We start from the raw sequence: 72,089 nt of genomic DNA on the forward strand, positions 1-72,089 counted from the left end.
GTATTATTGTTCTTGTATTTGCACAAAATATTTATATTCTTTTATGTGTGGGAACCTTAGTATTGCATATAAGAAACAAATCAGTCATATTTTTATTAATGTTATACACATGGTATGCACCAGATAATAATATATTGTTTGAGTAGTATTGAAATTCAGCAACCTAGACACACATAATTTTATATTTTCTAGTCTAAATAATAATTTATCCTTCAGTTTTCTCATTTGCAATATGTATTTTCCTGAAATCAAAATACTAATAAAAATAAAATATTTCTTAATATTTCGCAACTGAAGAAAGTTAAAATAATTTAACTGAGAAAATAATTAACTGAGTACAGTTAAGGAAGTTAAACTCATTGAATTATCTTTACTCTAGGTTTGAGGTTGTAACCAAAATTTTACTATAACAATCTGACTCATTTTCATCTGAAATTCATATTGTTATATTAAATTAATAATTTTTGATAGCTTTCTTTGTGTTGCTCTAATGTCTTCTTTAAAATAAAATAACAGACATACACAGATGCATGCAGAAAACTCTCAGTATCATTTCACACATACATGAAAACACATAGCACCCAGACTCGCAATGTTGATAATGCTCTAGTTTACATATATGTCAATGATTATTAAAGTAACATAACTGTGAAATACATTAATTGTAGTTTTGTTCCATTTTCACATTAATTATATAACCTACTTTCCACACAAATACCTGTAATTGCTTTTAAAGATATCAAAAGTTTCCTTTAGCCTATAGATGAAGATAATATTAAAGTTTTATCTGTATACTTTCACAGAGAAGCAACTTGAATAGAATATAATTTAAACTGGCATGGTGGCACATGCCTGTGATCTCCCTATGTTGGACCTGAAGCAGAATAATTTCAAGTTTCTCACCAGTGTGGGTACTCAGCAAGACCCTATCTCAAAATAAAATTTAGAAATGGCTAGTGTTATTACCCAAATGTAGAGTGTTCACCTAGTGTGTGTAAGGCGTGGGCTCAAGCCACAGCATAAAATAATAATAATAATAAATATAGCCTTGTTAGTCCCATATTTAGAATTATAGAGCTTTTCTATTATTCAGACTCACCCTCAGGTGGGCATTGGGAGATTTTGTGATAGGTCCTGTTTAAGTTTCCAAGCAGCTTTTCTATTCATTCCACGCATAATAAACTCTGGAAATATATAAGATACATCAACCTCTTGAGAGCTCTCTGTCTTTGCAAATCAGTGTGGTCTTTCTATGCTATGCTCCACCTGCCCTAACTTCATTTTAATTATTCTCCTTTGCATGTTTTCCCAACTCTGTGACATTGGAACTTGTTTTGTTTTCATGCACTGAAGGGTGCTTAGCCATGTTGAGGTCTAACTCAGTGAAGTATTTCTAACCAAATCCCTGTGAAATCAGTAAAAGTGAATATCTGATTTTTAAAAAATACTCTTGCTTACCTCAAATTATAGAGGCCAATAAAATGGAAAATATCAAGTATTAGTGAAAATGAATTGCTCCTAAGTGCATGTTTAAAACCTGTAAGATTTTCCCTTGTTTACCCCACAATACAATTTAAAACAATTTACTCCAATTTCTTTCTTGAATTATCATGGTCAGATTATTGCCGCATTAATCTTATTCTGATACCATGTTCTCTATACTTGATTCTCTTTATGAATCCATAATTGAGTTACCAAATTACTATGAGGGTAGGTAGTTCACTCATTTTCATATTTCACAATTACAAATTCATTATTTTCACTGGTAGAACACAATGGATGAGGAAAATAGAGAAAAAAAAATCTTATATGTTCTTATTGCAACATAAGTACAATAATTCCTAAATATAAAACTTTAAAAATGTAGGCAGTATCTACTCTTTTTTCCTTTCAATAAAAATTATCTATATGTTTGGAAGTACTTCCAAAGGTATATTGTAATTTTCAAATATGCTTCCCCAAATTATTTCTAACCATATTCAAGGTTGAAAATAATGTGAGAATTATTGAACACATTGTGCATTTTCACAGCAGAGAAAGCAAGAAATGTGGAATGATTAATTTTACAACAGCATTATTAAAAAATACAGACTTTGTCTCATGTTATGTTTTAGCAACACTGTTTTAACAATATAACAATTATGCTGCTTAGAGTTAATTCAAGCATAAAAAAGGAGTTGAGTCTGTTACAATGCTTTAGATTTTTGGTTCCACTTGATTACAGCTATGAAATCATTTAACAATTTTTTAATTAATGTACATTAAATAAATGATGAAAAGCAAGTAATAATTTGAAAATAACAGTCCCCTCACGCTATAGAACTCTGTGTGTCCATTTGTATCTTGTATATTTATGTCTTACTCTGATTACTGATCAACTAAGTCTTAAAAATTTTGATTCAGAACATATCCAAATATCCTTTTTAAACAAATGTCTATGACAGTTGAAGAACAAGACCTTATTAAATAGTTGCAGGAATCTGGCAACTACACTTCTGCACAACAATTCTCCATTGCCCTATTATTATGAAAGTTGGATTTACTGATGTGAAGCTACTGGCTCCTGACAAATATACTGGTATTTAGTTTGATGCAAAAGTGCTAATCAAGTATCCCATTTGTCAGTATCATCCCATCTATATCTTTTTCCTGACCAAATATACATATGTTGCTAATATCAAGAGGAAATTACAGTAGAGGTGTTTGGGATTTCTGGTTCATCAATTAAACAGACCTCTCAAAAAAAAATTCACATAATCAAGAGTTTTGATGAATCATCACATTTGTTGAACACTACTAATTTGAGTTAAAAAATATTTTTAAAATGAGAAATGGAGTTGATAGATATTTCATTATTTTCATTTTACAAGTTATATACATACCTTAGTTTTCAGTGTTTTCACACATATAATCCAGGTTATAGTGGAGATTCAATAAATCCTTATGAGGGAATTGCAGACTGTTCTAGAAAAACTGTGTGGGTGGAACCAACGAAATAAGATAGGATAAAAGGCATAGCTAAAGATCCAGGTCTAAATCAACCCAAAGCAATGGAAGATACATGTAGCAGCCTGTTACACCATGATTATTCAGGAAAATCATTAAAATAGGAAACAAGAGCAACATACTTCTCATTTATTGTACTGAGCTTCAAAGTTCTGATGTTATACAAATTTATCATGTGCCTTAACTGCTCCATACCATCTTATAACACATTTACATGAGTATGAATGTATTGATAACTATCTTACTCAGATCAAAAGAGGGGCTTATGTTGAAGACTGTTGATTTTAATAGGTGAATCCTAAAGCTTATGCCAGGTTAATAGTTAAAAAATCTAAACCTACATTTTTAGAATACTGGGAAGCAATCTCCAAAACAGTTTCTCATGGAAGCATAAGCTCTTCATGAATTTACTTTCTGCCTCATTCTGTTAGGCATTACTTGTCTTTTCAAAGAATGGCTAATTTTTCACCAACATAAGAACACAGCACTATATTTCAATCAGACCAAGAAAACATGTTCACAAACAAAATTTAGTCCTTGATTCATTTGAAAAAGTAATGGAGTTATTTCATGCATAATAAGTATAAATCAACACGTGTTTTTAGCCTATTTGACTTACTAATATAATGATGTCAGTACTGTAGCAATAAAAGGAACAAAACTTTTAGGCATGTCACTGTGAATAATTATATATGTTCATTTTATAATGTCAAAAATTGATTTATATATCAGAGGAAATTTATATTTGCCTTTGACTTATCAACTTTTAAATATTTCTAAATTATTAAGTAGACTGACATGGTAGCAGAATAAAGTCATATTATCATAAGTTTATTTATTATACACACAATTTATTATATATTTATTGTATTTATTAAATATTTGTCTTATAGTAATGAAGAAGTTTTCCTTTAAGGTCATGACTAACTCCATTCTATTAATCCTGTTCCATAAAGCTTGAATAAATTTACCTTTATTTAAAATATATATTTAGGAAAGTTATTTTTTGCTTTTTAAAGATGTCCAGATTAGCTTTGAATTACATAGCTTGCAGCTAAATATTAATTTTACTTTAGACTTGTTCATATACAGAACATTGGATTCAAATTACTATACTTTAAAGTCAGTTCTATTTCAATGAATTTTACAATATCAGGTTGTGTATTGTAACCAAGGGACCACTCATAATGAGTACCAGGAAGAAATTATTCTATCTATTCTGAAGTACAAAGTCACACACCAATACATAAGAACATTAATATTCATGTCATCAATTATTAATCCTGTAAGTTTCTCTCTTTGATCATGAAACAGTTTCTCTGTAGTATAAAAGAAAGTTCATTATTAATATTTTTCTAAATTGTGTTGCTTTTTCTAAAAAGAAGAGCCTAGTTTCCAGTATCATGTTGAATAAAGTAATTGAGGACTAATACTTCTCAAGATCTAAGCAAGAGGCTATAGAGATTACAGAAAGTACATAATGCAAGATGAAAAAGTTTTTACATTAAACATAAATATATTCATGTGATCACCTTTATCTCAGCTATTTAACCTTATGTCATTTTTTCCCTAAATGATTTATTATTAGATTGTCAACTTAATATCACATATGAACCCTTCACCTTCTTTGTTCATCTAGCAGTTGGTTAGCAACAGACTAAAGACAGATTTTTTTTTATTTAGAAACATTTAGTTTTCTTTCTGTATTTGCTTTTTATCTGTTCTACAGTTATGCTCTTTTTAAATGTAAATCATTATCATTCTGCTACTATTTATTTAAGTTTTAATTTTTAATTCAAAAACAAGTATTTCTTCTGAAATAATTATCTGTCATCAGTTACTATGGAAATATATGCATTTCCATTACCGACATGTTTGGGGAGTTTTTGTTCTCTCAGTTTTCACATCCATCAAATTCCTAGAAATCACCAGAAGCAAAATTGTATACAGCCAAGTTAATTTTCAATTAAAAATCTAATAAATGTATCTTTGTATTTATGCATGTCCATGCGTATATATGTTTATTTATATCTATTTGTATTATATGCATATATATTTACTTATATATTGTTAGGGTCTGTAAACAAGTCAGGATGGCGCCTGGCATTTTGCCAGGGGGAGTGGTTTGTGAAGTAACTCTAGGGAGCCATTAAGTGTAGCGATTCCTTATTGGTTGACTGCTGTATCTAGTTTATGTTAATTAAGAGAAGCTGTGTGGAATGTATATATACTCCTCCTGGTCTACAATAAACGGCTCCCACTCCTGCTGTATCAATCTACACAAGTTGTTCTCTCCCCCCCCGCCCCCCCCCCGTTATTTTGCTGCAGCCGGACTGTGGCAATATCTATTTGTATGCATACATATATGCAAATGTGTGTGTGTGTGTGTGTGTATTTTTTTAATTGTAGATGGACCTGATACCTTTGTTGAATTTATTTATTTATTTTTCTGTGGTGCTGAGGATCATACCCAATGCCCCACACATGTGAGGGAGTAGCTTTACTACTGAGCTACAAACCTAGCCCCTCTAAAATATTTTTTTTATGAAGACTTACTTTATGAGTTTTATAAATTCATGGCACCTGTTTTCAGGACAAATGAGAATGCAATGAAAAATCTACTGTTTTTTACTTCACTGATAATAGCCACAATTATATTCACTGGAACAGTGAAAGAGTTAAAGAAGATTAAACCCAGAAGAGACATGCTGTTGAATATATACAGGAACATAATAGGAAGAGGTGTGGTTTCCATTTCAACTTAAGAATTCATGAATCAAATAATGCCTCACTTTACAGTGCAGAAGGGATGGCAAGGCAGGCTGACTCCCCACAGCATAATGGAACAATCAATGGAAACAATTAACAAGTGTTTCTGGCAGTTTGAAATGCTACTTCATTTTCTGGAAGTGAAGTGAAATGGATGTTTCTAATCATTTATCTTCCTTTAGCCTGCAGTTTTGTTTATTAAACAGCATATGGTAGTTTGTCAGAGATTGGGAAAGGTGATTTTAACACAACAAATACATAAAATTAAATATTTAAATCATGTGATTTTGGGGGTGATACTGGAAATTGAAATCCCAGAGACTTTCTATCATTGAGCTACATCCCAAATCCTTTTATACACTGTGAAAGGGTCTTGATAAGTTGTGGATTCTGGCATTGGATTTGCGATCTTCCTGCTCCAGGCTTCCATGTTGCTAAGATTACAGACATGCCCTTCTATGCCCAGCCACTTTATAGCATGAAAATCTAGTTTGGTCACTTGTGAATCACATGCTTCTACCTATAATATCTTACGTATTTTAAAATTTACCTGTATTTCAGTCAGATCTAACTAAAAGCAAGTATTAACATGGTAATGACAATGATGATAAAAATTCACTAAAGTTATCATTAGTGAATTCCACAATAGCTCTCTGCTGGATTCTGCTTTTATATATTTCACTAATTTCAGAATTTGCTACTATACATATTTGTGACTTTTAAGTACCTTAGAAAGTTTCCATTATTTTTCTTGCTTGCTTTCTACACTTGATACTTGTTTTGCATTATTTGGGAATGTGGTGTCAGCATATACCTGTATTTTGCTAGTTATTTTTTTCTAGTTTATAAGCATTTTAGGCTGTTTAATTTTTTTATTAGTTCTAATCAGTTATATATTAGGGTAGAAAGGTCTTAAATTCATTGTGCACAAATGAAGCAGAAATTTTCGTTTCTCTAGTACATGAAGTAGAGTCATACCACTCATGCAATCATATATATATATATATATATATATATATATATATATATATATATAGTAATGATGTCTATCTCATCCCACCATCTTTTCTACCCACTTGTCCCCTACCCCCGCCCTTTGCCCCATCCAAATTTCCTCCACTCATCCCATGCCCCCCAATATGGATTAGCATTCATTTATTGGAGCAAACATTCTGCCCTGTTTTATGGGAATTGGCTTATTTTACTTAGCATGGTGTTCTCCAACTTCCTCCATTTACCTGCAATGCTATAATTTTATTCTCTCTTAATGCTGAGTAAAATTCCATTGTGTATATATACCACAGCTGCTTTATCCATTATATCTATTGAAGGGTATCTATGTTGGTTCCACAGCATCCAGGAAGACTGTGAAAATTTGTACTGTGATACACCAAGATTTTCTTCAATAAAATATCCATAGCTTATTCCAGGCAGTCTCATTGACTTGTGAGTCTGTGTAATAATACTGGATATATAACCGACATTTGTCACACCTATGTTTGTGAGTTTGCAAGACTAGAGACATGAATAGAGAAAATGATGGTTTAATTATAAAGTAATTCTGCCACAGGGTGTGCCTGATGAATATGAATTTTGAAAATACCCATTCATTAAATTTTTCATTCATGAAGTATGCTGCTTTTTATGTATCAGGTTATTTTCTTAGTCCTGAGGATACAAACCCTAGAAACACAAAATAGAACAAGATTAGGTAATTGCTTGCTCTCTCAGAGAAGTTGAATTCATAAAAACCTGGCATGTCAACGGGTGATGACACATTGAGGCCATTTTAAGACATTTGATAAACAATGGTGACATTTTTGTTTGCACTGACCCTATTGTAATAAATTGGAGTTCATGTGGGAGCAGGGGTTCACAATTTCATGCCTGAATTGCCTTTGCACATTGATACAGTCTTATTTATCTGCAACATAATTCAATCTGGCTTGTTTAAGGCAAAAAAAAAAAAAAAAGAAGAAGAAAAGAAAAGAAAAAAAACACTTTCTTATAAAAACAACATTATTACAGTATCCTTAGGAGGACAGTGAAATGGAGTTCTTTAAAGCAGGACCAGTACAAACCCTTCACACTGGACTGCTCAATACAAGATCCAGTTGCTCCCTGACACATACCTGTGATTCTCAGAGAGCAAGGGGTACACAGATACTCTACAAAGACACTTACTATGAGTACCCTGAATGCTGAGGCCTCTCTGAAACGCTAACGTATTTCTCATTTTTTTATTGGTTGTTCAAAACATTACAAAGCTCATGACATATCATCTTTCATACATTTGATTCAGGTGAGTTATGAACTCCCATTTTACCCCAAATACAAATTGCAGAATCACATCAGTTACACATTCACAATTTTTACATAATGCCATATTAGTGACTGTTGTATTCTGCTGCCTTTCCTATCCCCTACTATCCCCCCTCCCCTCCCCTCCCATCTTCCCTCTCTACCTCATCTGCTGTTGTTCAATTCTCTCCCTTGTTTCCCCCCCTTTTCCCTCACAAACTCTTATATGTAATTTTGTGTAACAGTGAGGGTCTCCTACCATTTCCATATGCTTTCCCTTCTCTCTCCCTTTCTCTCCCCCCACTTGTCTCTGTCTAATGTTAATCTTTTCCTCATGCTCTTCCTCCCTACTCTGTTCTTAGTTGCTCTCTTTATATCAAAGAAGACATTTGGCATTTGTTTTTTAAGGATTGGCTAGCTTCGCTTAGTATAATCTGTTCTAACGCCATTCATTTCCCTGCAAATTCTATGATTTTGTCATTTTTTAGTGCTGCGTAATACTCCATTGTGTATAGATGCCACATTTTTTTATCCATTCATCTATTGAAGGGCATCTAGGTTGGTTCCACAGTCTAGCTATTGTGAATTGTGCCACTATGATCATTGATGTGGCAGTATCCCTATAGTACGCTCTTTTAAGATCCTCAGGGAATAGTCCGAGAAGGGCAATAGCTGGGTCAAATGGTGGATCCATTCCCAGCTTTCCCAGGAATCTCCATACTGCTTTCCAACTTGGCCTCACCAATTTGTAGTCCCACCAGCAGTGTACAAGTGTACCCTTTTCCCCACATCCTCACCAACACTTATTGTTGTTTGACTTCAGAATGGCTGCCAATCTTACTGGAGTGAGATGGTATTTTAGGGTGGTTTTGATTTGCTGCTAGAGATGGTGAGCATTTTTTCATGTACTTGTTGATTGATTGTATGTCCTCCTCTGTGAAGTGTCTGTTCAGGGCCTTGGCCCATTTGTTGATTGGGTTATTTGTTATCTTATTGTTTAATTTTTTGAGTTCTTTGTATATTCTGGATATTAGGGCTCTATCTGAAGTGTGAGGGGTAAAAATTTGTTCCCAGGATGTAGGCTCCCTATTTACCTCTCTTATTGTTTCTCTTGCTGAGAAAAAACTTTTTAGTTTGAGTAAGTCCCATTTGTTTATTCTTGTTATTAACTCTTGTGCTATGGGCGTCCTATTAAGGAATTTGGAGCCCGACCCCACAGTATGTAGATCTTAGCCAATTTTTTCTTCTATCAGATGCAGTGTCTCTGATTTGATATCTAGGTCCTTGATCCATTTTGAGTTAACTTTTGTGCATGGCGAGAGAAAGGGATTCAGTTTCATTTTGTTGCATATGGATTTCCAATTTTCCCAGTACCATTTGTTGAAGATGCTATCCTTCCTCCATTGCATGCTTTTAGCCCCTTTATCAAATATAAGAAAGTTGTAATATTGTGGATTGGTTTCTGTGTCCTCTATTCTGTACCATTGGTCCACCTGCCTGTTTTGGTACCAGTACCACGCTGTTTTTGTTACTATTGCTTTGTAGTACAGTTTGAACTCTGGTATCGATATACCTCCAGATTCACACTTCCTGGTTAGAATTGCTTTTGCTATTCTGGGTCTTTTGTTTTTCCATATGAATTTCATGATTGCTTTCTCTATTTCTACAGGAAATGTCATTGGGATTTTGATTGGCATCGCATTAAACCTGTAGAGAACTTTGGGTAATATCGCCATTTTGATGATGTTAGTTCTACCTATCCATGAACAGGGTACATTTTTCCATCTTCTAAGATCTTCTTCTATCTCTCTCTTTAGGGCTCTGTAGTTTTCATTGTATAAATATTTCACCTCTTTTGTTAGGTTGATTCCCAAGTATCTTATTTTCTTTGAGGATATTGTGAATGGAGTGGTTTTCCTCATTTCCATTTCAGAAGTTTTGTTGCTGATATACAGGAATGCCTGTGATTTATGCATGTTGATTTTATATCCTGCCACTTTGCTGAATTCATTTATTAACTCTAGCAGTTTCTCTGTAGACCCTTTTGGGTCTGTTAAATATTGTCTACCCACTTACTCTTTCATGAAACAAAGTCTGAATCTATTAGTTCTGATCAAAGAATCTTAGATCTATTACCTACTCACAATAGCCTAAAAATAGTTAAGTAGCAGGATATTAAATATATTTCTAGTTGTATTGGCAGTTCTTCTACATGGCATTAACTTACCCTTCCATCAACAATTAATTATTAAATCTCATTTTCCAAAAAGTGCTAGGTGATGGGGATAGTCATCAAGGAACCTACATCAACATTTTTTTTTAAATTTGCTATGAAAGTGCATTGTAATGATTGCATTCATTACTTGTTATATAGCAAATTATTTTTTTCTGATGTCCTCCATATCAAACCTTAACTTTTCACAGATAATCAGACTCACAGTTTAACAAGCACATACAAGAAGCTTGATCGAAATTTTTGCCCTAATCCTGTCATTGGATCTACTTCTCGTTATTCAGTGAGACTAGAATGCTTCTGAATGGTTTCCATCCACTGATTTAACCTTCCACTCCAAAACCATTTTGTACATGGCAGTCACTGTTCTAAATACTGAAAATAGGGCAGCTCAAAAACCATTCATTCTCTTAGAGAGCTTTAATTCTCACATCAATTGATAATTTGATATGATGGTTTTAATTCATCCTCCATGAACTTTTTATTTTTTCTCATATTAGAATTTTTTATTAAGATTTTTATTAAAACACTAGTTTGTTTTTAGCTCTTCTTCAACAGATTTTATTACTTAGTCTTTCTAAAACTGGAAATGTTTAAAAATCCCATTTGCAGACATATTCCTTTTCCCTCCACATTTTTCCCTTAAGTATTTCAGCTTCTCACACAGACCTGGCAATATTTTCCAAGACCAGTCAGAAATACATATTTAGTTTCAAATTTTCTGTTTTTGTATGAGTAAATTGTAGGCAGATATATGTAATTGCATTTGCTAGTTGAAACTTAATAGGCCAAAGCTTTAGCGAACAGCTCTATTACTCAAATATCTCCCTGATGATTTAAACATAGAAACCTAGTAAAATGTGTTTTTCCATTCCTATACGATCCATTGCTTGTTGTTACAAACCATTCAATTCATCTTCAAATCCCATTGATGTTTTCTTTGCAATGTTGCTCACCTAATACTCCTTTCTAGATATAACTGGTTTGTGTACAGAAGAGAGAAACTTGAAATAAAACAACATAGAAATAAGGAATGAGTTAATTCTTTAAATACAAATAAAATTTCAATATTTGGAAATATTTCTTTAGTAGACTAGGATAAATTAACTAATAGACTGAGACATGTAATTCCTGACAACCCCTGGAAGTATTATGCTCGCTTATGTAGAGTTTTCTTGGGTTGTACCAGGGTATTAGGTGAGGTTCCACCTTGAGTAATTCAAAGACTCAGACCCATTCCTCAGGTCCTTACTGTTTGCACCTGACTGGCAGAAGAAAAAGCACTTTTTTTTCTTAAATAGCTCCATCTCGGAAATCTCCCATATCAATTGAAGTTCCTTTTCCCTGACTAGTATCAGTCATGTGTTTATATATACTTGGAAGAAAATTTAGGGACTAAAATCTTAAGAAAATAAAACTATAGTTGTGTAGACCACCTGTCAGCCTATTCCATTCTGAAGAATGGAGACAGGCATTTCAGAAAACCTAGTGCAGGCTGGAAATAACTTGTTCAGTGTTCTTGAAATACTAATGGATAGTATTGATTTAAAAAGTTTCAGGGACTGACATAGTACCAAGGGAACGATGTTCTTTGCTGCAGGGAAGCATTTATTTAGCCATTCAGCTGTAGGACTATATAGGGTTTCACTAATTTTTACAGAATGACCTTGAACTTATGATTCTCCTGTCTCAGCCTCCCAGGTCACTGGGATTATAAGTATTGGCCAATGTGCCTGGCTGAAATAATAATTTTTAAGCAACCTTAATTCCCTCAGAAGGCTGCATGCATCATGAAGGCACATTTCAACTCATCTTTGTATTAAATAAGGAGCTCAACAAAATAACAGTTAATTAAGCACAAATTAGGCAAAATTTTTAACTGTGTTGTAGTTTGAATGTGGTTTGTCCAACAAATGTTCATGTGCTGGAGCCTTGTTCCCCATTGTACTAATGTGAGGGACTGTGTCCCCTTTAAGAGGGGAGACTAGTAGAAAGTGTCCTGAAGCCCTTTCCTCAGAAGAGATTGAGTCAGTGCTAGTGAGATCTGCTTAGTTCTTGACAGAGGATTGTTTCAAAACAACAAGACTGACACTCTTCAATCTCTCTCTGGTTTCCCACTTCCTTCAACATGTAATCTATTGCTTTTCAACATGTTTCTACCATGATGCCATCCATTACCATGTGAAGGTCAGCAACCCATACCAGAATTCCTACATTATGCTCTTTGTGCTTTTAGCCCTCAGAACTGTGAGCTAAATAAATACATTTTCTTTATAAAAGATCTGATCAGGTGTTTTGTTACAGCAATGGAAAGTGAATGAACACAAGCCATTTTACAGCACTTCTGAATATAAGTATGTTGGTGATAAGAACATTAAATAATTATTTATCTTATTTTATTTTTTTTAAAGAGAGAAAGACAGGGGAGAGAGAGAGAGAGAGAGAGAGAGAGAGAGAGAATTGTTTTTTAATATTTATTTTTTAGTTCTCGGCGGACACAACATCTTTGTTGGTATGTGGTGCTGAGGACCGAACCCGGGCCGCACGTATGCCAGGCGGGTGCGCCACCGCTTGAGCCACATCCCCAGCCCAGAATTATTTATTTTAAAGTAGAATCATTTCATTAGATTTTAACCCAGTTTAAATTGTGCTCTTATACAAAGAGGAGGTAAGAACACAGCACACAGGAAGAAAATTCTATGTGAAAATAAAAAGAGAAGGCTATGCTCCAAAGCAAAAGAGAAAGGCTTTATAATGAAACCAACCTTACTGACATCTTGATCTATAAATTCTACTCTCCCGATGTGGGGGAAAAAAAATACATCTCTTCGATATTTGTTACAGTGCCTTAATATGAAATTTCCTTATAAAGAGCTGAATATATACTTATCACAATTGTTGTTAATCTAAATTCATTGGGCATTCCCAGCTTTCTCATGTTTCCCAGTCCAAATGTGTCACAGACCACTCTGACTTTAATGTTTGCTTACAACAGTTTCCCTCAATCTCAATGTCAAATGATATTAGACTTTGAATGAGATCAAACACTGAAGAATAATAATTAGTAGCTTAGCAAAAACAAGTGCTAGTAATTATGGCACTCATGCCTTAACTAATCATCTCTAAAACTCTATCTTTTTTCTTCACATATGGTTCAATAATCACTAGGGAAATTTTGCATGCTCAATGAAACCAGAATGTATTCCACAACATTACAGCATTACAGCGAGATTTTTAAGTCATTGTGCCTAATTTTAAGCTAGTTTCTGTCATTTAGTAGGTTAATGGTCGCAAGATTTAGAATTAAACTTTAAAAACATCCATTTTGTTTTGGAAAATAAAATAGGAAAAAACAGAACACTTTCTAGGGCCATTGTTAAGTTTAAATAAAACAAATCAAGGGTACTTTCTACCTCAGTTATTTATGTTGTGCTAGTTTTTTCTATGTGCCTCTTTCTCATTGGAGTGCAGCAAATCAATTTTAAACAAAAGGAGACCCTTAGACAAATTAAATTTAACAGAGTTTATTTGAGCAAAAAACAGTCATGATTTGGGCAGCACTTAGAATCAGATGTTCAGAGATCAACAGCCAGGCACAAGGAGCAAAGTGCTTCTATCAGCTGATCACAGAAGTAAAATAGAGAATCATTTGGTTGTCTCTAGCTAGGCATCTAACTTATTGGGGCGTGGTGGGATGAGATTTCTGCTTAATTGTACATAGTCTGATGGGAGAACCTTAGTTTTATAACCAAAGAGCTGGTGGTTTTTTGGTATGGGAAGAGGTTCATTATTTTAAAATCAATTACAAGAAATATTTTTGATTTAAATTTCAACCCACTTACATACACTTTTTGCTTGTAGAGAAAACTCTATTCAGAGTAATAATCAGCAGCCTCTTTTGCTCCAACACATTATTCTTTAAGAATTGTAACAGTATACTTAACTATAATATTTAAGAAAATATCCACAGAGTATACATAAAAATTGTCAAATGTCATGCTTTCCCTTCAAACAAGGTTAATTCATAAATATAAAACATATTAGGAAAAATAAATGGATAAACTATTGTCTTTCTTCAAAAACATTTAAAATATAAATAGCATTTCTTCATATAGTATTTATAACTCTAAAGACTTCCATGTTTTCTTTAGATGGATTCATTGTTAATACAATGCAAAAGTAAAAGGTTTAAATTAGAAACAAACAGAGGAAAATGAATTAAATATTCAAAGTGTCTCTGTGTTGTAGGGTTAAATCCATAGAGAATCTTCTTTCATACTTTGAATGTTGATTCCACGTGTTGATTTTATATTCACTTTTGGCTCACCATCTGTTTAGCTTGAGGCTTTAATTCTCTAAACAATAAAAAGGAACAAAGATGAAGTATCCCATTAATATTAAGAAGGAAGTAGTATCTAGCTTCTTTACATGCATGTGACATGAAACATATTTGATTTACAGGGAGATATTTTTACTCCTGAAAAATGCGAGGTAGACAGATAGTAAGCAACTAACAAGGCCATTGAATGATAAGTGGGATGTGCCTTTCTGGCTACCACCTGTGACTTGGGAACAATATGTAAGATTGAAATCAATATCTGCCATTTCAGAGCTTCATGACCAAAGCTTGTCCACTTGAACGACCTTAATTTCAGTTTACCCATCGGCAAACAGGGATGATTCCTTCAATGCCTTCTCAAAAATCATGAGCTTATGTTTATTAATGTAAGTACCCCAAAACTTTAATGTTATATAAAATAATAAAGATTATATTCTTTCTTTATATACCTAACTTCTTATATGTCTAATTTTGAACAAAAATTATAGGATTAAAATAAAAAGAATAATTCTGACTTGAAAGCCAATATATTCACTGCCATAGGGCAGCATTTTTCTCATGAATACAACCAAAATATATTTATAAAGAGTCTTGCAAAATTTTTGTGCCTCAAGTTGTTTCTGTTCTCCACTTAAGAATTATTATATTTGAAATAATCAATTTCTGAAGAAAAATTTTGGGGAAATAAAATTACACAAATATTGCATTCTTTCTGAAATATACTCACATCAAAAATATTTATGAAGCAAAAGATTCCTTTGGACTGAGCATTAATTCCCTGTCAAATTACTTTGCTGAAAAATTCCTATTATTATTTTTATGCAAAGTGCCATTTCCTTTGACTTTAATGATTGCTATTTACTGAAAAAATATATTGTGTTAATATTATATAAACAACAGTTCATATTTTCTCAAAATAGCTGAATCTTCCTGTCTTTGGTATATCATACTGAAAGCAACATTTGAAAATTGACATCTTCCTTGTGTTTCCACTCATATATTTTTAGGGTTTGTAAGGAGTTTCAAACACAGTAAAGGAAAAGGGCAGCCTGTGAGTACACTTGAAATAATTCAGCTCAGAAATGACTACACATAGCTACTAGATTTTCATTTATATAAAAGATTCCCTTTATTGGATTAAATAATTTAGTTGGTCAAATTAGAGATTCTAAAATAGATGCTCCTCTTCTATCCTGTGAAAATAGAGTATGCATTGTGTTTGTTCTTCTAGAACTAAGGAATGTTTCTATTCCCTCTTTCTCTGCACATTCTCTTTTCTTAAACAACAATGTAAAAAGCCTGGTAACTTATTTGATACAGTTTTTTCTCCTTCTACTGAAATCAAATCCCTCTGGGTAGAAGAGGTATGGGGAAGAGGCAGAATAGTTTTTCTACCACTCAGAAAGGCTGTCTTCTATAGAAATTTTATAGGAAACTTGCATGGGCAAAAGATAATAGCAGTGTTTCCCTTGAGGAGGGAGATTGGATGAGAACATGCTCAGAAAGGGAAGCAGAGCAATGAGTGAAGGAACGGAGGAGTGTTATGTTATTTTATACTCCCATACAGAATGTCAATATTTTATAGGCTTCTCCCTTGGGAAAATGATAGAAGATTCTGTCTCTACTAAGTAGCAATATGCATAACTCGCTTTGAGGAATTTCCTGTTACCATTTGGATGGTGAGAAAATTACTAGAGTTTGCACTTTTAAGGAAATTCATTCCATTTCCTTCTCTTGCTTTATTTCCCCTACATGTGAGAAAGAATGCCTAGGTAAAGCAACAAAAGAGGGACTGAATAAGACAGATTATTTGTTTCCACCATGCGAACAGCGCACTGGTTTCATTAAAGAGGTTCTTGGCATAAAAGTTAGCTAGTGAGATCAAATAAACACACAGACTCAGTTACCTTTTTCTATGACCAGGTCCGAGAGGGCTCTCCCTCTGGCTCACACCTCGAACCACCTGGTAGGGCAGCAGGGATTACTCAGGGCTAGCAGGAGAGAGAGAGAGAGAGAGAGAGAGAGAGAGAGAGAGACAGAGAGAGAGAGAGCACACCAGGGAGTGGCCTTTTATTGGGGAACAAGAAATTCAGGGGAGAATTCCATCCAATGAAGGTTGAGGGGGGTAGCACTCCAAGGTCAGGGTCAGTGATTGGCCCCAGGGTCAGTGGTCAAGTCACACCCCCACACGGACAGGCTCTCGCACCAGGAGAGAGTCGGGAAAGCTCCAACACAGTTTAGCCAGAGTGGCTCACACCCAAACCGGGAGTTGCCCAATCATGTGTGAGAATGGCTCCCCGCAATTTGTGATCTATTATGCTTATATATGCTCTGTATGAAAGCACACTGGGTGAAAAAGTAGATTGATAATTGTCTAATTAGAAAATTCACAAATTTCGTTTAATTAAATTATAACTTCAAAGTGATACAAATATTGTATTTCTGAAAACAGATTTTAGGATCTCTAAAATATTTCAATTTATTAAATGTCTCAATAGATTTCTTCAAGTTACAAATTTATAGTCAAAACTACTTTTTAAAAAATAGCAAAATTTGTGAATCTGCATTTTGAAAGAAATGGAGCAATGATAGTGAGCTTGAGAGGAACAAAAGTAAAAAGCATAGAGGGTAGAAAGTGGAGAGAACTAAGTTGACAAGGGACTGGGTCTTGCAATTATAAATCAATACTGTATTGAGCCATATTATTATTTAGTAATAATCCTATACACAGTAATGGAGATGAGTTCTATTCCAGAACCACAGAGTTGCATCTTCAAATCGCCTTTCTTCCCTCAATCTATTGACATGATTTATTGTGAAAGTACCTCATTATGAGGCTGTTTTACTTAAGAAAGGAGGATGACTTCATATGTTCAAAATTTCAAGGGATGGTGTGTTTGGCTTTTTCCTAATATTGAAAACAGACAAAATCAAACATGAAATGAGTTTATGATGTTATTTAATATTGAGAAAAATAAACCAACTTCTTTTTTGTTGTTTTGTTTTTGTTTTTCTGGGATTTGTTTGCCATCCATTTGTACAAAGCAGCCACATTTTCATCATTTGAAACTGAATTGGAGCTTCCCTTGAGAAATTTGAAAAATGGACAAAAATAAAAATAATAATATAACAGACAACTGTTTAATCTTCACAAAGGCATTTGCCTCACTTAATTTTCTAATGTTATAATCGAATATAATGTATTCAATAAATTTTAAACAGTAGACATTTATTTGGCTATGGTTATGGTGGGCTAAAAACTCCCATTTCATATTGCATCTGGCCTGGTTTTATTGCTGCTTCATAACATGGTGAATGGCATCACATGATTATAGTGTAAAAGAGAGACAAAGAGGGTGGGGGGGGGAAGCAAATGTGTAGCTTTATCAGCAGCCCACTACCAAGATAACTAATCTCTATTCATGAGAATGCCATTAATTAGCCATTAGGTCAGACACTTAATGACCTAATGACCTCTCAAAGTTCATACATCACACTGACAAATAGATTAAAATTCAGTGTGAGTTTTTGCGGAGATATTGGAACCACAGCAGTGTTTAAATTTTTACTTTTTTGAGAATATTGCTTTTGAAATGTTTTTGGTGTCTATTGTTATGTTCATGTTCAAAGATGAGGATTAAATTACTTAGAAAGAACCTGAAGGATTTTTGAAATTTTAGTTCTAGTATGTTTTCCTTTTATCTTATACAATTTGAGAAAGTCAGAAGGAAATGGGTAAGAAAAATACTTGCAACTGAGGGGTGGTTTTGCCAAGTGATATGTCATGATGTTATTTTTAAAATCAATTTCTTGTTGGATTTCTCTATGAAAATTAGATTCAACAGCACCCCCCCCCCAAAAAAAAGAAAAAAAATAGATTCAAAATTGGAAATCTTGGGATCTATATAGGCACATGTTTGTACGACCCTCTTTTCTTATTTTCCTTTTTATTATTCTGTCCTCAAAATAAATCAATACAAGGAGAAATGTCAGTAGGTACAGTCTTTAGATTGCTATCTTCAGTATATTGAATAAACATAATCATTAATATTAAATGTACCTTTTCTTCAATGTAGGTTCCTTTTGCCCCAATTAAAATATATATGTGATAATTTTATTTTTAAAAAGCGACAGTAGCTCAATAACCTTAATAGTTTACTACCTTCCAATACAACCTTCTGTACCAGTTAACTTTCCATAAATAAACTCCTTGTCCAGTCTATCTTCCTCCCTCTCCATCATTTATCTTTTACAAGAAACTTCAGATGAGCATGATTATTCTGTCTTAAGTGTGCCTTGATTTTTTTCCCCAGTGCTGCATCCTCACTCCTGTTCAAGTTATCTCTCTGCATCCTGATTTCATATTAAAGTCCATGAACATTTTAAACTAATCTTATTGTAATTATGTTTTTTCCCCCTATGGACATGAGTCCCACCAAATCTGTAAGAATTCATTTTTTCTTCCTCAGTAATCTTTGAGGCATTATCAATGTGTTATAACACATACTTTTCATTGTTTTACCAGCTCTATATTTATCATTCATCCAAATAAGCTAAGACAGTACTACACATTATAATATCTTTATATTATAAAGATCTTTATATTATAAATTTCATCCTGAATTTTTTTATTTGATTTGTCAGGAGGTGTACCTAGAGATTTACTGCCATGGACTCATTTAAACCTTTTCTGAGACAAGGTAGAGAGGATTGAAGCCTCTGAGTTCTCAGAAATGTCCACTGTAACACCATGGATTCATAGTTGTTGCCATAGATTGATTTTAATGACTTAAATTTTTGTATTAAATATTAAGTTGAACTCAAATTTCTAATACCATTTGCATTTGGAGTAGCAGCCCAGATGGTGTGCTCTAATCTTGTTCCATTCACAGCATGCCTAACTTAGAATATAAGCATGAATTATTCTCACTTAAATGCAACCGAATGAATAGGGTGCAAATGCTCTGTGGAAGAGCATTAAACCTCATCTTCCTGCTCTAGAAAATGCAGAGTCATACATTTTATCTTGTTGCATTTGTGACATAATTAAATTAGATAGTGCTTGAAGTGCCTATAATAGTGTGCAGACAACCATAATAACTGGAATTTTGAACAATATTTAGAACAACAATAAAAAATGGAATTTAGAACAATATTCATTGTTTCCTTAATATCTAATCAATTATACCAACCACACACATCAGAGCTCAACAAAATTCAGCAAGTTCAGGAAGAATAAATATGGCTGATCCTTAAAATAATTGGTGAAAATGAAGTCTTAGAATTCTTGATCATTTATGAAAATTTCTCTGAATTCATAGGAACTGTATACAAAAAAAGTCTTAGAATTCTTCTTTATACTTGTATATGGGTTTGAATTATATATTCATTATTGTGTACCATACCGGTTTTAAATACAATGCATTTTCATTCCATTTTATAAATATCCATGTGAGTAAAATGGTCTTTTCATGACGATATGTCCTGTTTATTATATAGTCCTAGTTGACTTAAAAGATGTTTTGCTTTTTAAAATTAAACTAGATGATTTCAATAGTGCTTTTTTCTTCACTGTGCAATTATTCTAAATCATAGGCAAATTCTTGGAATTGAGTACACATAAAACTGATAAGTTGAGAGCCATTTTTTACATTATATCAAAATATTTGTCATAAATTTAACTGATTGCCCTTATGAGTTACAAATTTGAATGTAAAAAATATTTCATATGGAACACTAAATTAAAATGTTCAACAAATTCGAAGTTTTCATTGATATAATCTTGTGTCTGCTCTACTCTAATTTACCAACTAATGAGGTTACTATCGTTGTCTGAGCACTATTATAGGCACTTCAAGCACTATCTAGTTTAATTTTCTCACAAATTCAACAAGATAAAATCTATGAATCTGCATTTTCTAGAGCAGGAAGATGAGGTTTAAAAAAGGCTAAAAATTGTAATAGATTATAGACATAAGAACAGATAAATTGACTATCAGTATTGACATCATTTCCAGTTTTATTGACATTGATTTTAGTTTTAACTGTAAAAGCCTCAATGTAATTTCATATATACTTTAAAAATAGAAGTGATGAGGTCCTATAGAGAGTCCGAGCAAAGATTTTAAATAGTTAATATAGTACCCACGAATATGCCCATGATCAATCAGTTAAGTCACCTAATTCTGTGAGGTTGATCTATAATCAGGATGATGTTTACTTGTGTGGTTTTAGGTTACTGTGTATTTTACTTGTGTCTTTGTGTGCAATCAATAACTTGAGATTCACTGGCTAAAAGAGCAGAAGTTTAATAAAGCTGTCCTTTGTTTTCTTTAAAATTGTTCCATTTTGTTAAGAAAATAATATCAATACGTACTTATTAATATAATCCAAAAGGAACTAAATGTGGATTAATAGTATTAACAAATGGTAGGGCTGAGGTTATGGCTTAGTGGTAGAACTCCTGCTTTGTACATTTGAGAAACTGAGTTCAATTCTCAGCACCAAATAAAAGAAAAAATAAAAGATATAAAAACAGGTAATAAAATAAATAAAAGTGATAATGGTAATAAAATTTGAATTATTAAAAATATAGTGATTTATCAAAAATTTCAAATGTTTTCTATCACACTATAAAATTTTACAAGGAAAAATAATAACATGGCTAATAATGATCAAGGACTATGACAATTTACTGTTCTAAATTATTAATGAGCATCTTCTCATTTGATTTCCATAAAAGGTATGATTCTGCTCTACCAATATCCTCATTAAACATGACCAAACTAATGTCAGAGGAGGCCACACAACTTGCCAGAGGTCATATAGCAGGTGAGGAAGAAGGAATTTTAACCATATAATTTGTGTTTTCTATAATAAAGCTCATAATCAGTATGAATGGGTGCCTAATCTATGAGTACAATTATTGTATAGCACATTGGTACTTTATTTCCTAGTCAAACTAAAAAAACATGATTATTATAATTCTGACTATTTAATTTGGATTTTTACCTATTTATCTTAAAGTGTATCTTCAACAAAATGTGGTATTTGATAAAGAATGCTTGTAAATGGCAGATTAAAACCATCAAACTATGTACAAATAAAAACAATAAATTTATAATAAAATAAGCCTATTATTTCTTTAAAGTGTGAAATACCAGAATTCAAAATATTTGTAGTTTCAGCTTAATTTCAAAATAAAGTTGAAGGATTACATCAATTTTTATTTTTAACCAATGGAATAAAATATTATAAAATGTAAGAGCTGAAAAGTAGGAATTAAAAGAATATAAAAAATATCATCTTTGTGAACAAAACCTACATTACATAATACAAAACACCTGTTTTAAAATATTTTCATCATTTACTCTATTAATTTACATATTTTAGACTTTAAATATCAACCTATTATAGTAAACGGAGATAACATATATATCAAATATATACCTCCAGCTCTAATTTCCTTCTTTTTTTTTTTTAAGATAGAGAAAAGAGAGAGGAGAGAGAGAATTTTTTTTAATATTTATTTTTCAGTTTTCGGTTACTGCTTGAGCCACATCCCCAGCCCTCTAATATCCTTCTTATAACATTTGGTTCAATCTATATTTGAGGTTGAATTTACATTACTGTATAAGTGTTTTCTATTTTATCATTTTATTCCTGTATTTTTCTTTTCTTTTTTTTTTTCTGGAGGTAATATTGGACTTATTTTTAAATTTTAGTATTTCAACTTCTTTATTTTCTAAGAGATATTTCAATGAACTTTATAGACAGTGAAATTCTTACATTTTCAGTCTTACATTTTCAGTCCTTACGTGTGCATCTAAGGACACCCTTTCCAGTGCCCTTCCACATCCTGCTCCAGGTGGGACCAAACAGTGAATCTGCCATCTGCAGTGTATAAAACTGGAGTTTGTATTTGCTGAGACTTCCCTGTTCCTTCTTCCTGTTCTTTCTGTAGTGTCTGAGACCCACGTTGTCCTTCATCTTGGTTTACTTTCTCATTTAGACGAAGCAGAATTTACAATATTTTTCCTGGAAAAGGAACAAAGAGATAATTTGAACCTCCATAGTTCTGAAATGTCTTTGTGCTTTCTCATGTGCATGAGAATGGCTGGTAGAAATATATATGCCATTTATATTCCAGATGAGAACAGATTTCTTTCACTCAGAATTGTCTATTAGAAACTCTTTTATTACTTTGGTTTTGAAATTACAGAGTAATTAGCCTTAACAAAGAATGTGGTATCTGAATTCTGAAAAAAAAAAAAAAAATACTGTGTTACTGTTTAGATCTCGTCTATTGCCACTTTTTTCCTCTCTTTTTTCAAAAGTTTTTATTTAGTTTTACAAGGACACAATATCCTTATTTTGTTTATTTTTATGTGGTGCTAAGGATCAAATCTAGTGCCTCACATGGGAGAGGCAGGTGCTCTGCCGCTGAGCCACAGCCCAGCCCACTATCTTCTTTTACTAGACCTTCTACTAGTGGCTTATTTGTAGTCCTCCTGAGTTGAATCTCTAATTTTCTTGCCTATTAAAGTTCCCATACATTTTTATTATTTGATTTCTGAAAAACTTAATTTCTCAAGTTCTTTACTGACACAGTTTTGAAAATATTAGTTTCCTCAAATTAACATTCTTATTTTATACATAACATGTCTTCTAACATGCCTTGGAGTATAGAGTACTTATATTTGCTCTGATGTTTTACTATCATTGTTGATCTTTTGTCTTTATTGTATTTTGTGGTTTTTAATTTGATTATTGACCTTGATGGTGGTAATTTTCCACAGGTACCTGGCAATTTTTGGCTATTTCAATTGAATGAAATCATTTAAATATTCTTATTACAGGTTATGATTGAGTGTGTGTGTGTGTGTGTGTGCGTGTGTGTGTGCGTACACATAAAAGTATAGCTGGGAGATGGTAAATTGGTGACATATACTGTATGGGGAAAAGGTAGCAAAATAGGCATTTTGTTGGAATCTTGGATTATCAGTTTTATTAATCTTTCCTCACAAGTTGTTAAGCACCTGTATTAAAGGATCATTCAGTTCCTGCCTGATCAGTATACCTTTGCAGGTGGGATTTCCAGAATGGAACTGGAGAAGGGTCTTATATTCCAATTTTAAAATACTTTCTTTTGATTTTTTATATTTATTAGCAATTGTAGTTATAAATAATAGTGGTATTCATTTTGACATATTGATAAATGCTTGTAACAGTTTGGTCCATTTCAACATGATGCAATATTCATTCTATTGACTTCCATTCTATCTCTATATTTTTAATTTGTAAAATCACTATATCTTTTACCTGTGCTCAGTGTTTCCAAGTTCAGAATTCTTTGTGTATAAATCTTGTGTGGAATAAAATTTGTCTTCCTGAAAGTAGAGAGGAGGAGAGTCATGTTGATGGTGAGGATTTGAAGATCTACCTATGTGATATGGTATCTTACAATCAAATATCTTTTGTTGTTTTTGTTGTTCTTGCTGCATTTAGGGTAAAGAACGTTTTTTAATATATACACCTTTATAGCAACACATTATGAAACATACATTTAAATAGATATATATGTATATATACATACATAGGTACATATACACATAAGACAAGACCCATTGTTGCCAAAACCTTTTCAAAATCATATGTATTATGGCTTTAAAATCTGTACTCTATCATGGCTAAAAGCCGAATTCTTCTGATGATATTTCAATAATTCTCATACTACAAAACCAAATAAAATATATTTATAATAGGTGTGTAGATGATTCAAACAGGTGACCACAATTCTATCAGTGCAGCAATTTTGTTGGAACTTTTACACCTTTTTTGGTATATATTTGTGTGTAGACACATATTTGTATTTATATTTATATGAATATATATGTGTATATATATATATATACATACATATACATACAGATGTGCTCTTTGCTTATATCTGTTCTATTACATTATTTCAAATTATTCCAGGACTACAATATTTGTTTGATTTAAATAAAACACATTCACTTTTAACTTTTTTTTTCAACAAAGGTAACATCTCTAAGACTACTGATAGTAACATATAATTCTACAAGCTTTTTCAATCTAAATGCCCCTAAAATTCTTATATTCCATTTATTAGTCATTATAGTTATAAATAATTGTGGGATTCATTTTGAAATATTGATAAATGCTTGTAACAGTTTGCTTCATTTCCATCCACAGTACTACTTCTTTCCCTCTCCTCCTTCACCTCTCTCATTCCCTTCTTTTACCCTTAGATTTTTAGAAAACTGACAATTTTTAAAAGAGTATAATAAAATACATAAATATCAGGATAGTCTTTCAGATAATTTTATCTCATATTTAGTGCTGTTCTATATTAACGTTCTTTTCAGCACTTACTCCTATATACCCCAAGTCTTTTGAGAATGACCTTATTGTGATTGACAGTGCAGAGGGCCACCTTCTAGTGACACCTTACCCCCTTGCCCCACTGCTCCTTCCACCTGAAGAGTGTCAAAACTGTAAACAATACTATCTGTGGTTGGTTTCTCAGCCTTTGTAGTGAACATTGGGCATATGTTCCTGTTCTAGTCAGGGAGGATGTGTGGGGGGATTTCTTGGAATGAGGTTATTTATCTGATAAGGATAAGTAAGAGACCTTTCAGCTGGCCATCCTTCTTAGTTCCTGCTCCGGGAACTATTTATGGTACATGAAGCGGCTTCAGTGATCTTGTGCCCATCTAATAATGGAAATTGAATCAAAATCTATGACCTGTAGAATGGTAGCACACGTCCGTTAAAAGGGCCTGAGACTAGGTGAGAATATTAAACAGAAATGTTTTTCTCCATATTTCTTACTTTTTTGTATTTTCTTTTCATATTTCTTCATATTTCTTATTAGGCAGTGAAAAAATTCTAAATCACAGCATTTAAAAGTCAATAGTTGTACATTTCTTATTATTGATTATCAAATACAACTTAAAAGAAGAAAATTCATGCATCATTCTTGAGGGGGAAAATATGAACTTTTAGCAAAGTACTTAATTTATAGAATAAATTTCAAGATATCAGAATTTCAGATTTCAGGAAAAGGCCATTGGCACCTCTAAAAATTAAAGATATGATATAAAGAAATTTACTTTGCTGACTTATTTCTTTTAGGGAAAAAGCAATAAATGTTATTATAATTTTGTATTAATATGTTCATTATTAAGAAGTCACAAAATAGTCCAAGAATTTTATAAGGAATGAAAAGATTGAAGAGTTTATAGTAAATTGTGTAAATGGCATGTAGAAAGAGATCTAAAGCAATTTTGACTTTAGTTTATGATTAAGACTAGTTCAGAATATAAAAGATATCATTTATATTTTTGAAATGATAATACTACAAGGACAAGTTATACTTGTCCATTGAGGAATTATATCTGAGTGTCATTTTACAGGGATTTGTTAGTAAAAGTTCTATTTTTTTTACAATACATCTTCCAAGAGAATAAACAAAAACTTGAGTTGTCTTCTTTTTAGTACTTTAACATCTAAATATCAAATATATAACAGCACAAAAAGTTGAAATACATTGATTTTACACTTGTTGGAGCATTTGTATTTTTTGTTTCACTTAGGTCTTCTATAAAGTATAAGTCTTAAGCTCTTGTCATTTCTAGTAAGGGAATTTGTCTTTTACAAAGAGGAAGTGTTAAAATGGTTTTAAAAAAAAGATTCTGGGAAGCCGTTAACTAACTGTTTGCTTCAGGCAGGGAGTGTCAGTGAGTTTAGTGTATTGAAATTCAAGGCTGTTAAAAAGATGTTCAAAGGAATCACATGACATTCGGCAATTTTATGGCCAATACAAGAGTTGTAAAGTTAATTAAACAAAATGCAGCCACTGGAGGCAGGAAGTATAGATTTACATAAACTTCTGTCTTGGTTAATGTTGAACATTATTCTAAGAGTATTAAAAAAAAACAAGAAACAAAATAAATAGAGAAAATAGTTGTTGCTTTTGGGTAAATAAAAATTCATTACCAGAGAAGTTCTTGTTTAATGATCTCTTCTCAGAAAGAAATTAACCTACAACTTTTTTTCCAAGAAATCAATATGTAAGGAAAGAACAATAATAATGAGTGAAATTGTGAATTTAGAATGTAAGTCATGGGTGTAGTTACATCATAGAAAGCCTTAATATATATGTATATATATATATATATATATATATATATATATACATGTTTCTACACATGTAATATATATATACATATTTATATTATATATAATGTGCATACACATGATATATATTTATATATATGTATATATATTATACATGTGATATAGATATAGATAGATAGATAGATAGATAGATACATAGATAAATCATGGTTCAGCCTGTTAAGACAATGTACCACAGGGTGGATGGCTTATAAACAACAAAAACTTATTTTTAACTGTTTGAGAAGCTGGGATTCTAAAATCAGGGTTCTAGTAGTGTCAGGGTCATTGATTTCAGGTGAGGGCCTCTTCTAGGCTCCAGACTGTGGACTTTACCTTCTCACATGTTAGAGAGAGAGAAAGGGAAAGTAAGGGAACATACCCACTTTGAGGACTCCTTTGTAAGGGCATTAATTCCATTAATGGGCTTTTGCTTTAATGACCTAATTACTTTCCAAAGGCCTGTATTTCTAATATCATCACATTAGAGGTTAGGATTGCCACATAAGAATTGAGGAGGTAGGAGTAAACATTAAGTCCATTGTGCACACACACAAACACACACACACAGATATGCACATATATATGCAGGTATATATACAAGCAGTTAAGTTTGTCAATTTGCATTCATTATCAATTATACAATATATTATTGGAGTCTTTCTTCTGGACATATCCAGCATATGACATAATGAATTTTTATCAATTAAAAATTCAACTAGTCTCAAAATTTCTAGTTAAAATTAAGACTTAATCACAATGTTTTTGCTAGCAAATGGAATTTCCCCACCTGCATGCAGGTGAGGTATATAGCTTTGCCATCTGTCTCTAACTGAGGGATCCCTACTGTGTACTCAGATAAAGGGTATTAATATGAGGGGTCAGCATTGGCATTTCTTTCTCAAGTACAGGAACATAGAAATTGGTGACTCAGTGTAGCATAATTGGATATGAACTTAGGACAGTAAAGGAAGCAGTCTTCACAGTGGTCAACGTTCTTCAACTTCAAGGCAGAGAATTCCCCTGCACCCACCCATTGGACCAAATGAGCTGCATACTGTGTATTTTAATTTTTAAAACATTCTTTCCTTCATTTGTTATTTTTAAACATCAAAATGTGGTCTTATCCTCATTTAATACATTCTAATTCTGGTTGTAGAATAATGACCATGGGTTGTAGTGAGTCATAGAATTCTATTACTCTTATAAAGAGTCATATCTTTTTCTATCTTCACTGAAATAAACATATTTTATTCCTAAATTTTGTGATTAGTAATAAGCAAAATGGAATTAATAAAGAATTACTTGGAAATAAATGCTTAGGAAAAATCTGATCATTATTGCAAAGAAAATCTAAGTTTATGGCATTTATATTATAGTTGTACTACATTTCCTAGAGCAAAGAAACCCACTTATGTTATTAAGAATACCTCAGATTTACAAACTATAACCACATTGTAGCATGGAAGAAAAAAGTTATGCAAATTTAATATATATTTCTATTTTCAAGATGTTTAGCTATGGATTTTGCACTCATGTATTTAAACAGGTGATTCTTATTCACATGCTTCAGAGGATCTCATTGAATGTTGAGTTTTGGAAGCCAAAATAAAAATTTTGCATATAATTTTTCTCTAGTATAGTGCTTTACCCAAGTGTATCTATATAATATAATATGTACATTCAAGAAAAATATGTATAGTTTTTACACTTCTTCTGTAAGCTTAATAATCTGACTTCCTTTAAGTGACCATAGAATTATTAAATACATGATATAAGACACACCTCAATATTACTTTAAGTTTTCTTATGCTGTGAACATTGTGATCATGTTACCATATACCAAGATTTGAGTGAATATAGAATTTTTTTTCATACCTGTCTTTTATTCTAGAATATTTTACCAAGTGATCTAGTATTATCTCTCCAAGTTCTTGGTCTATATTTATGTTGAGGCAATTTTTTTCCTAGTGCATAATTTTATAACTAAATATAGAACTAACTGTGTCAAGCTTTCTTTTTTTTGATTTATGCACTTTAAATGAAATACTTTTATTCTTCCATAAGTAGTATTATCTTTCTGAACAAAGGAACTATCTATTAATTGTACATATTTTTACACCAATTTTCTTTTTTCACTCCAATTTTTTTTGTATATCACGTACTTCCATGAGATATTTGAAAACTCAGAAATATAACTTTTTTCTAAAAGATGAAATTATGCAATGTTTTTATCATATCCTTTTGTTTTGCCCATTTCACCTTGCATGTCTTCAATATTTCTCCATGTTGCTGAGTACTATAGGATTTCCTTATTTTTCAAAACTGAATAATATCTCATTGTAGATGGATGCCACATTTTCATTATTAATTCATCCATTAATGCACATTTAGTTTGCTTGATTTGTTTGTTCAAGACTAATTAATGAATAGGGCTATTATAGGCATCATGATTTCTCTTGAAGATCTTCATTTCAATTCTTATTGATGAGTACTCAGAAGCAGGGCTATTAAATCATATGGTAGTTCTATTTTTAAATTGCTGTGAAATCTCCACACTTTTCTATACAATGGATGCATCAATTTGTATTTCTGCTAAGAGTTGCATGGGCTCCAATTTTTTCATATCCTCACCAACACTTATTTTTGCTTCAGTTTTTGTTTTTGAATAAGAGCTATCCTAATAAATAAGCACCATGCAAAATGGTGCTTTTTTTATGGCTTTGATTTGAGTCCTTTAAATGTGCTGAGCACATTTTCATTTACCTGCAGACCATTTGTTTACTATCTTTTGAGAAATGTGCAGACTTTTTTCTTTTAATTCTTATGTCCTTCTGTATCCTCCTTTTCGTCTCTTGCAGACTTCTGTTTGTCTAAGAAAGTCTTTATCATTTCTCACTTTCAAATGATAGTTTTCTGCATATAAGATTGTTCGTATATGAAGAAAATATAATTGCCAAGATTTTCCTTTCTGTACTTTGAATATGTCATCACAGTCCCTTCTAGTTTCAAAAGTTTCCACTGAAAAACACATTGATATTATTGTGAATGCTTCCTTGTATGTAAGAATTCTCTTTTGCTGCATTCAAAATTTGCTCTTTATCTTTGACTTGAACAATTTGATTATGCCACAATTCGAATTCCATTGGTTTCACCACCACATTTGGAGAGTCCTATGGTCTTCCTACATGTATATTTCCTTCCCAAGAATTGGGAATTTCTCACCTATTTATTTTTTTGGAATAAGGTTTATAGTTTTTCTTTACTTTTTCCCTAAAACTCCCCATATATAAGAATATAAATATTATATACTTAAATGTATATATGCATATATTTATCTTCTTGATTGCATATTAGAATTTCTTTAGGCCGTTTCAAGTCTCATTTTTTTTAAATTTTGCTTTACTGATTGCATAACTTCAAATGACCTATATTTGAGTTGCTAAACTATTTTATTTGGTCTAGTCTACTATTGAATCATTCACTGATGTTTTAAAAAATACTTATTCTTGTTTTGGCAATCAGAGGTTTATTTTTGGTTCTTTGAAATTTTGCTCATCTCTTCATTCAGATTTAATTTTGTCCATTCATGTTTTTCCCTGAGCTTACTGCATATTATTATTACAGTTATTTTGCATTCTCCATTATGTATTTAAACGTCTTAATTTCACTAACTTTCATTGATTATCTCATTTAGTTTTATCTTGTTCCTTTTGATGCATTGAATTTACGTGTATTCATATTCCATAACCCTTTGAGTTATTATCTGTTCATTAGAAAAACACATTCATCTCTTACAGTCTTCACTGATTGTTTTCATACATAAGTCTCCCACCAACTAGCCCAGCCAGAGATTCTGGGAGCCTCTGAAGTCATCTTTTTGGTGCAAACACGGTGATTTTTTTCTTAGCAACCCCCAGGTGTCTAGATGTGCCAGAGCTCATCATGACTCTGGGATAGATAGGTAAGAACAAAATCTGTGCTTAAATGTAGCACTTCAAAAAGTTGAAGCATTGGTTGTATATTCTAAATCATTCCCTCCTCTGGGGAAAAAAAGTAAAAGTAGGGTTTTTCTTTCTTTTTTTTTTTTCAATTAATGATAAGCTGGGAGTAAGAGCTAAAGTCTATGTCCACAGTGGTCCCCTTGCTGTTTTTGCTGGGTTTTTGTTGTTGTTGTTTTTTTTTCTGCGTAGCCTTCAGGTATCCAGTGTATATAGGGTCCCATTAGAGTTCTGAGACAGAGAAGGGAGAAGCACATTTTTTAGGTAGTTCTGGAAAATATGTGAATGGTTAGCCATCGTATAGCTCTCTTTCACTTAGGAAGAATTGATTTCCTCCCTATAGTATACAACTGTACTAGAACAGGGCATAAATTAAGTTGCCTGGAATATTCCAACCTGTTTCCTTGCATAGGGTTTTGCACTCTTTTAGTGTGTTAATCTCTTGAATCTTTTCTGTGTTTCTCATTAAGAAAACTCATTTGTTTATTGTCATTGAACAGGTGTGTCTATGAGGACAACAGCCTATTCTCCCAACTTACTCTTGCACCAGAGAATTTTGTAGTTTGATCATTCTTGAAATCATATTAGCATATAGGTATAAAATGCTATCAATAAAAGTGCTTTCTTTTTCCCTTCATTCAATTGTTGGTCATTGATACTTTTTAAAATAATCAGTTATTATTATTCTACCTTTTTGTTTGTTTTTTTGACTTTTTAATTGAATTATTTATCTCTGATGATTTTCATAACAGTTTTGATTTAAAAAAACTGATATAATAAACATATGAAAATAAATTCCAAATTTCTAATTTAGAAGTACCTCTCCTTTGTGACAGCCTTAGTAAAGAGGTGGTCTGATATCTTTTGCTTTTAATTTAGATTTTGTTACTGATACTTTTTACTGAATTCCTTAAAGGACATTGTTTTGTTTCTTTGCTTGATTAATTTTTCTTCATTTAAATTGTATTTCATTTTTCTTTTGTAAAATAGCTTTTTATTTTATTGATCAGTTATTTGTAAAACAATTCTCTACAAAGCTCTTTGTTTTTCTCCTTTATATGTTTTATTTTATATCAGGTTATATTATAACCATTATTGGGAAAGTAAGCCATGCACATAACAGACATTTGTTACATAAATAAATATACCTTTTACTGTATTTACTAGGAATTTCAAAAGCAAGATTATAATCGAAATATTTTGAAACAAAATTAACAAATACTAAAAAAATCTGTATTGAACTTCAGATCACTATACAAGGTCTGTGTGCTCATGTGTTTGTGTATATATTCAAATATATCTGTATAAAGTGTTTTTATTAAATTTAATATCTGTCTTTTTTGAAAAAAAACATAGACGATTTTCAATTCTTTTACTTCAGGAAGCAATAATGAGTATACAAATGTATAAAAACAAAATGAGTGTGAGTTTTACAACACAGTTCTTGGATAAATTAAAACTTTTCAAAATCATTTCTGGCACTAAGTATTTTAATACATTTTTGAAACCCAACTTCATTGAAATTAGTTACTTACATTTTGACTCTGCTTTCCTAATGTGGTGTCATTGCATGGCATTTTAAATTATCCAAATGATAAAATATTAATGTAGGTGAATTCCCGAGAAACCATTTTAAAATATTGGGTGAGGTTTAGAAAATCAAATAAATGACCCTTTCCCTGAGGAGTACATTTAGAAAGCACTTTTCATTAGAGTTGCTGAAATGTGAATCAGATAATGGAAGACTGTGTGTGAATGTTAAGTAACTGAAAAATCACATTCATGATTGCCTAAGCATTTGTTTCTTTCATATGCCCTTGCCCAAACTTAATAAGTATTAGTTACTTGATTTGATAATAGATGAGATATTGATTTCAAATATAAAATTAAGTTCAGTACTCACAAGGTTAGCTAAATAAACTATATGATTTATTTGTGAATATGTTACTCTATTTGAAAATATCAAATAAAAATAATAACCCAGGTGTGAGAATTACAATTACAGTGTAGCCTTCTATATTCACCAATACTTTGATGGTGTTTATGTTTGTAACTTTTTACCTCCCCATACAAAAGAAAATCCCACTGTTGTACTAAACTTACCTTTAATATGTTAATCTGATTAGTATTGATGCAGAGGCACTGCGTCACTGTTCCAAGGATAAAAGATGATGAAGTGGATCTAGGGTTTGCATTACACCAGTAGGGCAAGCAAAAGTTCATTTCACATAAATAAGTATTGTGCCAAGATAATTAGTTTAGCAAGGTTAGACTGGTAAGATTTTCTTGAATAGACAACACATCATGATATTCAAAGGGTTGAGAATACTCTGTGCATAGAAATTCGGGGAAAGTTCTGTGCATTCCTAAAAAGTCAATGAAAATGTTATAAGGCAGAGGTTAGCATGTTCTAGGAACAGAAAGCTCCTAAAAGTAGAACATTTGCAGTGATAAAAAGAGGAAATTCAGGTGAACGCATGGAAGTAGGAAGAGCCAGATCAGAAGGCAGAGCTCCTAAAGGGAAGGTGTGACATTTTACTATTAAAATAATTAAATGGCCCAACATTTATCATTGTAAATATTACTTGTATTATAAATTAAAATATAATAATTTCAAATAATTTAATTTAAATAACTAAATTTATACTTCTAAATATCATTCTGGCAAATGTGTGTAAATTAATTTTATGTAAATTATTGGAAGAACGTAAACCAATGAAGTTAATGGAATAATGCGATTACAAAATGATGGTAGTTTAAGCTAAAGTCTTAGCAAAGAGGGTAAAGGAGAGGTATGGTGGAGATTTCATGAATAAATTGATCAGAACATGATTAAGAATCATATAGTATATAAAGAAAAGTAAATAAGGAGGTATTCCAGTTCATAATTTGATCAATTGGGTAGTAATTCTACAGATTCTTTATGTGATAAAGTGGAGAGAAGAGGAGGAGGATATTTTGAAAAATAGGGACAGAGAGATTTATGATTTGGCACATAAACATTGAGAAACTATGTTTAGGAAACAGAGCCAGAAATAGATATTGTTTAAACATCTGTCCTTTTATGTACAGAAAACTCAGGTTGTAGTGTAAGGTAAAATTTGAAAATTACCATTTACATGATGTTGAGTAACAAATTCTATAAACATTGCATACTCTTTATGCAATAATATGCATATAATATAAATTTTCAAATAAATTTAATGATAAATATACATAATTAATTACATATATCATATGTAATTAATTAGAGCTCCTTTACTATACCACTTCATTGTAAGTATATTATGAATCAGAAAATTCATAAATAAAGTTTGCTTGTTTAGCAACATCCTCCCAATACTATATCTAGAAAATAGTTTACATGATGCTGCTCTAGATAAATAATTTGCAATTCATAATCATGCATAAAATTTGAAATCACAAAATTTGCAATCACAATTTTTCCCCAGAATTTATCGTGACATTTTGTTGGGAAACACAAATAAATTCAGGAGTTGCATAATTTAAGTCAGCATGAATGAAGAAAAATGTGGTATTTGAATAGATACAGTGACAAGAAAGATATTTCAATTTCAGTGTAGATGATGGGAAAAATCAATTTGATTTTTTTGGTTGTTTTTTGTTTTTCCTTTGGATTGTTCTTTGAACAGAAGTACTGATTTGCAGGAAAGCAGCATCTGGGCACTAATAATATAAAAGGCTTAGTTTGGGGCCTGTTGACTATGAATCAACTATGTGGAATGACTTTAGCAGCAGTGGTTATGTGGAGAAAAAGATCAAGATATATATAGAAATAAAACTGAACAAGTCAAAATTGCTGAGTGTTAAATAAAGCAAACCCACCTTGAATATTTGTAAATAGCAAGGTTAAAAAATATTCTGGGACTACTGAAACAAACATGCCCATATTTTGTATCATCAATATTATAGTTTATATCATGTATAACTGACCTTTTACACATCAACCAACATAATTTTATTTTAAAATATCACATATTTATATAATTAACTATATTGGTTTGCTGCCAAAGTATTCTTCCAGGCTTTTCTAAAATGAAAAATGTTAGAATATTAAAATGTTGACTAGGGCTGGGGGTATAAGTCAGTAGTAGAGTGGTCACATAGCATATGCGATGTCCTGGGTTGAACTCCCAAAATGGCCAAAATAAAAATTGAAATGTCAAATGTTAGAAAATAAAATAGTGCTTCATTTTGAATAATACGTCTTCTTTGAATTCTTCTAAGGCTGTCATTTCCTCTATGGAATAAATGTCATTATTCACCTATGTTCCACAAAATGACATCATTCACCTATGTTTTAGAATGGGAATTTAGCCTGCTTCTAGACAGACTATATCTGATTTATAAAGTATAGTAAACCTAGAACTAAGCTCAGTGTAGAGAAGTTATTTGCTGAGTACATAGAATGCATAAGTGAATTAATTCAAATGGTCATGTAAGCCAGATGTGGTAGTGCACACCTGTAATCTCAGTGACTTGGGAGGCTGAGGCAGGAAGATCCTCAGTTCAAAGCCAGCCTTGGCAAATTACCAAGGCTCTAAGCAATTCAGTGAGACTCTGTCTCTAAATAAAAAATATTAAAAAAAATGGCTGAGGATGTTGCCCAGTGGTTAAGGGCCCGTGGGTTTGATCCCTGGTACCAAAAACTAAATAAATAAATAAAATAAAATACAAAATAAGGCTTGGGATGTGGCTCAGTAGCTGAGTGCCCCTGAGTTCCATCCATGATACCCACCTCCAAAAAAAAAAAAAAAATTCCATGTAAAATGACCTGCAATCGCAATTTCCATACTTTGGCATTCTAACCTCCAATATCTTTATGTTTGCTCTGCTTAACCAATTTTTACGAATGCTACATTTGTAACTTGCTTCAATGGATAATTTGTATAATATTACTAGCACTTAATAAAAACTAATAAGAACTAATAAAAGCTTACCAAAAATAAATTGAATAATTGTGATTTTATAATATTTTTGATATAATGTAATAAGTAAAAAGTAGCTTTATTATTTTCAATTAGATCTGTATTTCTAGAAAACAATTTTTACTTGTATTAAACACTATAGTTCAACAGTTTCTTTAAGAATGGGTGTAATTATGACTACCCCCAGAGTAAGGTAATATGTTATTTAAATCTATAAGTAACTTTAAAATATAATGCACATGTTTTCTAAAATTGATGTCAATATAAAATTTGCTTGATAAATATTGCTCATACTGTCATGACCATAAATCATAGATAGAGCTCCTATGCAGATCTACCTGTATATCTGAATTACCACATATCATTATATACTGACCTCCAGCTCTCCTCTTTAGTCACTGATTGAGTAGAGTTTCTTTGATGAAGCAATTCTGTGCTATGGCTAGTAGAATTTGATCATTAAAATATGAAATGGAATATTGCTTGCGGATGTATGAATATGAGTCTGGATTGTGACAGCATGATGTGTGTCTCAGACCAAGATTTCCAGTCCCTCAGGTGATGGAATATCTATTATACAACATACCTGTTAGATAACTTGTTTGTTACTTAGTATCTTTGGGATAAATTTTTATGTGTCAAATGAGAAAAAGAATTTCGTTCTCCTGAGATATTTAAAGATAAGGAGTCTGCATGTTATTAAGACTATATAATCAGTACCTGATGATTGGTATCTCTCTGTCTTTATTAAAATACAGTATTACAGTAGGAAAACATCTAATATTTATTTCATGCCTTTTAATGTTAGTCTCCATATTATTTCTACTTCTGACATATTAACCTCTAGTTTATTTTATTTAAAGAAAAGAAATTGAGGTTCAGAGAGATTGAACAACTTTTCAATGATTACATCAAATTCTGTAAAATTCTATCCCCACATAGTTTTTTCTACATGTTATTCAATTTGCGAGAAGAGGTATAACTGCAAATATTCATTCATGTTTTTATTAATTCTGTCTTGATTCTGAGTAACTCATTTCCATTACTTCCTAATGAAATTTATCCTATATCATATTTCTTTTCATTGCATGGAATTAAATTAATTTCATATTCTATCATCAATGTTGTATCTTTGACAAAAAGCTATGGTGATTTAAGAATTAAGAACAATTAATGATAAAAGAGCAAATAGAACTACTTTAATATTCATTTATTTGATTCTTAGTTTTCTGTTTCCTTGATCTTTGCATTAGTTCTTCCTACAAGTGCAGAGTTCATATCAGATGATGTATTGTTCTGGTGAAACAAGGATGCAATGATGAGGGAATGTAGTATGGTTAGTTTAATTGCTTTTCATGCTACCTGCCATGCTTTTCCCTTCTGAGAATCTGCTAATCTTTTTGTTATACAAAGCAAGAGTCTTGGTTATAGTCTCTGCTCCTGTGATAGAGTAGTATTGAAATTGGGCTCTGTTGTTCCTCAAACGTGACCATTTTATAGAATGTATCTCTGAATAATGTATTAATAAAAATTAAAGTTATTCACAGATACTTAAATTAGTCATTTCAAAAATGTAAATTGTATATCCATATACATTTTCAGAAAGAATGAAAGGTTGTGATGTTATTGTGTGACTATTATTCCATTTCATAGTAAATACTTACACATTTTGAGATCATTCCTGAATAAGCAATTGTTTTAAAAGGCTATATAACTTATACACAGATAAATACTTTATTTATAGCTGTAATTTACTAAAAATGATAAATTGTTAAAGAAATCGACTAAAATATCCTGATCTGTAAGCCGATTTAAAGTATAATGCTTCTTTGGTAGCTCGTAGGCATATGTGATTATTAAACATGTGAAACAAGTTAGTACTACTGAGGAAATTAATGTTTAACTTCAACGCATTCAAATAATATTTTATAGAGTGCAAAAATGTGAAATTTGCCTTTGTTACACATGATTGCATTATTTTCCTATAATTGTATTTTTGCTTTATTGAAAATTCAATATTCAGATTGAAATTTACCCTAAATGTCAAAGGTGCATGGATTTTTGAAAACTTTAAATAAAAAACAGAATGCAAACGATTGCATAAAATTTGAAAATATTGAATGCAGATTAAAATAGTGGATGTTTTCAATATAATTTCTAAAATATACCAGCACAATTCATTTGATCCATTTTACATTTATAAAAAATTAAATTCACAAATTTAAATTCAATGACTTGAATTATCTTTCTGTGTGATAAGTCTAGAAAATACATCAAAATTGATCCAAATAGAATACTTCTAAACCATGTCCCAAGTTGCTGTAGTTAATATCTTCAGGTTTACATGTTTACAAGAATTAACAATTTATAAAATCATCTTTGAGCTTCTAAGGCTAGCTATTTGGATTCAAATATTAAAATTCTATAGTCAATTTTTTTTAAAATCTGCATGTATTAAAAAATTTGACTGATGCGTGTGAACTAGGTTCATCTTTTTTTTTAAAGAGAGAGAGAGAGAGAGAGAGAGAGAGAGAGAAGCTGTAATATTTATTGTATTTTATTTTATTACTTTTCGGCGGACACAACATCTTTGTTTGTATGTGGTGCTGAGTATTGAACCCAGGCCACATGCATGCCAGGCTAGCATGCTACTGCTTGAGCCACATCCCCAGCCCGGTTCATCTTTCTTATACCTAAATAATTATCAGAATTTGATGAGCAATAGCTAATAACACCCCATTATTGTCTTAACAATGGCTAAGCAATTGCTTACCAGGGGCTTAGTAGTGACTAAGAAACCCTATTATTGAACACCCCATCTTTAATAGCACCATCACCCCAATCGGTATGTATATTAGAAAACTTTTTAGTCCAGATAATTGGGGAACCACTTTTAATTAATAAGAAATAAATAAGTATACTTGTATATTCAGTGACATGCCAGAAATAAACAAGTCCAAAAGTTCTGAAACATATACTTTGAATAAACATGTGTTTTGAATTTGCATTATCAAATTTTATATAAATCTGGGCTGGGGATGTGGCTCAAGCGGTAGCGCGCTCGCCTGGCATGCGTGCGGCCCGGGTTCGATCCACATACCAACAAAGATGTTGTGTCCGCCGAGAACTAAAAAATAAATAAAAATTCTCTCTCTCTCTCTCTCTCTCTCTCTCTCTCTCTCTCTCTCTCTCTCTCTCTCCTCTCTCACTCTCTCTTTTAAAAAAAAATTATATAAATCTAAAATATGATATTGATGTAAAAGGAAATAAAAAAAGGACATTCGAGTCTGACTTTACTTTTAGATGACAGGTTTATGTCTTTTTGTTCTTTATTTTCAAACTTGTAATTATTCTTCTAAAACACGTTGCATAGTTTTATAAATAAGTTATTGAGCTGTCAAATGTGGAACTTACTGATTTACCAAGTGAAAAATAATTTGATTCTAGAAGTTCACACATTATGAGTCATCAAACAACTTTCAAATCAAACTATCCATTTTCTTTAATCGGTATATGTTAATTATACAGAAGAGTAGGTTTCATTGGGGTATATTGACACATGCATAAAGCACAGTTCAAACAATTTCATAACCATATGTGATTCCTTACCATCTCTTCCTCCCTGTTCTCCCCATAATTCCCTTCTTTTATCTTGTCTGGCTGCCTTCTAATTTTGTGATTTTCTCTAATTTTTTATTTTTACCATTAGCTTCCATGTATGAAAGAACATGCAGAGTACTTCTCTCTCTGAATCTGACTTGCATCGTCTAACATGATACTATCCAGTTTTACCCATTTTACTGTGCATGACCCAATTTTCTTCTTTTTTATAAGCCACACTATGTCTTCATGCCAAGGCATTCCCAAACATGGCCTACTGTATCTTGATTATGTGAGCACAGTGTAGTGAGGTACCTTGTCACCTCCTGTGCCCATTAGATCTTCCATAAACATATATGTATGTGTGTGTGTGTGTGTGTGTGTGTGTGTTTCTTATGATTGTCAACATACCATCACTGTGTGATTGTCTCTCTTTTTATCTTTTTAAAAATATTTATTTATTTTTATGTGGTGCTGAGGATCAAACTTAGTGCCTTACACATGCGAGACCCGCACTTTACACTGAGCTACAGTCCCAGACCTGAATGTCTTTTTTGATCATCATTTTGATAGAAACATTAAATGTCATATCTGCATACGTGAATTCATTGGAGAAGAATATATGAAATTCTGAATGCCTGTTTCTGCTGTATTTTCCCCTTGGAAAAAATGTGCAACTCAAGTATAAATTAAATATGCATAGATTGATAATTTCTGCTACATAGTCATAACTATGGTTATGTTTCTGCAATGTTAATATCAAGATTTTTATTAGAGTAAGAGAGAAGAGGCTAAAAGAATTTTTTCTCAATTTGTCTAAAACATACCATCATGATCTTTTGTGCATGTAGGATGATCAAGTGATTGTCAGCAAGGCAAAATTTAAAAACCTTGTAAGACATAGGATTTTCCTTTCTGCATTAGCCAGAAAGTGGAAACAAATTATTTTGTTGCTTATCCTGCAAAACCCAGGATCCTAGTTAGTACTGGGATTCTCAAAAGCCTGCCAGCTTAGCCTAAAGAGGTCCCTTGATTCTCATGCTGACACAGTGCTTGTCAGGAATGTTTTGGAAATTATTTCACATCAGTCTTCAAGGAGAAAGTGGTAGGTACTGGGGCTCAGAGCTCTTGGATCAGGTTTATTCAGAACAACTAAGGACAGTCTCTCAGGTTTTTCATAAGAACTCTTGGCATTTGTTCTGTCTGGTTTATCTAGCATACACTGATCTTCAGGAATTCTCTGGCTTATAAATGTCCATAGCATGTGATATAGAACTTTTAGTGCGTTCTGGATTTCATGGTTAAAAAAAAATTCAAAACATCCCTAATAGAGTGAATATTAATTTACCAATAAGAAACTATGCCACTATTTAATATAGTCAACTATGTAATATAGAAAGTATTCAAATATCTGCCCTTTGTACTACCGAAAAAGAATATGAAATGCAACCACTATGAAGAAACCTATGGAAGTTTTTAAGCAATTTTCAGTAAAATACTACATGATCCAGCAATCTACTTTGATGTATATAATGAAAAAAACTGAAATCAGAAACTCAAAGAGGTATCTATATATACTCATGCTCATTGCACCATTACAATTGTTAATGCCCAGCAATAGAAAAATGGGTAAAGAAATTGTGGTGTATAGATATCTCTTAATGTACAATAAGTCTAATTTCTGATAAACTCAACATTACTTGAATGTATTGCAAGTACAAAAGCATTCCATGCACCTAGTCTTCCTAACATCATAGCTGAGCAATACAGTACACTGTTTATCCTCCTGATTACACAACTTACTGGGGGCTGAGGCTCGCTGCTGCTGCCCAACCTCATGAAAGGATACTGCAATTCACACTGGTTTCCTTTCCTGAAGAAAATACAAAAGTCCAGAATTAGAAGTGTGGTATCTATTGAATGCATATTATGTTCACATCATTGTAAAATTCTTAAAAAGCTATAAAAAACAGTAAGTTAAAACACCTTAAGTCAGGAATCTTTAGTATCCATATAATTATGGTTTCAATCTTCAGGAAAGCCACACAAGTTAGTCTTGGCAATTTGCTATGTGAAGTAAGTTTATCACAGAAGGACACACATGGGGTGATTTCACTATTGAGATGTGTAAAATATTCATTAACTTTTTTTTTTCACAGCACTTACACATTTTCATGTCATTTACTATTTTCACAAGTGTATTTCTATTATTACAAATTACATTCTATAATTAAGTGGCTAGTCAACATATTTTTAACAACATTTTACTTTTCATTTTTCTTTAGGGGGAAAAATTATTCCCAAAAAGGCATTTCAGTATGGCAGCAAATTAAAGATTCAAGCAACATAGCATTTCGATACAATAGCAAATTAAGCATTTTATGCCACTTGATAGCTAGAAACTATCCTCCATCCTTGTTGATACTAAAAGGAGCTGAAAAACTGAGAAACAAAACAAAACACAAATACCACATAGTCCATATTGTGATGATTCTGAAAAATCTCTTTTGCCATTTCCAAATGAAGCAGGGGACTCTGTCAGCCTTTGAAAGCTATGAAAAACATTTCTGGAAAAATTGTTTCTTTGATATACGCTCAACATGTTCCCATAACATATGGACAGTTACAAATTATGCCTAAGCTTTAATTTTAAAGCGCTTCAATGACTAATGTTTAAATATAATTTTGTTTTGAACATTCTGTTCTCTAAATGGACTCAACAGTGCTAACTCAGAATATCCAAACAGAAAAATAGCACACACATAAATATTTTTGTTGTAAGACAATATATAAGATCAAAGGTCACTTAGAAAATTAGCAATAATATAGGAAAAGATTAATCCAACTAAAAATGTAGAAAAGAAAATATTTTTAGAAAGGATTCTCAGATAGTTTGTATCTAGAATACAAGGAGTGGAAAACAACCTGTGTCTACCTACACCCCCTTTCCAATAGTATTGTCCTGCTAAGACTCCTAGTTATCAATAGAAGAGTCTCTTTTGGGATGAAGATTGAATAGGCACCATAACACTCATAGGGAAGGAACTGAATGACTTGTAGTAGAACAAAAAATGAAAGGAAATTCATTAACAGTGTGTTCAAGGCATTGGAGAAAAGAACAGACAAAACTGCTATCAGAATATGATTTACATCATAGTAATGCACATAAGACTGGCCTTTGATTTGAAAAACAGTAAAACCACTGTTGTTTGAAGTGTTTTGTTTTCATAACTTGTTCCTGATAATATCCTGGAACAGTCCTCTTATTACATCCCTGATTAGGTATTTCTGATCTTGCCCCTAAAATTCAAGCTCCATTTCTCACATGTACATTTTCATAAAGGGTGATGATTTCTATGCTTTCTCATTTCTATCCCACCCCTTCTTTTGATCCTGCAAAACATTCTTATTGGTCTTCCTATAATGCATTACTACAACTGGGATCTCTTACATAGAAGTCTACAATAATTACTATTCTTCACTGTGAATTGACACTGTTGAAGAGTGTCTCCCTCCATTAAATAGTTAATTTCTCTAACATATATGGCTAGACCAACTATTGGCTGACTCTCAGGGTCACCCAATGAGCTGTCTCTTCTCCCCTGATGCTTTCACTTGTTCTTTTTCCTCTTCTGCCTTTCTGTGAAGTGCTAGACATTTTCTAGGGCTGAAATATATCACTGAATACATCATTGAAAACTGGAACACACACACAATTAAAATCAATTCTCTCCTTGTTATAGAATGTGGGGAGGTAATAAAGATTAAAAAGTTAATTATATAATATGTTGAAAAATGTACGTGTTGCAGAAAATATATAAACAGAAATAGGAGGCTTTGGAGCTGTAGGCAAGTAGGCAGATACCATTTAAATTGATATTTACCATAATCCTTCCATCCTTAGACAATTCTCCCACTTTCCCTACATTACTGTCTTCCTGGTTCCAACAAAGTTTCTGCCCAGCCAGATCCAGCTAAGTCTGAGTTTTGATACTGTTTGGATGGGCTACATATTTGTCTGCTATGGCACCTATAACATGGTTCATGGCTTGAAATGGCATAAGAAAAATAAATATATTTTCTCTCTATTCTGGAGAAAGGAAATCCAAGTGCTGTCAAATTTAGAGTTCCTGAGGCCTCTCTCCTTAGCTTGCAGGTATCTGCCTACTCAGTTATCTTTGCAGGGACTTTTCTCTGTGCCTCTGGACCTCGGGTCTCTCTGTGCATCTCAATCTCTTCTTTATGTCACTTGGACAACCTTAAGGATCTTATTTTACCCTATTCATTTCTTTAAACCTTTTATTTTCATCTCTTTTCTTCTTTTTCTTTTCTAGTACAATATATTCTGGGATATTGAGATTTAAAGTTTCTCTATGTATAAATTTGAGGAAGGCAAATAATTCATCCTATAAAATGTCTCATTGGCGTGAATATATAAATAATTCAGACGGTTGGTGTAGAAGAGTTTCTATAGTTGGGTTTACGAGCTGATGAGCATAAACTTTTGCAGTTTTTTTGAAGTTAACTTTTATCTGTCTCTTACTCAATTTTGAATTTTGTTTGAAAATAGTCTTATTTCTATTATCTTAGAGAGTGGATATGTTTGTGCAATACATCAGAAATTGGAGGGGAAGTAGAAACTATTCCATATAGACAAAATAAAAATGCATATTGATTTGTTATACAATATTTTTAAGTTGTCAATTAATTAACTGTTATATGTTGAGTACTTATCTTTTCTCTCTTCAAGGTTGTTCTCATGTTTTGGGTACAAATGAGGCCACTATGTATTACATAAAGTTAGCATTGTATTTAAGAACCTAAATTGGCATTTATTAAGAGTTTACCATAGCCAGGCACAGTGCCTCATACCTTGAATCCCAGCAGCTTGGAAGCCTGATTCAGGAGGATGACAAGTTCAAAGCCAGCCTCAGCAACAGTGTGAGTTTGCTTAGCAACTTAGTGAGACCCTGTATCTAAATAAAATGTAAAATAGGGCCAGAGATATGCCTCAGTTAGGTGTCCCTAAGTTCAAAAAAAAAAAAAAAACAGTTTACTATGCATCAGACAGTCACCTAAAAATTTAACATAACAACCCTGTCTTTTTTAAATAAATCCATAATTTATCTGTCAAGCAGTGAGATATGTGTTATTATTCAGGTTTATAGATGAAGAAATTAAAGTTGAGAATGCTTAAATACCTTCCTGAAGTCATATAACTGGATTCATGACGAAGAATTTGAACCCAGATTCGCCTTACTTCAGAACCTCTGGATTTAGCTGCGGTGCAAAACAAGTTCAAAGATTAATTTCTAGCATACTTTCAGCCCATCCATCAAGATACTATTAAGTTGACAAATATATTTCTAAGAGATACTATATTTTAGATCTAGCTATTTCCTTTGTGCTATTTCTCCCCTCATTTTGCAAAGATATCTACTTTGTGCCTTTAGCCATCAATCATTAGAAGCCACAGTCCAACTTTTGCTGAGAGAAAACAATAAAAACACTTGAGATACTTTATGGAATTCAGATATTGGAACAAGTTGCAACTGTTCCATCATATTACCTTGTTTCTTTTCAGGTTCCATATAGGAGGCCAATTTAGCTTCAGTGATTGGGGTCACAACCTAGGGCTAGCAGGCTCACTCCTCTTTCTTTCTCCTTTCCTTGTACTGATCTGGCCAGGAATAATTTATGGTTTCTCATATTAATTTTTAACAGAGTATCCATAGTCCTTCTTTTACATTTTTACTGACTACCTTTTATAATAGCACGTTGGGTCTGTTTTTTAGAAAATTTCCTACATCTGCACATGTAGTAATTGTTAGAATGCATTCATGTATCTGAATATGATTTATTTATTCCATTTGCCATTTTATATTTATAATTAACTTAAAGAAAATATATCTACTCACATTTTCACAGAATATTTCTTTAGTATGTGTATATGTTTGAGTATACAATTTTTAACTGTGTCATATTATAAAATAATAAAAAGGTCTTATAGCTTTTTGATGTGGCCATAGCATTCTGTTATATATATGTTTTGAAGTTGAAAATATGATAGCCTCTAAATAGAATATGAAGTTGACATTTGTCACTGTTAGGAATTATTCCACATAACTTTACAAGAAAAAGGAAAGGTATGTATTAGAAGAAAACTATTATAAGTTTTTTATACCCTTCTGTGTTTGAGAGCTAATACAAATTTTACAGTTCTCCTATAAGTTTTATTCAAGACATCAACATTGAAGCTTTTAAAATACATTCATTAGGAATGCCATTGAATTTAATATTCTTTGGTAACAGCCAGTTTACAGAGAACATCAGCTAAAGAAACACAATGCTCTTTTTCTGAAAGAACCATTATTGACACTAAGCCAATTGGCAGTATTCACAGTCCTGTCTGTAAGGTCCTTAGTGGATCAAGATTTCTGAATAGTGCTGGGTAATTAAAGTCTGATAATTTTCCTTGATATTTTTTTATGTTTTAAAATGTTTTCTCAACCCTTGTTTATTGGATTTTGACTATAAAAGCCTCAGGTTGAACAAGACACCTAAGACATTGAAAGCCAAATGGTCCCATTCTCAGATTCAAACCTGTGCTAGGATCTAACTATCTGTGATTGTGAAGGGTTTTCATTCAGTTCATCTGCAATGAAGAGCTAGAATCACACTCCAGAGCACATGTATTTGGCCTTACTGATATCAAAATGCTTAGGAGTTACCACAATTGAGTTTAAATTCTAGCTGGGGTGGAGATTTAACTCCATCATCCCATAGTTGCCTAGCATGTGCAAGGTCCTGGGTTTCATCCACAACACTGCAAAATAGATACACAGATAATAAATAGGTAGATAGCTATCTCCAGTACTATTTTAAGTTTTTTTGCATAAACAATTTGATCTTTGCATACAGAAATTTCTGTATACTAAACTACACAAGGCTGCTTTTATCATCCCTGGATGATGTGCCCTCAAAGAAAAGATAGCCATCTATTAACAAAGTTGACAGAGGAAAGGATCCCCTTTCTTCAGCCAGATTAAGAGTTTGTGATCTCATAAAAAAAGTTTATCATGTTCTCACTTTTTTTAAGAAGGAAGAAAAATGAATATTGACCTAAACAGAAGCTTTTAAAAAAAATCACAATCACATTGGGATGCTCATATAGCATGTGGTGGTAAATGTGAACTTTAATTCTGATATAAGGAGGCTGATATATAAGTCTTCTGAGTCATAGATTATTAACAATACATACGTTCTTTATTAGAAATATTAAAACAAATTTATAAAGTCTGAAACTTCAATTTAAAATTTTCTTTCACTCCTCCACATTTTTATGTTGCAAAGGACATAAAGGAAATAGTGTTCCGTACATTGTGATGTACTTACTATTGTATCTTCCAACTCATGGCAAACATTTTCTTTCACTCACTGTAGATGTATCAGCTACTCTTCAAATATAGCTCCACAAAATTATTCTCTGTTCAACAACTGTCTTTCTGGATTTATTAAATACTTCTACAATGGCATAGACTTTAATTTTTTATGATTCCAGACATGAAAGCTTGAGACAGCTCAGTAAAGGGTCAACTTTCACTTTGACAGCCTACAATTAGCTAATATATCAGGAATGTGCCTGTAATATGTAAAGAATTAACCTCAAGTGAACCAAGCAAGCTCATCATTTTGTACCTAAAACACTGTCGCAAATATCTCTTCTCAATTATTTTTTGAAATTAGGTTTATAATGAAATGTCTTACTTGGAATAAAAATAGCAATGCAGAAGTAAATAAGTTGCAAGTTTAAAGAGATGAATTATTGTCTGATAAGGATAAATATTTTGCATGAAATTCCATTTTCAGTGCAATATCAAAATTGTATTGGAAGAAAATATTGAAAAATATGCTGAAATTGGATATAGGACTATGAGTTTGTTATGGAGTAAGTTGTGTTATACTATCACACAAAGTGACTAATTCAGACCCAGACTTCCTGTCACTGTGTGTATTGCCTGACCTGCTTATATACAATGATACCAATGATATGTACATCTAAAGGACATAATGTGTATGCTATTTTATTTATTTAATTATTTTCAATTTAAGTTGCTTATTTTTAACAGACTCAGAAAAATGTAAATTGTACATATAAAAGGATACTATATAATATTATGTTACATGTATCTATTGTATAATTTTCAAATCTCAGGGATTTATCATTATATATATATTATATATATATAATATATATATATATGACAGCAGAATGCATTAGAATTCATATTAAACATATACAGTATGATTATTCATATCTCTAGTTGTATACAAAGTATAGTCACATCAATTTGTGTCTTCATACACATACTTTGGATAATAATGACCATTACATTCCACCATCATTTCTGACCCCATGCCTCCTCCCTATCCCTCCCACCCCTGTGCCCTATCTAGAGTTTGTCTGTTCCTCCCATGCTCCCCCTCCCCACCTCACTATGAATCAGCCTCCTTATATCAGAGAAAACGTTCGGCATTTGGTTTTTGGGTATTGCCTAACTTTACTTAGCATTATATTCTCCAACTCCATCTATTTACCTGCAAATGCCATTATTTTATTCTTTTATTGCAGAGTAATATTATACTGTGTATAAATGCCACATTTTTTATTCATTCATCTACTCAAGAATATCTAGGTTGGATCCACAATTTAACTATTGTGAATTGTGCTGCTATAAACATTGATGTGGCTATGTCCCTGTAGTATGCTGTATTTAAGTCATTTGGGTATAGACCAAGGAGAGGGATAACTGGGTCAAATGGTGGTTCCATCCCAGTTTTCCAAGGAATCTCCATACTGCTTCTCAAATTGTCTGCACCAATTTGCAGTCCCACCAGCAATGTATGAGTGTGCCTTTTCCCCCATATCCTTGCCAACACTTATTGTTGTTTGTATTAATAATAGCTGCCACTCTGACTGGAGTGAGATGAAATATTAGAGTAGTTTGGATTTGCATTTCTCTAATTGCTAGTGATGATGAGCATTTTTTCATATATTTGTTGATTGATTGTATATCATCTTCTGAGAAGTGTCTGTTCAGGTCCTTGGCCCATTTATTACTTGGGTTATTTTATTTTATTTTGATGTTTAGCTTTTTGAGTTCTTTATATGCCCTAGAGATTAGTGCTCTATCTGATGTGTGAAAGGTAAAAATTTGTTCCCTATGTAGATGTAGACTTTCGATTCACCTCACAGATTGTTTCTTTTGCTGAGAAGAAAGTTTTTAGTTTGAATTCATCCATTTATTGAATTTTGATTTTATTTCGTGCACCACAGGAGTCTTATTAAGGAATTTGGGTCGTAATCTGACATGTTGGAGCTTAGAACCTACCTTTTCTTCTAATAGACACAGGGTCACTGGTTTTAGTCCTAGGTCCTTGATCCAATTTGAGTTCAGTTTTGTGCATGGTGAGAGATAATGTTTTAATTTCATTTTGTTACATATGGATTTACAGTTTTTTCAGCACCATTTGTTGAAGAGGCTCTCTTTTCTTCAATGAATGTTTTTGGTGCCTTTGTCTAATATAAGATAATTGTAATTTTGTGGACTAGTCTTTGTGTACTCTATTCTGTACCATTGGTTTACTTGTCTGTTTTGGTGCCAATACCATGCTGTTTTGTTTACTATTGCTCAGAAGTATGGTTTAAGGTCTGGTAGAGTGATGCCACCTGCTTCACTCTTCCTGCTAAGGATAGCTTTAGCTATTCTGGGTCTCTTATTTTTCCATATGAATTTCCTGACTGCTTTTTCTATTTGTATGAGGAATGCCATTGGGATTTTGATTAGTATTGCATTAAATCTGTAATGGTGCTTATGGTAGTATGGTGATTTTTATAAATAATATATAAATTATACACACATACCCTCACACTCACACACACACACACACACACACACACACACACACATATATATATATATATATATATATATATATTTGGTACTGGGGATTAAACTCAGGAGCACTCAGCCATTGAGCCACATCCCCAGACCTATTTGTATTTTATGTAGAGACAGGGTCTCCACCAAGTTACTTAGCACCTTGCTGTGCTTTGAACTCATAATCCTGCTGCCTCAGCCTCCCAAGCTACTTGGATTATAGGCATAAGCCCCCACACTTGACTAGAAAGTTGCATTTTATATGAAAATTAAAAACTGAATTTTATATTATGAACTGATATAAGTCCCTGTAATACTTGTATTTCTATTGTCTACTCATAATTCATCAATATATTTAGAGAAATTGATTTTTTATTGATGTGGAATTCTTTTTTTTGTCTTCACCATGTAGTATTTTTCATTTATTACATTCTAGGACTTGGACTCACAATGAAAATTAAATTATTTGCTTCTAATTATGAGTTTTCAGTTAAGTAGTGAGAAACCTATACAATCTTTCATATTGTTTCCTTATTGATAAAATTATAGCAACCATTTAAAGAATATCTTGGCAGATGGAAACTACTGGAAAGAATTATGGATAGCAGTATAGACACCACCAATGCATTCACCTACTCTGTACCAGTTGCACACACTTTAGACATAATTGTTATAATCCTGTGTATTAATTCACAAATAAATGTGAATACACAGAAGAAAATGAATAATTTAATACAAACCATGATGGGATCATAAATAGAAAGAAAGGTAAGAATGCATATGAGAAAACCATAAAGTAAAATTTTAAAAAGAGTAAAAGAGAGAATGTAAGGATGAAGAGAAGAGAGAAAAAAATGATGAAAGGAAGAAAGGACAGGAATAAAAGAAAAGTGAGAGAATAGAAGAAAGAAAATGAAAGGAAACAAAAAATTATTTCTAGTTTACTTTCTTTAAATTTGTTTGCTACTTGATGCAGTAGATTTTTAAGTCCATACTGAGGAATGATCACATTATTTAGTCTCAGTATTTATGTAAATATCTGTTAAATGAATGAACACATGTATGAATTTTGCAAGTTCATTTTGAATGTAGTTGATGAACTCATCTAATGAAATTCTGCTTCCCACCATACAGAGGGGAAGCTATTGTTTAAATTTTTTCTCATGAGGTATGTTTCTGAAATCTTCAATAGCTAGACTGGTTAGAAAGACAAAAAAAAATTGTAGAGAGGAAATTATGTATATTAACTTTATTTATATGTATCAGGGAGAAGATTATGGTCTACTGACCAAAAACGTTTAAAACACCACATCATTTAAACTTTATATATATATATATATATATATATATATATATATATATACCAATACTTATATCTCAGGGATTTGATGTGAAGGAGGTGGTCTCTAGTGAAGACCAAAGTGATTCTATTCGCAACAAAGATTCATATACCAAGATCTATAATGTACTTGGGAACATTGATATAATATGGTTCAGTCATTGTTGTTGTAGGCTTTCTTGTGTCAGAAACTTTTTATTTTCACTTTATAATACTTTTTTGGGACAGTAAGGAATGCACAGAAACATTTTTACTTACTGCTGTCAGTTGTCAGTTGGACTGCATGTCTCAACTCTGCTTCCCAAATATCAGATAATTAATGCACATAGTCCTCCAAGAAGTAAATAAATGTAGATTTTAAATATAATTATTTTTCCCCAGCACAATGATTGAGAACCACAAAAGTAAAAGATTGCATGAATTTCATAAAGCATATATAAAATAAATGTGTTAGATTATAAAGCCAGGGCAACTGAGATGAAGGAAAATCAAAAAAGCTACAAGAGGTGGTAAGAATGAGAACGATACTTGTATGTAAAACTGATGGCATTACATAGTGACACTTTTTAATCTCACAGTCCAATATGGTAGTCACAAGCCTCATAGAGGTATGTAAATTAAATTTAACTAGTCACATTGTGAGTGCTCCATTCTAATGCTAAAGAATTATATTAGTACATACACTTCAAAGCTAGTTGTACTTACTGAATTCACTGTTTTATGACATTTAATTAAATGGAGGAATGTGTGTGCAAAATGAAGTTTAGTCTTAACTGTAGATTTACACATTGTTATGGTGTTTTTTATTGGATAGATTTTTCACAAACTGCCATTATTATTTTTTATTTATGAAAAAACATTCAGAGAAAAGTTACATCTTTCTCTGAAGTTTTGTTTATTCAGTACAATATTTGGATTAATGATTCCTGGTTCTAAAAAACCCAGTTTAAATTGAATCAATATAAAGAATGCTGGAAAGAACTAGAAAATCCAGTAATATGTTTGGCAACTGCACCATGAAAAAGGAGACAAGTTTCAGTCAATGTAGCTCTTTTTGGAATACCTGAGGACTCCATAGATTGGACTCCAACTCCAAGGTGTCTTCAGATCTCTCCTGGTCCAAAACAGCAATTGAAGAGAGCTTCACAGAGTACCTCTGAAAGTGAGAAACTCAAGATTAGTGATTTCTTGCTAACTGCATTCTGTTTTACTCATTCAATAAATACTTGCCTTCTTCCAAAAATCACCTGAAATAATCTAATCCTCATTCAATAAATTCTGAATAATATAGTTTAAAATTGATGTTAGTTTGTATCCCCTGGGAAGGTCTACAAAACTGAGCCAGGGATAAGGCACTTGTGCGTTTTGGTTGAAAACACAGGAACTGAGTTCAACAGACCTTTAATCTATTTTTTTAATGTGTCAGCAGCAGAAGAAATCTGCCTTCCTAAGCCTCCATATCCTTGTGCACTCAAACCATTAAGCACACCACATAGTGTGTGGTAAGCATTCAATGACTGCCTTTTGCAGGAAGTAGACTAAGATCATCAGTATGCTCATTTCTGTCTTTGTTCTTTGGTGCTTAACACTTTTTCTGATATATTTGTCAAAATCTCTGATTATTTTATTAATTAGTAATTTGTACCTTGTTTGATGTTAAAACAGTTTTGTAAAAGTGTTTCTTAGTGCTCGCAATATCTTTCAGGAACATATAATTAGGGCTACTTAATAATGAGTAGTAGAGATTGCCAATAAGATGCCCCATGAAATATTTGATCATTTATTCAGTGTGATAGCTTTATACTTCTATGTTTATTCATTTGTTAATTTGTAATTCTACTATATGAAAATCACAAACAGTCTTGGTTCTACCAAAAATTCCCTTTTCTTTTTGTGGAGGAGACTGAAATTGGGCCATTTACTTCACTATTGATATTTTTTTATTACAAATGTGAAAACATGTTCAAAATTTAAAGTGATGAGTTGCAAAAATTTCATAGATCAATTGTAACACAACCTCAGAGGCACAAAAAATGTTTTTTTGATCAAATGGCAATTATTTGAGAAAACAAGGAAAGACAGATATGAAATATAAGAAATGGGATTAGGATTTGGTACAGTAGTAGCAGGTTGACAACAGGATTCTTTGAATTGATAGGGCATTCCAAACAAAGGGAATAGCATTTTCAAAGGTCCTGAGGAAGAAATGAACAGAGCATGTGCCATTCTCTACCCATCAAAGCAAAAACTTACTGCACATTAATTTCATGTGGGTCTTGCTGAATTCTTATTACAGCATCCATTACAGGAAGATCTTTAAAAAGTGACTGAATGACTGATCCCCATGATTTACACAGTCAGAATAAGGCTTTGGGTAATGGTCCAAGGACACTGGATGTGAATCTCAGCTCTTTACTTCTCTATGGTTTAGTATTTTAATCTCTAACCTGATAACAGTAACTATAGTGTAGATTTGACATAAGAATTCAATGTGTAAACAGATACAAATTATTTAATAAAGTCATATTACATAGGATGAAAAGATGAAGATGATAAAGATGAGCTAACTTATATAAATACAAAAATGCTGTGTTAATTTCAAGGGGAACAATGGTCATTATTTGCTGAAGGAAAATCTTTGAAGTCTATATATCTGTAAAAACAGAAGACAATGATAAACTCAAAATTTATTTAATTTCCCTTAAGTGAAAGTTTGATTTTCATAGTGTTTCACTTCTGCTTCTAACATCCAGCGGTAGAAAAATCTTTGATGACCCATGTCTTAACAGTCAGACATACAGAGGTTACCAGTGGCCCTCTATAGCTCACACATGGTACAGAGTGTTGCTACAGTTTCCTTGGACAAAACAAAAACAAAGTTTGTGTGATTATTCACAGTCCACAATAATTCCTCCACACTAGCTTCTTCTTTCACCATGGGATACGGGAAAGCTTGTAGTATAATTGACAGCAAAAGGCGACTTTGTAACATTTCACAGTGAGTGAAAAAACTAAAATGAAGAATCTGGTGTCTGACATTGAAAGTGAGCATTTTCTGAGAAAAGAGCAATAATATACTTGGGAATTTAAAAGATACCAAGTGAATTGTCCTTTTTTTTTCTCTTTATTTAGATAACATCTTGTGTCTTTCTAAATTTTATTTCTTTATTTTGCTCATTGCAATTAGTGTAGGATATTTGTACCCACATTTGAAAGAAAAATGTTGTCAGTTTTTCTTTCTCTTTATTTTCCTGTGTGGGGCAGATAAAACAATTTGGATTCCATTCAATAGAGACTATATTTCCTTTCAATTTCTTTTCTTTTTCTTTTTTCCTTTTAAACCTGCATTGGGATTTAAAAGACATTCAGTTATTCCCTCATCCTCCATCCAAGGAATAAAAATCAATTTCCAGGATTTCTATAGCTCTTTTTTGGTTTCCATAGCAGTCAAGGGCAAACTGAGAAGAAATAGGAAACAAAAAAAGATTTATTTCCAAGTCTAAGCAAAAGCTGAGTCCCAAGATAAAAGAAAAAGTCAAGCATAATGAGGAAAAGGGAAAGCAAAAGAAAGAAAGCCACTACAGGTCCACACTGAACATGGCCTTTGTTCTGAGAATTCAAAGAGTAATAAATTATAAGAGGACACAGGACATCATTTGTGTCATTGAAGCTGTACCTACTGCTTGACTGGGGCGCTGAATGACAATACACAGACGGAGGGCGAAGGGTTTATGAAATGACGTGCCAGCTCCCAGGATAGGACGTGAAATGTGCACTTGCTGTTGGCACCAGAACTCGAGCTTCGTTTGATCCAATGCTGGTGCTACATGTGCTCACTCTGGTTTTTCTGCCAAAGTTAGATGCTCAGATCTGAGAGCTTAAATTTATCAAGTTTTAGCACTCTCTCTCCAAAGCCAAATGACAATAGTATAAAAAGATACTTTCTAAATTCCAATTCAAAAGTAGAACTACTGCATTAAAATAAACTCACTCTCCTCAAAGAATCCACATATGAAACATTACTCTTGTCAATGATTTCATTTAAAAGATGCTTAGAAAGCTGTTTCTGTCTCTGCTTCCCCCACTCCAATTTGGAGTCATGTGGATGTCCTCTGGCTTTCAGATGTAGACATAGATTTATTTTCTGTCGGAAACTCTATAGTCATATCCTGTGATCTTTTTAACCACTTTCACATAAACACTGATTATTTAAAAGAAGTTAAGGTGATTGTATTCTATGAAATAGTCTCCAGCTAATTAAAAAAAAGATTGTTATTTTGATGTAAGCTATGATCTCACTGAAACATGTTATCGTGAGGGCACCAAATTGTTTTGTATTTTACCATACCAAAGCTCTTTCACATCTTCTTCTCAATACAGCATAATCATACAAAACTCCACAGAAACTCTCAAAACTCACTCTAATAAGGAGCACTTAGTGCTCACACATTACATTTTGAGAATCCGACAGTCTGTGTCAGTAATTTCCATTGTCTTGCTGCACAGTGGAATCATACAAAAAGCAACATAAAAAGTACTTTTGCCCTGACCCAACCCCAGACCAATTATATCAGAATCTCTGAAAGCAGGGTTTAGCATTAATGCTTTTTAAAAACTTTCCAGCTATTCTAATGCACAGAGTTGCAGAGTTGAGAATAGTAATCTATATTACAGAACATCCTGTGTTTGATGGAAACAATGGAGGCTATGCCAAGTGAATAAAAGCAAGTATAACAATTCTATATTGATCACCCTCAAATGTCACACACACACCCACATTAGCTGTCAATTCACTAGATAGTTTTTGGTACAATGAGAATTATGAATGTTATAAAACACCACCAGATTTTTTTTTTAGTTTTACTTCACTTTGCTTTGTTTTTAATGTATATTTCTTCACAGGAATATTACAATATGAAGAATACCAAAATTTAAGATTTATTTGTACCTGGAAGGGGAATGTGTACTGCAGTATACTGTCCTGTAATTATCATGCACAGCTTGTGTGCTACCAAAAAATAAAAAGTCAAATACCATCTCTGCTTAACCCTCCCCTGCATCCCAGAATTAGAAATCTCATTGTACCACCAATTGCTTTCTTTGTGTGACCTAACACTGTAGGGCAGGGCTTGTGTTTGTTGCTATGTGATCTGGCACAATGGGGATCAAATTTCCTATTCTGGTATCAGGATACAGAAGCTTCAACTTTTCTCCTATTGTCATGGGGACAGTGTCCTTGAGGTTTAGTGACATTAATTTAATCAAACCCAATCTTTGTACCAGAGACCAACTTTTTTCTCGAGAAGCTAAAATGTTGGGGATCAGTCTTGAACAAGCTAATACTGATCCACTGTCTTCACTTCTCTCCTTCAAAGAGAAATTCCTTTCCATTCTGACAATAAGTCAGTCAGATTAGCTCATGAGGCTGCCAGGCTAATGACTAGCAAACAAAGTGACACTGGAGCTGCTTAAAGTGCTCAGGTATCATCCTAAGGGTACAGAACTCACATACTTGCAGCTGTCAGGGAAGGACCATGTTTAAGAAAAGAAGGATATGCATTGATGCATTGTCTAGTTGAGGATGTCTAAGAAATGTGGTCTTCTACACAACCTGTATCTACCTACAGCTTGCAGTAATTGTCCTGCTGTGCCTGACATACCAATCATCCTAAAGGAAGGAAGAACAATTCTGTATGTTTGCTTAGTCATAGGTTCTAGTGAAACATCTTCCACTTAGTTGGAATTAACTGAAAATAAATGAACTCTAGTGTCAGCCAATGTGTACAGAAAATTAAATGAGGGCTAGGAATTATTCAAAGTATTTTTTATTGACTCACTCATTTTTCCTCATAATAACATTCTGCCAAAATTATTATTTTCCATCTTTTATTGGAACAAATTGTGGTACTAAAGATAAAGTCACTCACCAAAATTAAGAGGCATGTAAATAACAGCTGGTTTCAAATTCTGCAGTCTGAATCCAGGGTCTTTACTGCTGGTGCCATAAGCATTTTTGAATGAACAAATGAAGTTCAATTTGTGACAGATGAACAATAGGGACAGTGGAGAAATTAGTTAGGATGCTAACTTGCAATCATGAATACATCTTACTTTACAACATCATTGGAATAGGACAAAGTGTTACAAGATTAAAGTACATCCAAAAGATACTTTGGAGGTTGAATCAGCAAGACTTGGTGATGGAATTGTTGTGGTGGATAAGTAAGAAAGACCTATCAATCACTATGCTCTATTTTGTGCAGAAAAATAGGGAGCACTGGAGATAAAGGAGGTGAGTGTCAGGAAGATAGTGGATTTAGTTTTGGACATGATAAATTTGGGAAGACTATTGTATTTCCGTGGAAGTGATCAAGCAGGTTTTTCTGTATTTCATTTATTTCCCTTCTGCTGTCCACTGAAAATACTTTGGCTGGAATTTTGAATTCACTATTCCATTGAATCTGTGGGCATAAAGTAAATTATAGGGAAGTAAAATGGAGAAGAGGTGTTCAGAAGGCACCCCATGTATCTTGTCACTTAGAACCCGGGTAATGAGACCAACAATTCATATCCAGTAAGTCGGCCTAGAGAAGTAATCACAACAGGATGCCTAGAATTAGGGACTCCTAAGTATAAACAAGATAGAAGAAAGGCAAAGTGTATTTTAATAAAATAAAAATAAAATGAAGAAAAAAAAGCTTGATGATTACCAAGGATTTAGTAGATGTCATTTAAAAATACAAAGAAACTTACATGTTTTATAGTGTGGATGTTGTAGAAATAATACTGAAGTTCCTGAAAAAAGGTTTAAGTCGGTGTGTGAGATAAATTTTGACTTAATTACTAAAAGTAATTCATTTTAAATTATTCATCAATCAAATCTTGTGATGATTAAACTATGACAATAAGCATGTGAATATAAATTTTGGAATGTAAACACATAGTGACTTTAAACCTAGGATTAAGGAAAGAACACTTTTCTTAAATACATAGAAATTGAGCATGCCTTTCCATGGGAGACCAGGCATTGTTATGCACTGAGTGTGTGTGTTCCCTCTGTTGAAACCCAAGGTAAAACGCAATGGTGTTTGGAGGTAAAGTCTTTGGGAGGTATGCAAGGCAATTAGGATGAGGTTAATAGACCACAGAATTGTACCTCTAAAATCCTAGCTACTCTGGAGGCTGAGGCAGGAGGGATTCAAATTTGAGGTCAGTTCTGAGAGCATACTTTGACCTTATCTCAAATTTAAAAATAAAAATTGTCTATGGCTGTCATTCAGTGTTAGCATGCCCCTAGCTTAAATGCCCTGTACCTATAAAAAAATGAAAAAAAAAAAAAGGTGAGACTGTGACAGGTAGCAGGTCTTTTGATGGGATTAGGCTCTTCATAAATAGGATGCCAGAACACTGCTCCTCTTTTTCTGCCTCTGTTATGCAAGGATACAACAAGAAAGCCACCATCTGAAAGATGGAATAAATCTCCACTAGAACTCAGCCAAATTGGCAAACTTATACATTTCCATTGTTTGAATCATATAAACTATCATATTTTGTTATATCAATCTAAGCTGATATGACAGGCATTAAAATATTTTAACCACAAATTAAATTTAAGAGTCACTACAGAGAGTCTTGATTAAATTTCATAAATCCTACTTTATGCAAATAAAGTAAACCTAAACCTGTGCCTAGTCCATTCTCAGGAAACAATACTGCGTCATTGAGTGGCTACCGTTTTATTTTTAGTCAAATACCAAATGCTCAGGTCCCATGTAGCAGTATGTCTCCCCAAATACCATCCTACTTTTGTATATGCACTATTAATACCATTATCCACTTTCCATTAAAACTGTCACACAGTATATTATGGGGAACACTAATAGCTGCAGGAATAAGATTTAGATAATTTAATATAGATATGAATATGTTTTAGATACAGGTGTAGAATGTTGATACATAATCACTTTCCAAACTTCAGCATTTAAAATACACAGATAAGAGTCTGAAAATATATTGTAATACCAATTCTCAATTTTAAGGTAATAACTCTATTTTATTTCCAATCCTGCACAAAATCCATACTTTTTTTAAGTAGAAAATACTCAGCATTCCTTAAAAATAAATATGCCCTCATAAAAATATGTACTAGATAATATCTTAATTCTTTATTAATTATGTTAAAAGGAAATAACTGAAACAGCTGATGGATAAAAATCTTTTCAGATTATTTATTCAATGTGTATTGTATGTTGTGTGCACTCTTGTGAACACACAAATACATAAACTGACTGTTTTCTATCCCCAATCACTTATGTAAAAATGGTTCAATTAACTAAAAATAACTACTGAGATCTCCAAATAGATTACTTTGTAAGAACAAACACTAAAAAATCAGAAAAAAATAATAATAAAAGCATCTCCTTTCTCAACTGAGCTTTCCTTCTTTATTTTAGGAGAACAAGAACAAGGAAAATGTGGATTCTGCCCTCCATTCTGTCAGATATAGATTTTGTCATTTATGTAAAGCTACTGAGTATTTGAGAATATTATCATTTTTATTTGCAAAATGGAAACGGTCGTGCCTAACAGGATTTTAAATGGGTTAAATATTACTATTTAATATATCTAGCAGTTAACAAAGATATAATCATATTTGTTATCACATCACAAATGACAGCTATACAGAGAGATGAATAAGACGATACAGATACTTAACTATGCTTGAGAAACTAAAAAGTGAATAGATTTAGGATGAAAGGGAATCTGCCTTAAGTCTGTGGGAGTTTCACAGGCATCTAATGGAAAGGGGGATTTGAAGCAGCAGCAGTGGTCTCATGCTATTATACACCCTGGATGAAAGGCTCAAAGCAGGTAGATAAGAGGAGAGGACAGGAGGTGAGCCAAGGAAAGGTGAAACTGAGGTGTCCTGGGTTGTTTAGGTAAAGGAGACAAAATGACAGATTTTATATAAGACAGAGACATAATCCTAATGCTTTTGAAACTATTTTCACAGTGGTGTTACATGATGGTTAGATGAATTTCCCCCCAAAGCTCATGAGTGAGAAAAATGCAAGAAATTTTAGAGGTGAAATGATTGGGTTATGAGAATCTTGACCTAATCAGTCCATTAATCCACTCACATGTATTCCCTGGACTGTGGGCAGGTAGGGTGTGTCAGGAGGAAGCAGATCCCTGGGGGCTTGCCTTTAGGTACATATTTTGTTGTTACCACAAGGAGCTCTCTCTGTTCCTTGTGGTCATTTCCTGAGCTGCTTTCCTCACCAAGCTCTTCACCATTATGCTGTGCCTCACCTCGAGCCCCAAAGAATGGAGTTTATTGTCTACGGACTGAGACCTCTTAGCCCCAAATAAACTTTTCCTTCTCTAAAATTGTTCTTGTCAGAATTTTTAGTCACAGCTGTGAGAAAGATTACTAAAACATGCTGAGACCAATTGGAAGTGTTGAAATAAGCAGCAAGTGAGCTAATACAGGATAGAAAGGGTGCTACCAGAAGGGTAGCCTTGGGAACACATAGAGCAGGGCACAGGCTGGTGGAACACAGAACAGAAGCAAAGCCTCCCCAGGGTCCCATTTTTACCACAACCTCGTTTTTCTCCTATTGCAACCACTCTGTCAATGGTACTCCATTTCCATTCCTTTTTCTTTGCCTTATAAATCCTAGTAAAGTCCAACTTGAATCCCATATGGAGCATGTGTTGTACAAAGGAATATCTGGGTTCAATGGAAAATTTTGTCAAATCATAGATTTAGAACATTGGAAATTGAGTTTGCAAGGAAAAAAGAAATTTAAAAAGAAATTGTCAGATGTGCTCAGATCTTATGTTCTCTCCATGGCCGGGTATCTGCTGACTATGCTCCAAATAACTGGAACTCAACATCCTTAAAAAGGAATTCACCAGGGGACTGGGGGTATAGTGTAGCTCAATGGTACAGCACTTTCCTAGCATCTAGAATGCATTGGGAGCTCCTGAGTTCCAACCAGCACCACAGAAAGAAAAGAAACCCAGCATTCTTTCTCTCAATTCTTGCTTCATCTTCTTTGAACCTTGTCAATGGTGTATCCGTCCACCAAATCCAAGTAGAAACAATGGAATTTTCTCCAATTTATAACTTTCATACATTTGTAGTTTGATGTCACCTATTAAGCGAATGGCAGCAAAAAAAAAAAAAAAACAAAAACAACAAAAAAAAAACAAATGACTAAGATCTTCCACTTAAAAAACCTGGAGCAAGTATAGGAAATATATTGATTTTTTTTAATAGCTGAGTAATTAGTTCAGATGTTTCCAAGGAATTGTATAAATAGTATCTTTGTTAGGGTATTCCTATTATTAAGTTCTCTAGTAAAAGTTTCATTCCATTAAGTTCACTCCCACTTTATATTGGAGTTGTGCCATGTTATATCACACCTATAAGTTGGTTTGGCTTCAAGAACAGTGAATGTGAGTTACACATCTTACTCAAAAAGGAATCTTGTCTTATGACCAAATAAGTAAATTTAAATTTGATGTGATTTTTTTATAATTCATGTTTAACTTAATTACATTCCTTGATGTTAATTTGCTATTTTAACTTTGGGAAGGAGATATATATATCTTATTACATTGTCCAGTATGCATATGATGGGCTTTTGGCAAGGATGAAAATAGTAATTTCTTTTTATTGTGTTGTTTACAGACAATTAAAATTGTTTTTGAACAACTTTTGTACTAATGCTCACTGTAGTCCTTCTAGTATATTTATTCTAGTATTACTTATTGATTATACGCTCTAAGACTTATTTTTTTTCTCATTTTGTTTACGTTGATTAACATGGAAACAATGTAAAATAATGCATTATAATGTGATTTGAAAATGTTTGTTCAGATAAACAAACCTATAAACTAAAAATGAAGTAGAAAATATAGATTCAGTTCTAAAACAACATGTAACAAGTAAGGTTTTTGTTTATTATATCTTTCCCAATGTAACTGTAACTAGCCAGTTCATAAGGTTTAGAGCTATAGTTATCTCTTTTGAGGAGAGAAAGGCAAAGTATTTTCTAATTAAACCATATTCCTGCCAAAGATAGGTGTTCTCAATATATTTATAGTATCCTCAATTTATTTATAGTCATAAATATAGCTTATTTATGACCACCAAAATACTTGAAACCCGTGGACAATAAGTTTACAATTTTAATGTCTTAAACATTTATATCAATAATCCATATTTAATGTTAGGTAACTCTGCTTACAGTTGTTTTCAATTTAAAATGGCTTCTGTCTCCTAAGTTGCTTTTTAATAATTAATTATTTTAGCAAGAATTTTGGTTCTGACTTTGGCATACACATTAAGTTTTCTATGTTATACTAGCACAACATAATTTTGCAGCTAGTCCCTCAATTTCTTACTAAAGCCATTTATTTGAATTGTTACCATTGATAAGTCATACACTTATTTCATGAAAAATTGAAAGAAGAATTTGTAATATCAGTTATGTTGATATAATTAAGTGCAAAAATTTTGATGTGATTACTTTCTCCTATTAATACTTCTAGTTTTTCTTTAAATATAGATAGATTCTCTCTATATGGGCATATCCAAGTCTCTTAGTATTTTCACATATGCTAGTATAAAAACTTACTGATTTTAAATATTCAATTACAATGATTTAAAATCCTTATTGTCTTTAAATATTTCTCTTTAAAATTAAAATTTATATGACTACAAAGATAGGTGAATAAAATATTTGTTTTTCTTGTTTTATATTTCTTTTTTAAAAGTTTTAAAGAGGTCTATCTAGAAGCTTTACCTATGAAAAATATAAAATAATAATAATAATATAATTTTGAAAGTAATTATTCCCATAAAAGAACAAGCTTTCCTAATAGACAAAATTATTAAAAGTATGGTTTGGCATATTTAATCTGCTAATTACGTCATCTTGAGCACATGCCCAAGGATAAACCCAGATTTTATGCTATTGCTTGGATTCGGTTATAAGGAATATTCCATCCAGAGCAGGGAGAAATTATATGCATTGTTTTATTTAAATTTTTGCCATTTGGCTTCTAAGCCTGAGGGCAGAGTTCCAACCAAATTGTCAGTAGGAAGAATGCCAACCTAACAGATGAGCTGAACATGTCAAAGCCAAGAGGCCATGCTCACATATCAAATGTGTTTACTTAGGGCGGGGATCCCACTTCTAAATCTTCAGACATGCTCAGCGGATCTGTGCCAGCATGAAGAGGTTGTTCCTCCTTTAATCCATCTGGAGTAAATATTAACCTTGAATTTATTTTTAGGTATATATCTTACTCATAAAGGGAAGTTATCTTTTTTAAACTGTAGAAAGAATAAGTAATTTTAGATTCATGCATTTATTTACTCTATCCTTATTCTATAATTAATCTAATAGTTTATTATAGTCCCTAAAATATAAGCACAACTAATGCAAAATTTTGTTTTGATTGTATTTATGATAAACTCTTACATATACTGAAGTGGCATAAGACATTGGATAGATTTTTAAAGGACATTAAAAGATTTCCCCCCAATAATTCTATAATATTCACACAATACTCTAAATAGGCTGTAAATAATAACTTACACTTCAGTTTTACAAGATAGTAAAAATCAATGTTTCATAAGGAAGAGACACTTTAATACAGATGACCATCAATAATAAATGTGAAAGTAACCATTTTAACTAATGTATTGAGTCAGTGTTACAATTTTTTAAAAAATTTGAATTTAAAAAAATTACATTCTAGGGGCTAGGGATGTGGCTCAAGTGGTAACGCTATCGTCTGGCATGTGCGAGGCACTGGGTTTGATCCTCAGCACCACATAAAAATAAAATAAAGATGTTGTGTCCACCAAAAACTCAAAAATAAATATTAAAAAATTCTCTCTTCTCTCTCTGTCTTTAAAAAAAATTACATTCTAGGAAATGCAGATAAGGATGTTGGAAAATTACTATATTTACCAAAATGGACTAATGTATATTCCAAGTTGGGTTTGAATAAATGTATAATAAAACCTGCTGAGTTTGATTCTGATTCACAAATACAGTTAAAACATTTTGATGACGACTTTTCCATAATTTACCAAATGGCAGAGGCATTAAATTTCAGGATTGCTAAGTATTTAAAGGCCAAAGTTTAAAAAAAAAAAAAAAGTGCCAAAAGGTAGATCAGTCTTTTAGCAATTTCCAGCTTAAGAGCAATGTGAACTCTCAAAAAACAAAATGGTATAAAAATAAAGCTTCTAGGTGCTTTATGTTCCATATGAAACCTAAATACTAACCTTGGATGTTTTTGGTTAGTTTCCTACAATATTAGAAACACTTTCTATATAAGTGTTAGCATTTTATTAAATCATCAAAACATACTAATTTTAGAGGTATTAGAAAATATAAATGGACACAAAAAAATCATTAAAAATTCACTCCAAGTCCTATATGAGAACTTTGTGTATTTTTGAGAACACCCGAAATATATAGTACGGAAATCTGTTTCGTCTTCTCTTAAAAATATATTGGGACAATATTCTAATTTCAAAAACTTTTCACTCATTCCATCAATTTAAAATAAACAATATATTTCAGAACATGCTTGTTGGCAATTCTGCAACTTTAAAAATACTAAAACACCAGTGACTCAGGATGCTGAGGCAGGAGAATCTCAAGTTCAAAGCCAGCCTCAGCAAAATCCAGGCACTAAGTGAGACTCTGTCTTTAAATAAAATACAAAATAGGGGTAGGGTTCTGTCTCAGTGTTCTGTTCCAGTGCCCCTGAATTCATTCCTGGGTAGCAAAAAATAAAAATAACCAAAGAAAAAATCTTGGCAATTTCCTTGAATTAATAGGAATTCAGATTAAAAGTCTGAGTGTTTTCTCATATTCTGACCCTGGGAAAATTATTGTCTGGACAAATGGTACATATCTTCTAAGTATTTTTAATTGTCCTCCAGAAATTTAAGGCTAGTGAAAACTTACAGGGATAATTCATAAGCTGTGCTTCTCATCCTCAAAAAGAAACAAACCACTTGCTATAGTCAATTTTTTTTAATAATTTATCACTTGATAGGAAATAGAATGCCATTTTTCCTTCCTGAAGTCCCATAAAAATTATTTGGCCTAAGTTTCATTGAAAAATTTTTATATTTGTGAATTTTCTACTTGAGTATAAGCTATAATCATAAAAGTTTATTGTGCTTTGCCCCAGTGTTATCTCTAGAGCCTAAAATATTTTCTTGTGACAGGAGACATTTATATTTAATAATTTGTATAAATTAGCAATTTTTATTCATGTCTCATTCTTGTAAATTTTTCTATTAGAATATTTGTTACATGCTTGTTGACTTGCGAAAATTTAATTGATTATTTTTTTGGGGGTGGGGTTGTGATTTTACTGTATACTTACTTGTTATTCCCTTTTCTGTCATAGTTGATACAATTTTCTCAAATTTTGATATGTAAAATTTGTTTATAGCACTTAGAAATTCTTAAGTTTTCTATGTGTGTAATAAGAATTGTGATGCATTCTGATGTCATGTATTTAAAAAGTAAAATTCTTAAGTTTTATTTTATTTTATTTCATATTTTGTTACTGGGAATTGAAACTATGGGCACTTTAACACTGAGTTAAATATCCTGCCCTCTTACTTTTTTTTTTTAATTTTGAATACAAAATTAAAAAATACAACAGTCACTAATATGCCATTATGTAAAAATGTGAGTATGTAACAGATGTGATTCTGCAATCTGTATTTGGGGTAAAAAAGGGAGTTCAAAACCCAATTGATTCAAATGTATGAAAGATGATATATCATGAGCTCTGCAATGTTTTGAACAATCAATAAAAAAAAAAGAAATTGAGTGTCTTTAAATTGCTAAATATTGGCTAAGTTGCTGAATTTGACTTCAAACTTTCAATACCTCCTACCTCAGTTTCCTGAGCTGTTGGAATTGTAGACATGCATCACCATTCCCAGTTACATTTAATTTTATTCTTAATCACCAAATAATAATTTTACAAAGTTATGAATTACAATTTCTTTCTTCTTTTCTTTCCTTTCCTACTTTACACTTTTACCTGTATGCTGTGATATAGTTTAATTCTGTATCTTCCTTTTTGAAGAAATAGTTGAATATCTATCATTCTCCTTAACCTTTCATAAAAAATATATATATATATATATGTATATATACATATATATATGTATATTTATATATATTTATAAAGGAGAATGTATGATGTTATACCTCTAATTTATAAATGTTAATAACACATGTATTTTATTATACTATATAGCATATATTATATAGCATAAGTATGTAATTCATAACATATATTCATCTTATATAATATATATTATTAACATTATTTATTGCATATATATTATATATCTATATATATGTGATTTCACTTGGAATTTTTTTCTAATATTTTTATCTTCATTTTTTAAAATGTTTTTGTTCTAATCAGTTATACATGACAGCAGAATGCTCTTCAATTCATTGTACACAAATAAAGCACAATTTTTGACTTCTTTGGTTGTACACAAAGTAGGGTTACACCATTTGTGCAGTCATGCATGTACCTAGGGTAATGATCTTCCTCTCATTCTACCATCTTTCTTATCACCAGGCCCTCTCCCCATCCCATCCTCCCCTTTGGCCCATACAAAATTTCTTCATTTATCCCCATGCCCCCCACATATGTATTAGCATCCACTTATCAGAGAAAACATTCAGCCTTTGATTTTTTGAGCATTGGCTTACTTCACTTAGAATTATATTCTCTAACTCCATCCATTTATGAGCAAATCCCATGATTTTACTCTTTTAATGCTGAATAATATTCCGTTTTGTATATATACCACAGTTTCTTCACCCATTCATCTATTGAAGAGTGTCTAGGTTGATTCCACAAATTGACTATTGTGAAGTGTGTTGCTATAAACATTGATGTGGCTGCATCCCTGTAGTATGCTCTTTTTAAGTTCTTTTGGTATACACCAAGGAGTGGAATAGCTGGGTCAAATGGTGGTTCCAGTCCAAGTTTTTCAGGAAAATCCATATGTCTTTCCAGATTGGCTGCACCTTTCCCCTACATCCTCTCCAAGATTTATTGTTGCTTGCATTCTTGGTAAGTGCCATTCTGACTGGAGTGTGATGAAATCTTAGAGTAGTTTTGATTTGCATTTGTCTAATTACTAGAGATGTTGAACATTTGTTGATTGATTGTATATCTTCTTCTGACTTTCACTTCATTTTAAAAAATATTTTTTTTTTAGTTGTAGATGGACACAATACCTTTATTTTATTTTTATGTGGTGCCTGAGGATGGAACCCAGAGCTTTCCACATGCAAGATGAGCATTCTACCACTGAGCTAAAACCCCAGCCCTTTTTCTTTATTTCTAACTGGCTTGTAAACACTTTATTTTTAGTTTATTTTCTCAGAAATGATTTATATATATTTATGCATGCTAAATGTCTAGTGTGCTTTGCTCCATTTTTTTCTAGCTCCTACTCTATTCTGTTGACATTTTTTCTATCATTATAATAAGACCTGTATTTCATTGCCAATGCCTTTTAATGATTCATAAGTTTTATTTTATCTTTTTACTATGTAAATTACTAGAATTTGTAATATCTGTACAGATTCTTTACTCATTCTTCATGAAATAGATTTTGAGTTATCTTTTTATTTTCAATTTTTATTGGTTCTTTTTAGTTATAAATAACATTTAGATTTATTTTAACATAATTATAAAACCATGGAATGTAATTTGCTCTAATTCAGCCCCCAGTGCTTCCTTTTTCCCTACCATCCTTCCTCCCCTGTTCGTTTCCCTCTTTTATAACAGTCTTTCTACTATTTACTTATATTTATTTGTAATTCATGCCTTTTAGATATACATAAAAGAGAAATTCACTGTAGTATATTCATTCACACATAGGAAATTAGGTTCATTTCACTTTTATTTCCTTATTCATTCCTTCCCCACTTTTCCACTGGTCTTTATTATGGATTCTTTATGGAGTCCCCACCACTGAACATTTTTTTTTCTTTTATGTGGTTTTGAGATTTACTTTATACAGACTGTTTTTAATTTCCTACAAGTTTTTAAAACAAATTTTAAAGTTCTGTTTACAAAATGAGTATATTGATGGTCACATTTTAAACTAATATCAAGTACATTTTGCAAGTATATATACTATTAGATTTAGGAGAAGCTTATGCACATCTGGTAAATCAAAATCATTGAATGTGGGCTGGGTTTGTGGCTGGGTGATGGAGCACTTGCCTAGCACATGGGAAGTTCTGGGTTATATCATCACAACCACATAAAAGTGGATAAATAAAAAAAATACAGATAAAAAAATCATTAAATGTGCTAGTCAACTTTTAGCATTTTTAAATTTTGCTATTTGGACTGCAAAGAATTGACAATGATATGTGACTCCTGTCCTTTCATAGGTTTACTCTGTAAGTAGTCATTATAATTAGTGGCAAACTTCCCAAGAGTTGGAGGTAAATATTTGGTTTGGGTGCTGGTGTCGTGGCTAAGTGGTAGAGCGCTTGCTTAGCATGTGCAAGGCCTTGGGTTCGATCCTCAGCACCACATAAAAAGAAATACATAAAATAAAGACATTAAAAAAAAATTGGCTTGCAAGTTATTCACACATATAGGTAAAATTCTAGTTGCATAAACATTTAACTACAAATATCTAAATATAATTTTGCCTTACTTTTGAGATATTGTTTCCCAATTTATGAAGTATATTATAAGGTGTTTTATTCTTCACAAAAGAAAAAAATCTTAACCATAATTAATGACGAATAAGCACTTTCCAAAGTGTGCTCCATAATCCCCAGGAAAAGAGTTCTTATAAAAAAAAAAATGCACACTTTGGCCAAAGATATTTTCATTGAAAGGAAAATTAATCTCTCATGCACAGGCTATACTCTTTCCACATGTGAAATGCCTCCTGCAGATTAGTGTGACATTTTGAAGAACACATGTTAGGTTTGGCAGAGTCCAGACAACAAAAATGAAATAATCAAGGACATGCCATTGCTTTCATAGGAGGACTCTATTGATTTGCCAGGAGCATGTTGTGGGGAGTGGCAGGCTGATATTCCCCTGTTGGCTCACATACATGAAATGAGATTTTTACTATTATTAGTACTAAGTATGGAGAAATAGATGTGAAGTAAATTTATTGAATGAAACACTGGGGTAAAGATAACAGAACTAGAAAAATTTGGAATAGCATTCAGACTAGGAGAGAATTCTGACTCTTTAAGGAAGAAGGGGAGGGAGGGCAGGGTGGTTCTAAAAGGATTGCAGCAAGGCCCTTAGGCAGTCCTTGACTCAGTGTCATCTTCCAAAGCAATGTTCCCCACGAATAGACCACCTCACTAAACATTTTGTGCTCAGTCACTGCCTAAGAGCATCTGTGAGTGGGTTAAGGATTTCATGTGAGTGGGTGAAGGATTTCACAGGGCAGCAGTGAAAGCATGTTCCCAACCACAGGAGATCTGTTAGGAAGACCCTCATAATAAGCAACTCATTATATCAGATTGTTCTTCCAACCAAGATGCCACCACTAAATCTCTTCCATGCAAAATTTCTAATATCTTTCCGAAGGATTCACTAAAACTTTGGAAGTCAATGGAGAGAATAAACATGTGATGTTATGTGATTCAATTACACTTACTCACTGTTAATAAAATGATAAATTATTTGGATACATTTAATGTGTTACATTTTTTTTCCTAGTCAGCAGGATCTCCTCAATTTAAGTCATTAATGCGAAGAGGTAAAATAATTTTATGAAATTGGATAGAAAAGTGCCACTCTCCAGTTTTATAAAGTTACACTCTAAAATGTTTCTTTTTATTGTATTATTTATTTTTTTTCTATAGTGAGAATTTGAAAGAATCCCCAAAACACTTTGAAAACTCTACATCCAAAGCTGATTAGTTTCTTTAATTTATGATTTAAAAAAAATGTAGTTTGATGTTCCTTTAAACAATAGTTCAACATCTGATGGAAACTTGAAGCTAAAAGCATTTTTCTATTTTCCCAAGGAAGATTTTTTTTTTTTTTTTTTTTTAAAAAGCAAACTGACCAAGAAACCTTTCAGAATTATTGAATCCTAAGATTAGGACAAGGGAGTCCTTTGCTTTTAGTACAGGGAAGCCTGTCTGCTTTCTTCCCTATTCTTCAGCCCTGTGGTAGAAAGGATGAAGGAGCTCTTGGGACTCAGCTGATCCAGAGTGCCAGAAAAGACAAATTACATCTTTAAACAGCTGGGAAATAGTCACCAAAATGAATCACCCTTGCTAAGGTGGTAATGGCTGATTGCTCCGTGATAAGTGACTCCAGAGGGATTCTGTTGCCAGCAGCCTGAAGGTTGAGGACAAAAGCTCAGGAAGAAGTCTGATTAACAACAGCCTGAATTCTGGGTGAGTCAGAGAGAACGTTCTAATAAAAGATTTTATGTAACACCAGGGCGGTTAGGATGAAGATTTAAACAGGATTTAAAGGGTAGTTTGGGCATGCATGTTGTTGCGCCTGCTTTGAGAGGATTTTAATATGTGTTTACGAATTCTGACTTTACTTATTCATTAATATGATTTAGTTAAAATACAGGAAATGATGCATAATGGCCTATTAACTACCTATAATTTCATAAGGCCACACAAAAAGTGATCTCTGAAAAGCCTCACATCTCTGATAAGCACAGGATTATCAGTTAAACTCTTATGTTCTCTATATTCAATATCAAGATTCATGGCTGTCTAAATCAGTCAGTCCATCTACAATTCTACTTGTCCATATATACTATGGGAATAATGAAACCATCATTTTAATAGTTTGATGAGAAAAATAAAAGTCACTTTTGAAGACACTGGTTGTCATAATGCAGAAAGTACACAACATTTCTTCCCTCTATACTGCTGAAGGAGATGGAGATCTACTTTATAAGCTTATTGTAGAATCACTACAGTTGATTTAAGATTCTGGGCTTCCGCAGTATAAATGAGGTAAGTGTTTCCTCTCTCACTGCCAGCTTCAGGACAGATAACTTTAATGGAAATGCTGGGCTGTATAAAAAGTTTAAATAGCATAGATAAATAAAACAAAACTCAAAAATATATTATGTCACTAACAGAATTTACTGTAGAATATGAGTTGAATTGTGATTCCAATACTCAGCTGCTGGCAACAAAACTGCATCTCAGGACACAGCTACTGAGACCTCCATTTCACGGTAGACTATGATATTGTGTCCCTTAGCTATTTTTTATTTGTTTGTGGTACAGGGAATTGAACCCAGAGCATTTTACCACAAAGCTACATACCCAATCCTTTTTAACAATATTTTGTTTTGAGACAGGGTCTTGTTAAGTTGCTCTGGCTGGCCCTGAAATTGCTATCCTCCTATCTCAGTCAGGAAGTATAAGCCTGTAGCACAGCATCTGGTGTATCATTGACCATTATATGTTGACAAGATTAAGCCTTGTCTTTCATTTGTGAAAATTGTATTTTCATATATAAGCTGAACAACAAAATTATTTTGAGCTACTACATACTGATATTATACACTCAATATACCTATCATAGAGATTACAATTTTAGGAAAAAAGTTATAAAGAAATAGTGAGATGTACTAAATAAAGCACAAATATATCTATCAGAGTCTCTGCTTCCATTTCTTCAGGTACCTCAAGCATGTATAATCTTTCAAAAAAACATGAGATATATAAATTATCCTTATAGTTCTAAGAAAAACTCAGAAAAAAATTTTATGGAGGGTTAATCTTTGTAACATCACTTTAACCCTTAAATAAATAATAATCTATTGTTGATGTTATCAATTGAAATTAAAACATTTTCTAGAAATTCACTTTGTGTTCATGAATTCATCCAGCAACAAACAGTTTCTGGGCAGCTGTGAGGTATTGGGTACAGGTCCAAGAACTGTATACATCAGTGAACACTGTAGACCAGATATCTGCCCATGTAGAATTCACATTCTAGTAGAAGGGAACAGAAAAGAAGCAAGAACAATTCTAACACACAAACCTAAATGTAAGGAATGCACATGATATGTTAGAAGGGGATAAATGTGAGAAATAAAGACTGATTGTAAGAAGCACACATTGTGGTGAGAGTTGCAATTTTAAATTGAATGTTAGGGTCAATACTCTGTGAAGTAACTTGTGAGCACTTTGGTAGAAATGAGTAAGAAAACTACTTTTTTACATATGCAAAATGAAAAGATTTAGATTAATTTTGAGGCTTTGACTCAGTCGAAGTTCCCTTTCTATTTATTTACCCACTTTAATTATAAAGAAGCTATTTTTTTTAAGGGGACT

This window comes from Urocitellus parryii, chromosome 1 (genome assembly GCF_045843805.1).
Source record: "Urocitellus parryii isolate mUroPar1 chromosome 1, mUroPar1.hap1, whole genome shotgun sequence".
Taxonomy (NCBI): Eukaryota; Metazoa; Chordata; class Mammalia; order Rodentia; family Sciuridae; genus Urocitellus; species Urocitellus parryii.